The sequence below is a fragment of the Lactuca virosa genome, chromosome 2, assembly GCF_052849685.1.
Source record: "Lactuca virosa cultivar CGN04683 chromosome 2, Lactuca_virosa_CGN04683_v6, whole genome shotgun sequence".
Lineage (NCBI taxonomy): Eukaryota > Viridiplantae > Streptophyta > Magnoliopsida > Asterales > Asteraceae > Lactuca > Lactuca virosa.
Window position 1 is genome coordinate 111881244 of NC_136427.1, and position 72089 is coordinate 111953332.

The following is a 72089-nucleotide window of genomic DNA, read 5'->3' on the forward strand; positions in this document are numbered from 1 at the left end:
TAAGTATCATCCCCTAAGCTTGTTACTTACTAGATATGAGCCTTAGAAAACGTCCAAACCATGTTCAACAAGGAGTGTACGGCCGCACACACTCCATGTGGCCGTACACCCCTTTTTTTAATGCTTAAGGGCCTCCAAAGTGCCTTTCTAGCTTCAACACTTGATGAGCATTAGTCCTACAAGCCTCCCTATCCATTGAAAAACGTTTTGTGCACTCATTACCATGAGTGAGCGGCCGCACACTCCCTGGCCGCACACCCATGGCCGCACACTCCTCAAAGTGGCCGTACACTCCCTTTAAGTGAATCACATGTGATTCCAACACTTGGTCAAAGTGTTTCCTAGTCTCGTAAGGTGTTTTCTTGCATTTAGTTGCTTCTAAACACTATATTTATGTCAATATATGCCATTATATGACATTAGGACTCGTTAAGTCTCGGGACTTCATTCGTGGAACTTCTCATCCTTACGCGCTTATTCGTTTGAATCACCCACATAAGGTGAGTTCATACCCCTGTAATCAATCTTTTAAACTGTTTTAAATGCTTTTAAGGGGGGGGGGGAGGGGAATACAAGTTGAACACAATGATAATTGTGTAATTGTTTGTTATAAACATTTTCAAAGGATTGCTTATGTCATTTATAAGTAGTCAAAACATTTCAAAAACTCTTTTAAAGTTATGTTACTTTATAGTTTAACAAAACTCCGTTTTTAAAGTACAAGCATAACTTAGTAGAAAAATGAGTCTTTTCAACATCAGTTCAAGTAAATTACTAGTAAACTATAAGGGGTATAGTTTAGGGGTTTAGTTCATACTATAACTAGAAGATACTAAGATGCTAGATACTAGAGAATACTAAGATAATATAACGAGAAGATACTAAGATACTATAACAGAACGAACATAATAAGGTGATGCAGCATGGGACAACTACAGGATCTAAAAATACCAATGAATCACTAACTCATTGTTCTAGGCAATTAGTGATAGTTATATTGGGTATACATGATCATATAACTTTAATGTGAGACTACTTCACGGCTTAGCAACTGGTTTGCTGAAGATGCGTTTTGTAACCAGAATCTCTTGTAGGGAGAGCGTATAGTATGGGTACAACCACATCACATTATGACCTTAATAAAACAAACATGTTTTGAGGCAATTAGTACTGCAGAATGTCAGTTCATAAGACAACCGAGTACTTATATTTTCCAAATACTTTCATATTGTGACAGTTCCACTTGAAAGTTAATACAAACTATTTTCGAGTCAAGATAGTTATAAACCAGGGAAAACTTACATTTTACAATCGACACACAGAAGAATCGATTCTAGTACATTCAGTAGAAGGGGGCCTATAATGCTAACTTTATGATTCCTTAGTGTATGCATTCGGGGATATATATTAATCGGATCTGACAGGTAGTAGGATGTGTGCTTTCCGCTTCATTTCCTGTTCCTTGTTTGGTTGTGGGCTTAGAGCAGATACACCCAGCCTACTATCTATCCGATCTTAGATATATATATATATATATATATATATATATATATATATATATATATATATATATGTTTCCGTATACCCTAAGTAATCATAAGGGGTACCAGGTATGGGCCAGGTTATAGGAAACTAATTCAATACACCGTGTTCTAGTACAAATCATACTTTTCAAACAAGAACTTTTGGTATACAAAACTAGAAACTTACCAGTAAAGGGTTTAATCCATTTTATTAAACCAGTCTAACTTAAAGGACCTTAGGTGGTTAATTCTATAATACCTTAGTTTATACACCAGGGTTATATATAATTAATATCCGATAGGTAGTTGGATGTGTGTTTTCCGCCTCACTCCCTGTTCCTTGTTTGGTTGTGGGCTTAGGGTAGATTCACACAATTAACTATCTATTCGATATTAGATTATATATAGCTAGTATAAACTAAGTGATTATAGAAGGAACTACTGTGGTTACCATTTTTACTATAAGAAATAAGGGTTTTCTTAAAGGATCTTTCATTAAACATAAAGGAACTATTACAGTTAACTCCGTGAGTACCAAGTGAATACGCCAGGGTTATATACAACGAAGATCTAACAAACAATGGGATGTGTGTCTTCCATCTCATTTCCTGTTCCTTGTTTGGTTGTGGGGTTAGGGCAGATACACACAATCGATTGTTTGTTTACTCTGAGTTTTATATAACTTGTATACATTTAATACTCATAGAAAGGACTGTTGAGTCATTTTTACTTATCTTTCATCAAAGCAGGAAATAAAGGATTTTTTGGAGGAACAGGCAAACTTTTCTAAACAGAAGTTACTACAACTTACTATAACTTTCTACAACTTTCTTATACTCACTTACATCACTTAAATCTTATGAACTCACCAGCTTAAATGCTGATCTACGCTTTTTGAAATAACCTGTATTCTCAGGAGACCAGTAGACAGGTACGCGCTCTGGGAATTCAGAAGATGGAGCAGTATAGCTCAAGTCTTGTTTTGTTATTTACTTTGTATTCTATATTATGTGAATCGCATACTTTGTAAACACTTTCTTTCTAATGAAATGGTTGTTTATTACTTTGCTTACTATGATGCATGTCTTGTGATACTAAACATGACGTCCTCCACCCCAGAACGTTTCCGCCGTTCCGGTTTTGGGGTGTGACAATCGACCATCTGTTCGTCAATCAACTCAACAAAAGCTTTTGATGTCGATCGCTCAGCCTTCATTTTTCAGTTAACACACATCCAAAATTAATCTTTCGCTTTTAACACATCGTCATCAAACATCAACATTCGAAATCAAATATCAACATTTCGCTTTTACAGATCATCGACTCCAAACATGCGAAATCCAATATCGATTTTCAGATTGCGAATTAAGAATCCAGTTCGTTACCACAAAATCACCCTGCTTCCGAGTCGATACCAGGCAATAAACCAACACCGACCCTCGAGCTATCGAATCTTCAAAATCCAAGGCTTCGCATTTACTCAAAACCTATTTCGTTATCACGACTCCTTCGTTATCAGTTACCGATTTTATCCCCGAAATCGAAGATCAAAATCAAATCAACCACTGTGATGATCATCGACACCCAATCAATCGAAATCAAAAGCATTTTAGACTTCGATCTTAACTAACTATCCGTCAATACTTCCAATTTCAAAACCAAATCAAGATTCGAACATCGATTGACTCGATCGTCACTTCCAATATGACGTCTATTCACAGTAAAAACATTCCAGTCGACATACAACTCAAAATCAACATCACAACTCCATAAGCAATCATAAATTCGATGTCAACTAGAGCTCGTATCGACAAATTTCGAATCAAAATTCACTAAATCATTGTGAAAAATCTGATTTTGACTTTTGTTTGACTATCTCAATCAAATTGATTTCTAGCATTACAAGCAACATTTGCGTTCCTGTTTTTGCTTTCTGGTTGAAAATCGATGCCAACACATTAAAATTTCAGCCTAGAAATTCCAGTGGATTGAAGATCAAAATATGATTCTGATGAATGATGACGAACAATAAACGAGTGAATAATCATATTTCAGTTGAATCCATTTTGACTTCAACTAGTTCGAGACTTAATTCCAGATATGAACTAGAATCATCAGCCTATTTAACTTTGATTTCAAACTGTTGACGCTCATTGATATGAAATCGAACTTCAAAGAAATGAACAACGATACACGAAAGGATTTGATAAAGAAACTAACTCATGAACAGTATTCGAGTAATCAGTTTGGGTTCAATTAATTTTGTAGATGAATAAAATCATTTGACATTTTGGGCTTCCAATTATGGATCAGATGAACAACAAATAAAAATGATTTTGGGCTCAAGATTTAAAACAAAATTAATGTTTGTTTTGGGCTTGATTTAATTTTTTTTTTGTTAAATCACCAATGGGGTTGAAACGGATTAGATCCAACGAGTCAAGATGATCAAAAATGAAAAACGCTAACGCAAGAATCAAAATTATGGACGTTTTAGAATCCATTTGAGAATTTGTGATACCTTGTTGACGAATCGAGTTCTGTTTGCAACGAATGAATCAAATTTAGAAGATCTTGGTTCTTTTGTTGGAACGAGAAAATCTCCAATTTGAACATTGTACCACCCATTATGCGTGATGTACAACTTGTTCTTCGTGTTCTTCAACGATCCAAGAACATCTTCATAAGAACCACCAACACTTTTGGGTTTTGACTTCAAATTCAATGCAACCTTTGGAGATTGTTGCTTTGGAACCCAAATTTGCTTCACAGATTTCGACTTCACAACATTTGACGATTTTTGTGAGTAAACCCGCTTGTTTTTGCGTTTAATCTTCTTCTTCTTTTTCTTTCTAATCTTTTTGCATCTTGAAGATTTGATTTCAAGAACACCTTGATTCTTGACAACTTCAATTTGACGAGTTTGAATCAAATCTTTTGGAGTTTGATACTTGTGAATTTCTTGGATCACCGGCTTCCGATAAGGAATTATTCCTTCAAACGAATCACAAGTACACAAAATATCATCGGTTTGAACTCCAATCGAGCAAAGACCTTTTTCATCTTCATTAGAATCAACTTGAACTCCTTTTTATTGAACATCAAGAACATCAAGAACACGATGATCATCATCAAGAACATGTTCCCGAGCTTCATGACAATCTGCATAATATTCAAGTTTATTGCTTCCATATTTACATTCAACAAGAGGAAATCCTTTTATGACTTCACCTTCTTTCTTATTTCTTCGTCTCTCTTGATACGTTGTAATCAATCGATCAAACAAATTTTTGGTTTGATAAATTGGATGACTAATTAATTCTCCAACCTCATTCTTTTCTCCATTTGAAATGAGTGCATCTTCACTTTTCAATCCAACAATCAAGCAATAAAGAAGGGATTCAAAAGTGTATTCACCTAAAAAAATTTCATTATGTATCAACCATTTCTCCATAATTGTTTCTTCCCTTTCGAATCAAATGATATGAACTTGGGTTTTCTAAAGAGAGAAATTGATAATCAAGGAGATCTCTAGAGAGAGAAAGTGAATATGAACCAAATTCTAGTGAGAGAAAGTGGTACAAACAAGTATTCTAGAGATGGATCAAATCAAGGAAACTTTTGATTTCTGGAACATAAAACACTTTCTAAACACGAAGATCAATAAGAACATGAAGAATCACCAAATCAAGAATGCCATCAAGGATCAATTCTTGATCAAACCAAGAACACCCGCTCTGATACCAATTGTAGTGGTGATTATAAGCTCTGATACCAATTGTAGTGGTGTTAATTATGATGACACGTGTGGAATAAGAGAAGATCTAGTGAATCATCATACAAAATCAAGAACACATGAGTAAATAAATCTTTTAAGCTCTCATTAGTTGAATTAGAAAGAGTACAAATGGGTTTTCTAGTTTCTCTCTCTAAAACTAATGCTCTCCAAATGGTTCCTTTCATAATGGGAGTCACTCAAATCAAGAACACCCGCTCTGATACCAATTGTAATGGTGATTATAAGCTCTGATACCAATTGTAGTGGTGTTAATTATGATGACATGTGTGGAATAAGAGAAGATGTAGTGAATCATCATACAAAATCAAGAACACATGGAGTAAATAAATCTTTTAAGCTCTCATTAGTTGAATTAGAAAGAGTACAAATGGGTTTTCTAGTTTCTCTCTCTAAAACTAATGCTCTCCAAATGGTTCCTTTCATAAATCTTTTAAGCTCTCATTAGTTGAATTAGAAAGAGTACAAATGGGTTTTCTAGTTTCTCTCTCTAAAACTAATGCTCTCCAAATGGTTCCTTTCATAATGGGAGTCACTCACTTCCTATTTATAGGAAAGACTCAACCCATTTACACATACAAGAGGGTAAGCATAATACTCCACATCCAAGTGTGACTTTGCACCCTAACAGGGTCTTGCAACTTTATCAGAAAATGTATATTGAGAATGTCCTACGATGCTTCAATATGTATGAGGCAAAACATGTCAACACACCTTTTGCAGCTCACTTTAAGTTATCATCATCTTTAATTAAGTCATATTATTAAGACTGATATGTCGTACATGATACGTGTTCCATACACGAGTGTCATTGGATCTTTGATGTATGATATGATTTGGATGCGCCCTGATGTGGCTTATACAATTAGCATGTAATAGATATATGGAGAACCCGGGAAAAGATATTAGAAAGCATGCTAGTGGATTTTCACTTATTTACATGGTACGTCTTCTATCTGTCTACACTTTGGTAAATCTAATAATGGGCTACTTAGATATGTTGATTCATATTATGGTAAAGACTTGGATAAACAAAGATCCATTACAGGGTATGTGTTTACTTTGAATGGTTGCGCTTTATTTGGAAAGCTAGTTGCTTTGTCTTCTACTAAGGTAGAGTATATGACAATTACATAAGCTGTTAAGGAAGATATGTGGTTGAAGGGATTATTTGGAGAACTTGATGATATAACCATATTATGTGACAATCAGAGTGTTATTTTCTAAAGTAAATATCAAATGTTTCATGACTGAACAAAGCACATTGATATTCACTTTCATTTTGTGCGGAATATAATCGAAAAAGGTGATTGTGTTGTGAACAAGATCAATACGAACTATAATCATGCTGATATGTTCACTAAAATTTTTCCAATAACCAAGTTCAAGTTATGCCTGGACTTGGTGGGTGTTTCTGAATGTAATTAAGCATGTTAGGCTCGTAGTAGGGAGGTACTTTACTTTTCGGAATCAATATTTTCTCTATATGGAGGTTGCATGTATTTATGGAGTTTTGCAGTTTGTTGAGCTATTGGTTTTGACTATTCGTGGAGCATGTTGAAGAGCTATATGTTACTTGCTACATTTTGAAGTCAAGGTGGAGATCATAGGTTTATGCCTGCCAAAATACGACAAACCTTCAATAGTTAAAGGGCCATTTGTGTAACTTTTTATATATATATTACAAATCATACATGATTTGTATGTAGTAACCTAGGACTGTTCTTTTCTTTGGCACCACGCAAAGTGACGGCGACATCAACAAAAGAGTTTTAACCTTGATCTCCAAATCACCATTAAAGCTTATTGTAATCTCTTTTTTCTCAAGCTTTGTAAACACTACAAGTTATAATGGACAGATTCTTGACTTCCTCTGTAACAACCGGAAATTTTTTTAGATCTAACAAGGTCTATATCTTATCCGTGTACCAGTGAATTCACAACATAACTTGATGCAATAGAACTATGATTGTCATGAAGCATGTTTATATAAGATATAATAAGTTAAGTATAAAAATAAGCGTCAAAAATAAAATAATAGATATACCCAATATCTATGAAGAAAATTGTAGTGATCGGGACAAGGATTCCAAAGATATAAAGAACACCGAAATCCGAGTTATAACGAAGAAGTTATGACCTGTCGAAGTTCGCGACAAAACTGACACGACACCGGGAATCGTAAAAAGTGAGATTACGATAGATTAATTTTTAGACTTAGTAATCTAAACGAAAGTTGTAGAGTACGTCTCCACCTATGCGTGAATATAAAGAACGTCAAAAACGGAGCTCGTATGCAAAAGTTATGACCTTCCGAAGATACAGTTGTCTAAGAGCATGACACGTGTCAGAAACCCTAATCTGACTGGACTCACGACGTGAGCATGAATTCTCACGACGTGAGGAGTCAAAACGCCACTTTTCAAGCCTAGAATGCAGATGACAAGTCTACGTTTAAGGCTCATGACGTGAGCATGTTTGCTCACGGCGTGAGGAGTCAAACAGACACTAATCGATGCTAGAAAACACCTGGGAAGGCTACAAGATGACTCATGGAAGCTCACGACGTGAGCATGTGAGGCTCACGACGTGAGAGACCAAAAATCAGCCTATAAATAGCAAGCTCGACCATTTTACTCCTTCCACCAAATTCTTCTCTCTCTCTCTCTCTATCTATCTCTCTCTCTCTCTCTCGTTTGCTGAAGGTGTTCCGCTTCCCGAGCCCGACGATCACGAACCGTTGACCGTTTCTAGTTAAATTCTAACCGCAAGCACGCTCGAGGTGAGTTCATACCCCCACAGTTTCCAAGTTTTTCTATGTTTTAGGGGGGGGGGGGGATACAAGTAAAACATAAGAAATCTTGTGTTTAAAAATACAAATCACTTATTATGCTTTCACGTACTATATATATATATATATATATATATATATATATATATATATATATATATTACGCAAAAATGCTAAAATCATTACTACCAAACTTAATAATAGAACTACATTACAATACACTACTATACAATACAGCTGGTGGATTTCAGACACATACATACAAAGGATTTTCATACAAATACGATACAATACACTTATTTTCCTAATACAGTACAACTTACATTTTTGAAAGGACCATTATTGTTAACTCTATGATTACGTAGGGTATATGTTAGGGTTATATACAATGAAGATCCGATAGGCAGTCAAATGTGTGAATTTCGCCTTACTTCCTGTTCCTTGTTTGGTTGTGGGCTTAAGGCAGATCCACCCATTCGACTGTCCGTTCGATTTTGATTATATATAACTCGTATTACAGATGCACCACAACTAGTTTATTTTTTTGAGTTTTTTAAAGTTTTTCATATTTAGCAAACAAAAAATAGTTTAAAAACTAGTTTTTATTTTTATTTTTAAAGTCACTTAGACTAGTTTTTCAAGAACTTTATTTTTTTTTCAAATATATCATTGATTAATTAATTATAAAAATTATATTTTTCTAATTGTTGTTTTTTTATGTCATTTTATATCTTTTAACTAGTTTTTCATCTAATAACTAATTTTTAAGTTATTAACTAATTTTTCAACTACCAAAGGGCTTCTAGCCCAACGGTATTCAGTGTTGTGCTTCCTTCTTGAGGTTGAGAGTTCAAGTCCTATTATGAACATAGATAAATTTAATGAGTAATTTAGGAGGATAGATTTACATTTAAAAAAAAACTAATTTTTCAATAATATGCCCTTACTTGTAGAAAACGGGCCTTAGTTGGAAGTTGAAAAAGTACCAAAAGTAGTAGTCTTGGGCCCAATCTTGTAGATGGTAAATTAAGCACAAGATCTACGAAAATCCAACTAGCCTTTGTTCACATCGTATATACTACTATATAACTATATATTGAGCCTAAAACTCGAAGGTTTTCACTTTTCACCATCACGTTGTTCTTTCTTCTTCTCCTATGGATTTCGAATCCAAATACGAGGTTTCGCGCGTGGCCACCTTCATTCGCAGCAATAACTTCAAAAGGGTAGCTTTACAGGTACTCCATGTATGGGTGCTCTGTTCAATTTTCATTTTCTAAATATTCAGGCAAAAACCCTAGTACATGAAGCAAAGTGGACTTCGCTTCAACCAGATTAAACGCCGATTTTTGCTGATTTCCTAGCGTCTCTGCTATAGAGTTTGTTTGTTGGTTTATAACTTTTTACGGAATTAGGCCTAAACTTATTGTTTTATTTTCTAAATAAACAACTGGTAGTTCAAAACTCCGAATTGAGATGTGTGAGTTTTGCCATGTGAAAAGAAAGTTAGAACAGTTTCACGTTGATCTGTTAATAATTTCGAGACTGACTCAATTTCTTTAATGTTTAGTTCCCCGATGAGCTGCTAAAGGACTCCACTCGAGTTGTGGGCGCTCTACGTAATGCGCTTTTTGGGTTATGTTGCAAAGGAGACGATAACGAAGTGAAGGATATTGGGTTGTATGTAATGGCTGATACTACTTATGGTAGCTGCTGTGTTGATGAGGTTGGTGCATCTCACATTAATGCCGACTGTGTCGTTCATTATGGACATACCTGTCTAAGCCCGTGAGTACATTACATTTATAGTCTTTTTAGGTGCTGTTTCTTTTTGACTTAATGGACTCAAACCAGCAAGCTAAGTAAGCTATACATGAGCGAGTGTTTCTTTTGCAGCTGGGCAGTTAATAGCGCCGAGATCTCGGTGAGATCTCGGTGGGATAACGTTTTGTTGGCAAAATAGCGGTTTCAAATAGTGCTCAGAATAGCGGAGCCGCTAATATCGCCGGGATTAGCCGAGATTGGCCGCTATTTTCCGCTATTTCGACTCCGAGATCTCGGTTTTTGACCGCTATTTCACAAAATTGATTTTAGCTATGCCGATTGCTTTTTATTTCTGTTTCTATCGCTTTTTTCCTTCTTCTATGGATTAATTTTATATAAGTAAACAATTAACTTATTTATAAGGAAGATTTAATTGATTGATTTTAGTTAATTCAGTGAATTGATTGGATTTAGATTTTGGAATAGAGGAGTTGCGTATTTCTCCTTTATTAATTAATTAATGATATATATATATATATATATATATATATATATATATATATATATATATATATATTACATGATATTTCAAAAACCGCTATCCCACCGCTATCTTACCGCGAGAACCGCTATTTTAAATCACGGCAAGTGACCGTGATTAGATTTTGGACCGTGATAACTGCATAGTTTTGCAGAAAGATCGACTTAATAGAGAGGTGTTGCTATTAAGTTGTAATTTTCACAAATTTGCCCTCATTTGTTCTTGCCCTCCCTTTTCCCCAAGTGGGTTGTCCTTTTCCAAACATCATTTATTCAGATAACAGTTTATCTGGACAACACTAAATGGGGCAAAAAGAAACAGAAGTTGTTGAGATACACAGGGGATGTTTTTTTACTTAATGTGCTTAATGGGTTGGTTAAGCACTTAATTTAGTAAGCTAAAAAACCTGGCTTAATGTATGAAGACATCAATCCTTTACCTAACTTCCCTTCTTTTTTCCCTCTAAACTCATCTCATGTTACATTGATGAATATTGTTCCATTTTGCTGTTGGAATAGAAGGGTAAAATGATCATTTAGTCTTGTTCAAACGGTTTATTCAGTCTAGAAAAGAAACAAACTTTTTTTTTTTTGTATACAACACTTTATCCATACAATACAAACATCATTATCCATGTAGCCACTTTCCCCATACAAGACATTATGGGGAAAAAAAGAAACAACCCCATATCTAATTCTTTTTGGAATAAGTGCTATTAAGCTGAGTTTCATTGTGTGTTGCTCTTCATATTAGGACAACAAAACTTCCTGCATTCTTCGTTTTCGGGAAAGCTCCAATAAATGCATCTGACTGCGCCAAACATCTGGGCAATTATGCATCGTCTAGTACGAAACCTGTAATGGTAAGTTGAGTAACTTTACTTTTTTGAACCTGTGGTGGAAAGTCGATTTTTTTTTTTTTTTAATTATAAATTTTGAATTTGGTTTTTAGATATAGGTACTAATCACTTCCAAAACAATTTAATACAAATTTTGTTTCTTTTGATTGGGAGTAGTATCTAAGGTCAATAATCATTCAAGTCATGATGCCGAACTAATAGATGCACATACCATCTTTTCCTTGGGATTTTATAGTTCCCAACTTGTACAGTTTGTAACTCTTAAGGGTCTGTTTGGTTTGATGGAATAGAATGCCAAGTAATGGAATGAGTGATTACATTCCATTATATGATGATGTTTGGTTAGCATGTAGTTTCATATAAATTGCAATATTACAGTTTTACACATTCTTTAGCTATAATGAATAAACTTTTTTATTTATTATACCCCAAATAAGATTATAATTAAAATATATTTTCTAGTTTGTTTTGGAAAATAAATTTGGTGAAAGATTTGTGTCCATTAATAAAAGTGGGTTATATTGCATTTTCTAATTGAGAATTAAGGGATTCCTTAAAGAATTTTGGTTCCATCAACATTTATTAATACAGTTTTGTCGGTGACTGAATGAAGGTCCTTTTTGGATTGGAATATGAGCATGCATTAAAAGATATCATAATAGAAGCATCAGCATCAGCAAGATGTAAACTGCATTTTGCGGATGTTATGAGTCAAGCTATGATTCCAAGTCCAAGTCCAACAAAAGGTTCTGAAAATGCAGCAACAACTTATAGGATCGGGGGATTGTTTTGGAGTTTAAATGAGGGTCACACTATGGATGACTACTCATTGTTTTTTATCGGGCCTGATAATTCAGCTTTTGCGAATGTTGTACTTACCTTCAACAGTTGTGAAATAGGTACTCAAATACTTTTGACTTAATGAGCTTAATGAGTTAACTACTCTATCTTCTTTACTTAATCTGGACAAAATGACTACTTAATGTATTAACACACTGACCCTTTACCTATCTACCTATCTACCTTAAACACACATCATTACTCATTCATCCACTTTACCTATACATGACTTTTTAATGGGTTCCCTTGAGACCGATTTCAAATTTGTGTCCCAACTATAAAGTTGGGACAGGGATAGGGGACTGGCTTCTGATCTCGTCTGTACCTGACTATCTATATATACCTTTAAGCAACTAATTATCTGATTGTGATTATTTTTTCTTCTGATAATTAGTCTTTTTTTTTTTTATCTCATTCATCTATTTATTTATTTATTTGTTTTTGGGTAATTTTTTAGTCAGATACGACGCAACAGAAAATAAAATGTTAACAGATACGTCTCAACAACGAAGAATTCTCAAGCGTAGGTACTTTTTATTGCTTAACTGTCTGTAGAAAAATTGAAAAAAATATCTATGTTAATGTTACTACTACTCGAACAGTCTCTCATCTTTATAATGTTTATGCAGATACTACCTAGTTGAGAAAGCAAAAGATGCTGAAATTGTTGGAATATTGGTGGGAACACTTGGTGTTGGTATGGTTGTTATATTTATTATATATGAGCTTATCTGTTGCATTTGTTACTTGAATCACGTAATAATAAAGATGTTATTTTGATTGATTTGTTGTATATGCATGCAGCTGGATATCTAAGTATGATCCATCAAATAAAAGAGATGATTACAAGAGCTGGGAAGAAGGCCTACACACTTGTCATGGGAAGACCAAATCCTTCAAAACTTGCCAACTTTCCAGAGGTAAACTTTACAATCTTCTTGTAAATTATTATCAATTATTTTGTTGTGTGGTTCTTCTGTTAACTTTATTTCCAGTTCTTGCAATAATTATCATCATGGATCCTGACTATGAATATTACTAAGGGCATTTTTGGTTAGCTCCATTTTGGCATCTGGTTGCATATGAGTACAAAATTGAATTCCATTGGTTTCCTTCTTCCGTAAACTCATGAAATGTAACTCCAATCTTTCCTCATTTATATAAACGACCGGAATCCCATTTCTGAACCCTATTACTAACATTGTGGTTTTCTCTTTTTCTTATTCATTGTTTTAATATCTGTTTTGTAATTTGTTTTTATGTGTACTGATATGAATTATTACCTAAAATAAGTTTCATGAAGACGAAGTGATTTAGATATTTTTGCAACTAAGTATTTAAAAAAAGTTCGTGAAGAAGAAATCTGAAAAGGCCAGTTGTATATTTGCCACTATTTACATTCCAAAATCCAAATCCGCAGCAGATTTACATTCCAGTTCTTGCAGATACCAATTCCTTTAAATTCCAATTTTGCAGTGTAATGTCTTCATCTATATCTCTTGTGCGCAAACTGCTCTTTTGGATAGTAAAGATTTCTTGGCTCCTGTTATTACTCCTTTTGAAGCTATTCTCGCTTTCAACAGGTACATTCCAAAATCACTTTCAACTTTTAGTATTATGGAAAATTGCAGCAAAATAGCAACATACTATATAAGTCATGTATGCTATTCTTCACCTGTGATAGAAATGTATCTACTTTTATATACCCATAAAAGCTACCTACTTAAAAAAGTTTCACTGATAAAGCTTTATGTTACCCATGATAGCAATTTACTTACACATAATAGGCAGCAACATATGTACAATTTCTTCCTCATAATAGCAATATGTAACAAATTTGCCTATATTGGTTTCAAGATAAAGAACATTGCTATTGCCTATTGCTATTATAAGTAAAAAATATTAGGACATTACGACTATCGCTAAATAAAATGCTATTATGAGAAAAAAAAGTAGGTTGCTTGTAAAAATATAGAGTAATATTGGTAGCAAAGAGTAAAGTAGGTTGCTATGTTTCTTAGTATTAACATAACATATGTTACATGTTTCAGGGGAAGTGAGTGGACCGGAAAATACATAATGGAATTTCAGGAGTTGGCTGCGGTGGGTATAGACATGCCCATGCCAAGAAAAGAAGCACGGTTTTCATTCCTTGAAGGTGGTTACATAGAAGATCCTGATTTGCAACAAGGTATTTCTATTTCTATTTCTATTTCTTTTAGGCCACATGTGACTTGTGTGAGTAAGATAGAAATTCCCACTTTTTATCCCACCCAAAAATGGTACACTACTGTCTCTACAAAAATATTCCTAGAAAGTAGAAAGTAAGTGTCATCCTCTTAATTATTTTCTATATTAAACCATTTGTTAACTGTTTTTAAAATCAGTTACCCAGTTTTAAGAAGGGGCAAAATGCAGAAAAAAGCACATTTTACATTCACCTTTTTTTTTTTTTTTTTTTTTAATGAATACTGTCTATAGTAATAGCCCAGCAGCTCAATCGATAAAAAGAAATAATTCAATTTGTAAATCGATAAGATGCTGTTAGTGGGTTGTGCTTTCCGTATTTTACCCTAATCTTACGTAAAATGGAAAGATCTTTTCTTAGATGGTTGAAAAAAATACAATACTATAGATTATAACTGAGCGACTAAATCCATAAAATTGTAAAAGTACAAGTTAAATGTTCTTTTGTTGTCGGGTTGTGGAGAAGATGTGAAGTTTATGTGCAGATAAATAAAGGATTCTCTTTCATTGGTATTTTTCGGCATCTTACTTGGCTGTAATAGAAATTATATTATTGTTTTAAAGACAAACATATCCGACTTTTTGCATAAATAAGACTAGATGCAAGAAATAACAACGTAAACGTATCTATCTCCATTATTATAGCATTCTACTTTCATTTCCTTCAATTTTTCTCGTATGAAGGCATAAAAGTCTCACTTATATAGCATTGCAGTTATTTTATTTTTTGTTTACAAAATCTATCCAATTATTATAACATTAAAAATTGTTTTGTATTAGGATGATGTTGATATAATTGTGCAAAGTACATTGCTACTATTTACATTTAGTTTAACCTTTGTTTTTATTTTAAACCAGATATCAATGGTGAAGATGAAAATGGAGTTGTTTCTTTAGTGAATGCACAAAGTGCACTGCAGGAGCGTGGTAAGGACATGGTTAAGGGAAGCGCAAGGTCAGGGTTAGAGTTTTTTGCTTCTCGGTCTTTTCAAGGTCTTGACATCAAAAATAGTAATAATAGTAACGGGCCAGAGCCATTCATAATTGGAAGAACGGGTAAGGCCTCGGGCTATGACAATGAAACAACCAAAAGCTCTACCTAGATCCAAATCTTTTAACTGCACTGCGCATATTGCTTGAATTCAAACTTTACATTTTTTTTTAGTTTGCTTGCTTTTATTGTTGTTGATATGAGCTAAATGGGCATTATGTTGTAAACTTGTAATTCAGGTTCTTATAAACGAAATTGGATATTCATTCATCATACTTGTTATTTCTTTCCCTAACTATGATCAAGATGATAATCCATCCATACTTGAGATATTAGGTTCAAGCCAGCTGAGGCCATTTTGATTATCTTTCTCATCTTCTCATGTTGGTTGTTGACCAAAGCATCTGCTTGTTTATTATGGAGACTTGGCATATTGAATTACAACGAATAAAACATCATAATCTTTTAATAGTGGAATATGATGTGATGTCATCTAGCACTTGCTTTTGAGTGTGGATGTGGAATCACTAGCCATATGTGATTTGCCTTTGTCGCAACATTTTTAATTGAAGCGAACATGAAAGTCTTAATAGAAATTGACTTGTTGTTTTTAAGTCTTTTTGACATTCACAACAAGCTTTTGAATTTTGATTGCTATTAGGAAATCGACAATAGTTGCAGTTGTTTGGTCAACTGACACATTGTGGAGATGGAAATTTTCTCAAAGTAATTTGAATAGGGAAATTACCAATTTAGCATGAGTAAATCTTATATAAATTGGACAGGTTTTCAATTTCTTTTTACCATAACCCATCTTCTCGGTCTTTCCATGAAAGTAAATCTTCAACTTGCGGTTTTACTTTAATGGAATAATCAATTGATATAGGAGCATGACTATATTTGACATCACAGTAGTTTGTTGTCCTCATATATATTCATCACTGGCTTCTGCTTCTTTTTAAAATTAGTTTGAACTTCATGAGGCATTTGAGAACCAGGTTTCATCATGCAAACATTTGTTGATCATCAATAATTTTAGAAGCTGCTCTTCTTGTAGGTAAGCACAAACTTGTGATAACTTGCTAATTTTGTTAAACTTTTGTGTTGCTTATTTGGCCTTTTCTGTAAGTCATTCATTTTTAGTCATTGGACTTTTTCTTTCGTTTTATTTTACTCATTATACTTTGATTAAGCAATCATTAATGATTGAACTTGTCAATTTTTTTTTCTTATTTTAGTCACTTTAACTGTTGATAGCCAGTATTGACGGCGTCGTTGACACATCATTAGTTATTGAACTTGCTTTTTTTTAGTCACTCTTGTAAGTGATGTGTCAACATGGAAAGACGTCGTCAATGTTACAGTTAGTCATTGAATTTTTTTGAGTGTTTATATTCTGTTTAAACTACTATGGGTCACCAGACTTATTTACAATTTTCCTTTTAGCCAATCTATTTTTCTTTTATATATATATATATATATATATATATACTACTTTTTTTCTTTTTCCCATAACTAAACTTGCTATGTCAATTCTTTTAGAGTAAATGATACAAATGATCCATGTGATTTAGGGTAGCTTGGGCATTTAATCCTTAACTTTTTTTTTTGTTTTTGTTTTTTTGTTTTTAACTTGGAGGATCCTCATGAAGTAAATACTATTTTTCCATCCTCCACCCCATCGTTTTTTTCACCACAAGAAACACACCCAATCACCATTAATAATTTGTTTCACTTTGGCGGTTTGGCCTCCTTCACCCTCTACATTTTGATGTCTAGAACATTAACGTCATATTGTATCATTCATCATATGTATTCTTGGAAGAAGACGTAGACATGGCGTCGATGGCGATAACTTTGTGCGTCTTTCCTTAGGATGATGACATGTAAAGCCATCATGGCAAAAAGTAGCCACCTTATTTGGTTATGAGCTATCATTGGTTAGAGTGACTAAAATGGAACTAATAGTACCTAAAACAAAGTGTAATGATTATACACTCAGAAAAGTTCAATGACTAATTACAACTTTGACATCATTCCATGTTGACACACCATTTATATGGACTATCACTTGTTGGAGTGACTAAAATGAAGATAATAAACAAGTTCAATGACTAATGGCGACTTAAACAAAATATAATAACTAAAATAAAACACCTAGAAAAGTTCAGTTACTAAAAACGATCTAAACCCTATTACAAATCAATGAATCATTTTAAGACTGACTTAAGTTTTGCAAAGTCGGGTTTAATTTTTGGGCAACTTGTAAGTCCATATGTAGCCCCTCAAACATGGTTGGTTCCTTATTATCATAATGATTTACAAATTTATAAACTTGATATAAAGTGGAAGAATCTCAATTAGTTGCATTGTAATTTACAATAACATCCTTCATGCCCTTCTCAAAGTTGTTTTTCTCTTATGTTCTGGCCATGAAATGCATGTTAGGAACATGCACTTCCTCATCCTTAGATGACGAATCTTCTTCTTCTAGTCGTTGGATTCAACAACTAAACATTTGCATATACCATGCTTGTTTTTATAATGAGGCTACCGCTTTCTAATGTTGGATTTAGTCAGCTCGACCTTGTAGTTACCTGATGATGTTCAATCTATCCATACTTGAAGCACTAAACTGTAGAAACATGAAATTTGGACCTGGTCTTAGCCTTTTAGTCCTATAAATGGTTGGATACAAGTGAAAGATCTATATGCTCAATAATCATTACAGAAAGATATTTCATAATAAAATATGATCATATAGGGCCACACCTTATAGCAATTAGACAATTACTGATTATTTATTAGAATTTTGAATAATAATAAATATTATCAACACTTGTATTAAATCAGAAAATTATAATTTTATGAAAATAATATTTTCCAAGAAAGAAAATAAGTAATAGCTCATAAGGTATGATTGTATGTTGTGTATATTATTTTGGATTAGTTATAGTTTATTAATAAAATACATGCACATGTTAATGAGATGGAGTAAAACACACTCAAGCCTCACACTTGTTATTTAAATATTGTGGGCTCCGTTCTCTAGTAGAAAGTTGAGTGTCTTTCATGCTCTTACACCCATGCTTCTTATTTGAGCCATGCCTTTCATTTATTGCAAGTATGGTCCTTAGTAGCTAAGTGCACACATAAAAGGAAGAAGAAATGGCTTGCAAAAGTTTATGTTTTTCTTCATCTTTCTCTGTAAAAGTTATGGGTTTCTTCAACCCTTCTTCTTGATTTTCTTTTGAAGAACTAGTGAGTAGTTTGGTTGTTCGGGTGATTCTCCTTAAGTCTAATTTGTTATTAGTTATTAAAGGCTTATGAAGTACTCAATACAAGAAAAGAGTATCATCTTTGGTGGTTAACACTTTCTTGGGTGGATACATATAGAAGTGCTATTGCCATCTTCTACAACTTCCAAGCCCCCATTGAGCAATCAAAGTATACAGAGATTGTAATTCTTATCATCTTATGCTTAGTTTAATTTTTCTATGTTTGTAAAATGATCCTTGATGGGTAAAAAAGGTTTTATGTTTATTCAAGTTTTTAAAGCTTCCGTTTCTGTTTTTAGAAATCGATTCTGAATAAAACCAACAATTGGTATCATAAAAAGTGAAATAGAGATCGATTGCTTTTTAACCAAAGCCATGCAAAGAAGAATCAAAGTACTTGTAAATACGAATCGGTCGATATACAGAACGTCGAGAACGAAGTTCGTATGAAGAAGTTTGATTTATAAAAGAATATTTACACAGTAAAATAAAGTATAAATTATATATATATACATATATATATATATATATATATATATATATATATATATATATATATACACACACACACACATTGATAGTCATTAAAAAGGTATTGCCGATGTGGTCGATATAAGACTAATATTGAATACTTTCGATATTATTTTAGTACAAATATCATTAAATCATATATATATATATATATATATATATATATATATATATATATATATACATAAAGGGTCGTTTGGTCGTTTAAGTAACCATAAGGAAGTTTTCGAAAATCCATTTTCTATAAATAAGAGGCTAGCCTCTCATATTTCTTGCACCATTCTCTTGATTAAAGAGTCTTTCCATGCTTACCCTCGTGCATTTCGGTCCCTCGTGATTCGACTTCTCTTTCTGTAGTTTTAGTAGTATTGTTAGCAGAGCGCTGGAAGAATCTTTCAGAAGAAAGATTTAGCGACGAATTTCTGCCCGCAGAGTTTCTAAGTTTTCGCTAGACGATCTCGTAAGATGAGTTACACTTATTATGCTTATTAAGTGTAATTTATATTTGTGTTCAGCGTCGTTGTTATGAACCTATAAATAAGATTTATCAGTAATTCCAGTAATAATACTGATTGATCTACTTAAAGTGGATTTTCCAAACAATATACTCTATATACCAAACAGATCTTACCTCCGATACGATCTTGCCTGGTCATAATTTATCAACCAGAGCTTGATGTGTTCTTTGATATTATTGAAGAATCCGGTAACAACAATTAATATAACCTTTATAAATATGAACGAATATCGATGCTTAATAATATTCATATTTAGGTCATTTAAATGGGAAAACTGAAGTGTCAGTTAAGGAGCTGACTATCTTGTAAATCTTCCACCTCAATTAGGTGAGTACATAGTTACTTTCAAGAAGATGATCTAATACAAGTATTTACTAAAAATATTAAATAGAGAAATTAAATATCCTCCTACTTTTCTTCCCAAATATCTTTCTACCCATTTGAAATGATGACAAGTGTACTAAAATATAATTAATTTTATCAAAATATGACACTTGTCACTATTTTACATTGGTAGGAACAGTGACGAATCCGGGATCAAAGTAAATGGGTATCCCGAAAAAAAAAATCACATAGTACACAATAAGAAAAAAAATCCGGAAAAAACGACACTATTAAATTTTTTTTAAGGGTATCCCGGGCTACCCCGAGATATATACTAGATCCGCCGGTCGGTAGGAAATAAGTAGGAAGAAAAAGTAGAAGGTTATTTAATTTCTCATAAAAGAAATACCATCTTTTGGTAATTGGATTTGGAAGGACTATTGTTCGGTAAATAAAATTTGTAATCACTATGGGCGTGTTCGGCAAAACTAGCTGGTAGCGGGTAGCGGATAGCTTGTAGTTTGTAGCGTTTTGTTAAACGCTACATGAAGTAGTTTTTGGATTTGGAGCGTTTTGTTTAAACTAAACGCTAGAAGCTTGTAGTGCCAAACAAAACTTTCTGTTCAAAACGGAGCGTTTTGTCAAACGCTAGAAGCTAGAAGCTCTCAAACGCTCCGTGCCGAACACGCCCTATATGCGGGTTAAAAACTCCGGGTGGGTCTAATTTTGTTTTTTCTCTAAAATTATTATATTTATTTATTTCTCTAACGCCTCCAATTTCCTAAACCATTTGCTGCCGCTACTTGTTTCTTTATCAAAAGAAAGGTGACCGTTCCTCTAATTCCATTATCCAGTCTTCCGAAGCGAAGCTACAGAGTCTCGCTCAACAATACTCACTTCATATCTGGATCAAGAATGGCGTCTGCCTCTCTCCTTCTTCCACTAGGTAATACATATATCCTTGCTCTCGATAGCTAGTCTGAACGAGCCGTTAACATTTCCGTTTTCACGAATTCTTAATGGGAAATTGAGTAATTTTAGGTTAAACAATATTTACGAACATATGGAAAGAAGGAAGCATTGCGATAATGCTAAACATTCCAAAATGCACATTGTTGCAATTTTAATAGAAATTAGAGATTATATGCATATTTCACATGAACAAATAGATGTGATGGTGTTCATTGGGGAAGGAAAGGCAAGGGATATGGAGAAATATATAAACTTAAATTGAAGATTAACTGACCAATGGGGGATTTAGTTGAAATGCATCCTCTTGTTAAACTTAAACTGATATTTAGGAACCAAAAAGATGATTGATGGATCAAACAAGAAACCATATTCATTTGTTCTTGTATGGACATGAAATACATAGTTAATGAACTAGTCTTGTTACGTAGCAGGTTCTTCTTTTGCTGTGAAATTGTCCAATAATTATGAAATAAGCAGAGGCAGACCAAGAAGAGTTCCTGCAAAATATCTGAGGTTGGGACTTAGGGCGAAAGCTTCACAGAGTGTTGGGTATGGGTATGAGGATAACATGGCATTAATTAAAAGGCGGGATGTGATTGGAATTGGATTAGCTATTACTGTTAGTGCTTCAAGCCCTCTAATTCAGTCTTTAAATGCCAAGGCAGCTGGGTTGCCACCACAAGAGATACCAAGACTATGTGATGAAACCTGCGAGAAGGAGCTTGAAAATGTATGGTGAGATTGCATATATCCCTCTACTTGTGGTTAGGTAGTTTATGAAAGGGTTTTGAATACACATTTATGCCTCGCGTTTTTTTTTTCCCAGTTATGCAAGCAATGTGTCCAAACTTCATTTTAAGACCACGATACACAACATTGTGACCACCTTAGGACCTGGAACCAGTTAAATACTTATTTATGCCACAATGTTTTGTCTTTTACATATTTAAGCAGTAGTGTTTCAATTATGTTACCACGGTTTGGTCCTTCCACAATTATGTTACCATGGTTTTGAAAAATGTGTGCCCTCTTTGCCAAAAGAAAACCCTTTTTTGAAAATATTGAGGATTGCATATGCTCTAGATATCCTACCCGAAGCCAAGGCCCTTCCGTTATGGAAAGTGCACTAAAATTTTAAGAATGCATTTATGCAATATAGGAAAGAGACCATTTAGACTTAATGATGCTGGCATCGCATAATGAAAATATAAAAAGCCTAGACATGGTATTGGAATTTTAAAATTGCAATAGTTTGTATTAATTTTGATTGTAGTTTTCATTTCAAGCTAGTAGTTTTGTTTTGTTTTTTTTTTCTTATTCAATTTTGTTTTACAATGATAACTAATATCTTACGCACAATTGCTCATCCACCTGAAAAAAAATAACCAATTTTAAGAAGCTGAGGATAAAATCTCTTTTAGGCGGCTAAGTGAAACAAAATCAACAAGTTATACAAGTTTATTCCAAGTATTAGCATGTAAGGTCATTCAATTCATCTACTTATCAATATGTTTTATGGGTTGTACTTATATATGCATATTTTGAGGTTATGAAGGTGCCTATGATAACTACAGAGTCTGGTTTGCAATACAAGGATATAAAAGTTGGTTCTGGCCCTACTCCCCCTGTTGGTTATCAGGTATGGACATGGTGATTAAAGTTAAAATTGTAACTAAAACAGTAAGTATTATGCTTTATTCCAGCCATAACAATTAACAAACAAACAGAACAACAGGACCTTTTACTGTGTCTGTGACTGTGAGACAAAAATTACAACTTTTGTCCATCTGAAAAAGGTGGAAAAGACATGAATAGAAAGAAATCTTGTGTCTGTCTGATATCAATCATATCATTGTTGCTGATTTCAGGTGGCTGCAAACTATGTAGCAATGGTTCCATCTGGACAAGTATTCGACAGGTCATGTGCTGACTCAACTCTTGTTATAAATTTGTATCTGTGATGTGAGTACAATGATCGACACTTGTATCATTAATTAAGAACCCTATTACCAATACCACCTACTCGTTTTGTTTTCCATTGTTTTCATATGGAATTTTTATAGTTTTAAGTTTATAAGTTTGTTTGGTAAGAGAAAATGGTTTATGTGAGTGAAAATGGTTTTCAAAATCGGTGATAGAATTTTGTATTTTTGTATAGTTTTCAAAACAAACCAAGGGATGGAATCTCAAATTCCAATTCCACGAAACAAACCAAACCAAACACTCCCTTATTTTTGGTTATCAACAACAATTGTCCAGTAATCTATTCTTTGGCTTTCCATACAACATGCCCTTCTCTTTCTATCAGCAATCATATATCAGATATCAAGTCACATGCTGATGTTATTATTATTATTATTATTATAAGTTGTCCTTTCTCCTTTGGCTTCTACTGAAGTAGTTGGGTTTTTTTGGAAATTTTCAGCTCTCTGGAAAAGCGTCAGGTTTACATATTTCGTGTTGGCTCAGGTCAAGTAAGTTCCATTTGGTTTTTCTTTTTTTGTTAACATAAGCTGAAAACGTTTGGTTTGGTTTGGTTTGTAACATTGTACTCTGTTTTATCAATACCTAAATGCAAGAAATAGAAATGAACTTTCCAATTTTTCCTATTGATTGTAACATTGCACTTTCATTTTCTTTATTGCAACATTGTACTTTCAAGTTTCAACTTATTTCTGATTACAACATTGTACTTTGAAATTTTTTCCCAATCAGAGCGATTGGTAATCATGGTAGATTTTTCAAAGTACAATTGCCTTATACATTTGGATTTTAGAGCAATTGAAAATAGTATACCATGTTGTAATAAGAATTTTTTTTGTCTTTCATTCTTTTAGTTTTTGGCATATTTAGTCCCTCAAGTGTCGAAGATGTTCCGAAACTAAACAGCATTATAAGCTAGCCCTGTTTTAGCCCTTTGTGTTAGCACCATGGAATTGGATAGTGACTGAAATCGCTGAATGCAGGTTGTAAAAGGACTCGATGAAGGGATTCTAAGCATGAAGGTTGGAGGAAAACGTCGACTATATGTTCCAGGATCTGTAAGTTTGTTTATATATATGCTACAATTGACAACAAGAATTGGTTTCTTCTTTTTAGAAAAAAATGAAAAACAGATAACATTATTTAATCATAATAAGGTTTTGTTTCTTTTTTACTTAAAGGGGATAAGATTTAATCTAATAAGCTATAAGAGTGTTTCTTCTTTACTTGATGCAAAAAAAACAACATAATAAGTCAGATAAATGCGACTTACCCAATAAGTCCTAACTTTTTACAGATTTGACGTAATTTACCCAAGTCTGTCGTGATTTTCTCAAATATCTTCTTGACCAGCCTTAGCATGGCCCAAGTATTCATAACTAGCCTTTTGGTGATAAAAAATCCATGCCGTGTTTTTAGAAACTTTAATTGATAGTTTTTATAAAACAATCTATTTATTGTCAACTTTTGGTCTTTATTTGTGTTAGGTTTTGGTCTTTAAAAACCATTCATAGTGACGATGAGAGGGGGCGTTTGTGTTTAATTAAAGAGTGAACCAGTTGGTCCAAAAGTGTTAGATTCCATGGATCAACAAATACCCTCTTTTCTTAGAACATAGTTTCATTGATTTGCTTATTATAGCATCCCAATCTCATTTCCTCCAATTACAAGATTATAATTTGAAAAATCTATTCAATTGATACAATGCAATATTTATTGGCATAATGGTAGATTTTGAAAAGTATAAGAAAAAAATTGAAAGTAACTAGGTAAATTTTTTAATAAAAAAAGTGTAAGTACAATGCTGTAGTAAAAAGAAATGAGTGTATTATGCGATAATTAATAAGTAAATAAAAGTAGGATGATATAATTATGAGAAATTATACTCATTTGAAATGATGACAAGTGTATTAAAATATTATTAATCTTATCCAAAGTATGACACATGTGACAATTTTATATGGGTAGGATGATAAAAGTAGAAGGATATTTAATTTCTGTATAATTATGTGATTTTTGTGTTGATGTAGTTGGCATTTCCCAAGGGCCTAACTTCAGCTCCAGGACGGCCTAGAGTCGCTGCAAATAGTCCTGTCATTTTCGATGTGAGTTTGGAATACATACCAGGTCTTGACGATGAAGAAGAAGAATAGTAATATGTACTATTACTTCCTACTTTTTGTCATGTCCATAGTATGTTTGTTTATAGAGCTCACCCTGAAAGGAAAATAATACTCAAATACAATCTTCCTAATTTACCCTTCCTTCTCTTTTGATCATCCCGTAAAAGGTTGTTCTGCTAAAATGTATCTAATCATGGACAAAATCATCTTTTTTATTTGTAAAATGAACTTATCGTTTTCTATGTATGTATTTTTACTGGGTATAATATCAAACAAAACATGGATTCACTATTGTGTCTTCAAAATCAATTCAACAAGGTGCTAAGGGTAAACTTAGGTTTTCAGTCGATCAGAATTCTATAATATAATAAAATAATTAACAACTATATGTTATTAAAAATAACAATATTGTTATCATTTAACTTTGAAGTAATAACTGATAAAAAAAAATTTAAAAATTACCCAACTTAGATTGAACATCTTGTAGATCCTTGCATTTGAGAGTGACCTTTCAAGATTGTCTTTTTACCACAACCACCCTCAAACGATGTCCACAGACTTAAAGAACATTGGTGGGTTGACCCACCCTGATAAAGCGGCATTTCGGTCCACTCGTACAAGACCAAAATTGTCTACCAGGTTTAAAGTTCAGCCATGATTTAAATTCCCACCAACAAAAATGACAATTTCTTCGATTTTTTGGTAGCAGTTTTGGTCGATCGCAAATAAAAAATGGGCAAGTCTAGGGAAGAAATGATATTGAAAACATTATTGAAAGAGAAAACATTGGGACGAAATAGAGATAAAATGACGAAATTGATCCTCATGTGAGGGGCGCATGATGTTATTTAATGGGCTATAATGGACAACATTTAATATAAGAGAAATTAAATTACCTCATACTTTTAAACCTGTAAATATACCTCATACTTTTAAACCTGCAAATATTCATACCCACTGAAATTATGATAAGTGTCAATCATTCCACTATTTTTTTAATTATCTCATTAAGGATATATTAAGGACACCAAATAAAATTAAATTCAATGATCGAATAATGACATTTGTCATAATTTTAGTGGGTAAAAATATTTGTAGGCATAAAAGGTAGGAGACAATTTGATTTCTCTTAATATAATGCCCAACCATACAAGTTTTGAGGATGCTACATTTTAACTTTTCAAAAATTAGACTATACTAGTCAAGTTTTGAGAATGCTACATTTCTATGATCCTTGATGCGTGTTTGGATCGCTCCAAAATCCAATCAACACGACTCTGATTTCTAACACCACAAATGCTTCAAATATGGAGCTTGAAACCTCAAATGGTATATACCCAGACAACGAAATAACACAAAGAACAAAGATGAATGACGAGAACAAAGAACAATGACAAGAACAAAAATAACAAAGGGATAGTATGAAGATCAAACTTGACCTATAGTTTAATACTTCGGTGAAAACAAATCAAGACCTATTGGTTCGAGTTCGGTGAAAACAAGTTAAGACCTATTAACTTGAGTTCGAAATCAGAATTAGGATACACGTCCCAATAAAGATCGGTTTTGAATTGTACGCAACAACTCGAATGAACAACAGTTCAATTTTATATCATCAACATAACACACTAACTCTTACAAATGACAATGGCTTTATATAGCCTAATAATCTAACAGTAGAAGAAACTAAAAGACACCTAATTAAATATGCCATTTAACGGCTTATTAAAACTAGTCATAAAGATTTTATTAAAGAAATCAGTTCCAGCAATAAAAAGCGTCTCTTGAGTTTCCGAGGCGTCCTTTTGACTTCTGAGGCTTATAGTTCCAAGGTCAGCACACAGACTCCTCATTCGCATCCAACTCTCCCGGACTGACAATCGCAACCAAACTCCCTCCCGTAACGAACGACATCATCATCTCCTGTCGACCCTTCTCACTCAAGTTTGTACTAGAATCGCATCCCAAAGCTTCGCATCTCACAGTTAGTTGTATTCACATTCCACCGCTTAGCACCCGGGTAACCTATCGCATCCATGTATTGCATTTGAACCGGGTAGTCCATCGATACCAACAATGTGTAACAAGCAGCCCATCAGAACCAAACACCTTCAAGCCCATCGGAATGCCCTTCATCGCAACTAAGCCCAATCAGAATGCAAACGTCCACAAGAACCAAATCTATCGGAATGAAAGATGTATTCAGAATCACAACTAAGAATCGTAATTACGCAACCTCCAACTGTTCGCAATCGCATCATATTGAATCCCATTCACAATGAACACTGCCAAACAACCCCGATGCGATCCATCATTCGCAACAGTCCACTAGTCGCAACCTATTGTAATGCAAACTGAAGTTTCTGTTGGAGAATCGTCTTCCAAAAGCTTCTGATCCTTCTCATCCCGCCTCCTTTGCCAATCGCGATCAATCGTAGTTAGATTGGAACTTGAACTTGGAGAATGGCAATCCAAATTCGTATCAATTCCTCCCTCTTCCAAAAGAATTGCCCTTAATTTAGAAAGGTCGTCGTTATCGAGATCGGATGAAAAAAATCAATCTTCCTCCAACAACTCCAGGAACTTGCTGAGTTCAACCCCAACCATGGCTTACATTTGTGGAACAAAGTCCATCTTCCTATATTCCCATAAGCATTAGGACCATCAACACTTCCCAAAATCATGGCTTCCCAATTTACGGCAAACCACAAGAATAGAAGTCCAAACATCACGAATTTCTTCCCATGTAAATACTTGGGATTTGGATGATCGCCTTCGCCATGAAAACTATTTGGAACTTCCCCATATTGTCTTTTGGAGGGTACAAAATAGAGACAACAACATAAGGGTTCATGTCACACCCCAAACCGGAACGACGGAAACGTTCGGGGGCGGAGGACGTCATGTTTAGTATCACAACACATGTATCATAGTAATCATAGTAACAAACAACCATTATATTAATATTAGAGTGTTTCCAAGTAGTGATTCACAAAAGATTGAATCCAAAAGTAAATAACAAAAAAAGACATGAAGCTACTATACTTCATCTTCTGAATCCCAGCGCGCGTACCTGTCTACTAGTCTCCTGAGAATACAAATTATTTTGAAAGAGTAGACCAGCATTTAAGCTGGTGAGTTCATAAGATTTTAGTGACGTAAAGTAAGTTGTAAGTTCTTTTTAGAAAAGTTCGTCTGTTCCTCCAGAAGATCCTATATCTTCTGATATGATGAAAGATAAGTAAAAATGACTCTACAATCCTTTCTATGAATGCTAAATGGATACAAGTTATATAGAATCCACATCAAACAAACAATCGACTGTGTGAATCCGCCCTAAGCCCACAACCAAACAAGGAACAGGAAATGAGGCGGAAGTCACACATCCCATTGTTTGTTAGATCTTTACTGTACATAACCCTGGTGTATTCATTTGGTACTCACGGAGTTAACTGTAATAGTTCCTTTATATTTGATGAAAACATTCTTCAAGAAAAACCCTTATTTCCTTTAGTAAAATGGTAACCACAATAGTTCCTTTTATAATCACTTAGTTTATACAAGCTATATATAATCTAATATCGAACGGATAGTTAATTGTGCGAATCTGCCCTAAGCCCACAACCAAACTGTCACACCCCAAAACCAGGAATGGCGGAAACGTTCTGGGGCGGAGGACGTCATGTACAGTATCACAACAATGAATAGTAGTAAACAAGCAACAACATCATCCATTGCATTAATAATATAATTTTAATACAAGTGTGTTCTGTCAAGTTATATAGACACCAAAATATAAATCAAAATGAAAGATGAGTTTTGAACGAGCTCCATCTTCTCTAAACCTTGCACCGGTACCTGTCTACTGGTGACCTGAGGATACAAGTTATTTTGAAAGAGAGTATCAGCTTTAAAGCTGGTGAGATCATAAGTATTTTAGTGTCTGTATTTGTAAGAGAGTATTTGTAAGTGTGTGAAGTATAAGTATGTAAAAGTTTTGAACCTCCTAGAAAACCCTATGTTTCCTACTAAAAGTAGCCTTCTACCAAGGCATCTAGTGACTGTGTGTGTGTCTCTTGTAAGAGCATGTATTTTCCCAAATCTGACTATCATTTACTAAAAATATAGCTTTTACATTACCCTATATTGTGTGAAAATCACAAGTTGAATATAATGGGAAAAATGTACCTGTGTACTACAGTATTATTTGTATTAATTACTGAAGTCATAACTACCTTAAAACCAATGGTTTAATTAAGGCAAAATGTGATATGATTGTTACCATGCTAATCTGACTATAACACGACGATGAAAGACGTCGGAAGAAATGACATTTGGCACCCGTAGACTTGCAAGTCCCACTGTAGCGAACAGCAAAGGTGTAGGATAGTCAATCCAGTATAGATCTATACGCAAACTCACGCTCTCCCTCCAGGAGATTCTGGTTACAAAACGTGACATAACGAAATGGTCGATGTGTCATGAAGTAGTATCTCACATTATGTTATCTCTGAACCTTATTATAGTATACTTGTTATAGTAATAGTATTCTATGTATAGTATTCTCTGAATAGTATCCTTGTCGTAATGTACTGTGTGTACTAGCTGTATTGTGTGTTCTCTCTCTATCTAGCATGTATTGTAATGTACTGTGTGTACTAGCTGTATTGTGTGTTCTCTCCCTATCTAGCAAGTATTGACTCATGAATGAACTGACTCATTGTATGATTCATTGTTCTAGTAATAGTATTAGTAACTTCCTAAACTACGCCTATTGTAGTTTACTAGTAATATGACCTGTACGTATGAACACGAATGTATACCCTTGCTACCCAAGGGTATGGAATTGACTGATAGAACTTTTATGATTATATATGTATACATGATATATAACTAATATTTAAACGACCTTCGGACGGATAACCGATACCCTAAAGCCACATCCAAACAAGGAAAAGGAGTTAAAGCGAGCTAGCCTTCCTAAGTCCTTTAAACATTACTTATATAACTATACATACATAGGCATGCAATTGACAATACAAAAGTATAAAAAGAAGTTTTGTAAAAACCTTTGAAAAGTTTAATAACTAAGAAAGGATGACTTGATGTCAGTTTGTAAAACGGTTTGAAAGCAGTTTATTTGAAAAGAACAGTTTTAAGTATAAGAAAACCTTTGTTTGAAACACAATTGTAACAGAGTTTGAAAGGAAACATTCAATATGTAAGACAGTTTAATAAAGAGTTTTAAACAAGTAAAAACGTTTTGGAAAGCCATTTGAAGTAATCTGTTTGGTAAAACAGCTAAAAGTGTAGTAAATCCATTTGTATACTAGTTATTAATCACATGTGATTGATATAATAACTCGTATGATTCAACTTGTATCCCCCCATAAAAGCATTTAAAACATTTAAAAGTTTGATTAAGGGGTATGAACTCACCTGTAGCGAGTGGATCGGATGGAAGTGTCGGACAAGTGCTTGGTGTTAAGTGAAGACTTAAACACACACAATGATCCTAATAACATATAAAGACATATGTATATATACAATTAGTGATTATAACACTAATTAGACAAGAATAAACATTCTAAGGCGTGGAAAACACTTTAGTCAAAGTGCTAGGAGGCTATTGGGTTGCAACAAAGGAGTGCAAGGCATTGCTATTGAGTTTATGGTCTATGGACCATACTTGATGGAGTTTACGGCCCAGGGGAGTTTACTCCTGGCCGTAAACTCTCTAATGGGTCTCCATTTGAGGCTTAAAGGCAAGGTGTCTTAAGTGGTTAAGTGTTCCAAGGCTTAAACAAGAGGCTAGGTGGGTTTAAGGTCCAAGAATGACCTTATATTGAGTTTGCGGCCTGGGGACCACTTCCCCATGAGTTTACGGCCGTAAACTCAAGGTATGAAGTACCATTTTGTTTCTTGAAGTCCCTAGTTCAATGGTGTAAGGTTCTATACTAAGTTCCAAGGCTTGGTAAGGTGTTAGGATGCATTTTGCCCCACTAAAAGGGGTTTACGGCCCAAGAACATGCCTTGGCCGTAAACTCCTTGGATCATGTGATTCTTTATGTTTTCTAAGCCCTAAACATGATAAACCTAGTGTACAATGAGTTAGAACAAGAGTACTTACGATCTAGGAGCTTGAATGGTCGTTTTTGGCCAAGAACACTAGTGTGTGTTCTTGGTGTTCTTGGTGAAACTTGAAGATCTACAAAATGGAATGATTTCACGGATGAAATCATGTAAGATCACTAGATCATGTAAGATATCAACTAATTAGGACTATAAACTTACGAGATTTGAAGATCGGGGACGAAGATCGGGATGATACTTGAGAGGATTTCAGCCAAGGGAAGTAAAGGGATGAAGTAATGACCATCTTTTCATCATATAAGATGGCGTTTACGGCCCACATGGAGTTTACGGCCGTAAACTCCCATGTGGTGGCCGTGAACTCCTTGTAAAGGTGTTTAAGGTCGTTCCCTTGAGCTATAACCTCAGCAGATAAACCCCGACACTTATCCCTTAAGTGTACAAGGCTCAGAACGCTCAAACAGACTCAAATTTGTGCTAAATGATAGCAGGAATGAGTTTGACTTTCCATGAAGTGTTTGACTGTACAGGATAGAAAATTTCGGGTTGTCACATCATCCCCCCGTTAGAGGGAATTTCGTCCCGAAATTAGAATTTAGGCAAGGAAGTAGGTAAGAATAATCGAGTCAGGAAGTGGGGATACTTCCTAATCGATTGATTCTCACGCTCCTAAGTGAATTCAGGTCCTCAGTTGGCATTCCAGCGAACCTTCACTAATGGGAAGCGGCGTTGCTTCGTCCGCTTGACCTCTCGGTCCTTGGTCACTACGGTTCTTCCACGAAGTTGAGGCTCTTGTGGAACTCGATCTCGTCGAGTGGGATTACAAGAGTCTCGTCGGATAGATACTTTTGCAAGTTCGGGACGTGGAGGATAGAATGTACGTTACTGAGTTCGCGGGGTAGGTTGGATTTGTGAGTTACAGGGCCGATTCTGGCAAGAATCTCGGAGGCCCTAACTATCTTGGATTTTTGCTTTCCACGCTTTCCGAAGCGTATCAAGCCTTCCCAGAGTGAGACTTCCAAAAGAATTTGGTCTCTCACCTGGAGTTCCAAAGGTTTCTCCCTCTTGCTTCTCTTCCCAGTCAAGGGCCACTCCCTTCTGGGTCAAAGTCGTAGGAGGTTCCGTAATTTGCGAGGAGTTCTAAATGAACTACGACAGTAGGTCAGCGAGACCTAGAATTTGGCGAATTCCCGTCGGCGTCTTCGGTGCTGACAAATTCTCAACGGTTTTGATAAATTGAAAGGGTCCTCAAGAATTCCCATATCACTAAAAGTGTGTCTCAGGAATTTGACTCTTCAATTCCAAAACTCGTATTTAGAGAACTTCGCATAAAGCTTCTCTGATCGTATTGGTTCCATGGTTTGTTGTAGATGCTCTTTATGATTTCCTTCTTACTACGAGAGTAGATAAGTAAGTCATTTACAAGGACAATGACGAACTGATCCAAGTAAGAATGGCGTACCCTATTCATTAAGTTCATGAATACTACGGGCGTATTGGTCCTATCCGAGGGGTATCACTACGGACTCATAGCATCCGCATCGAGTTTGGAAGATTGTCCTCGGGACATCCTTCTCTAATACTCGCAACCGGTGATATTCGGATCTCTGGTCCATTTTCTGAAGGGTACATCGTTCCTTGCGGTTGGTCGTCCAATTCATCTATGCGAGGCAGAGGGTAATGATTTCTAATGGAGATCTTGTCGAGGTCTCCATTAGTCGATGTACTTACGATACAATCCATCTATCTTCTTGAAGAATAAGACCGGAGCTCTCCAGGGTGAAGAGCTTGGTCTTTCCATTTCATTGTTGAGTAGTCGTTAAGCTGTCCGGACTGTTCTTGTATCTTCACAGGTGTTAGACTGTAGTGCGATCTGGTTACAGGAGTCGTACTGGGTTCTAAGTTTGTTCGCATGACGATGCGATTACTCGTAGTCTTGGGCAGTCTCCGTCCTGAAGTTCATATTAGAAGTCATACATGGTTCATCAATCGTAGTCTCGTGTATACGAGTCGTATATAATTAAGATTGAAAAGGTAGTCGAATAAATGATTCTCCCTTAAGCTCACATCCAAACAAGGAAAAGAAGTTAAAGCGGAATCATCAATTCAAAACCTTTAGAACCTCGATTATATACCACCCTTGTGTATACATTCTTCAGCGATAGATCAACCGTACGAGTCTTTGGATTGAACTTGACGTACTATACGAGTGGTACTATGGAGAGGTTTGCTGAGGTTTCTTCGGAAAGGATAAGAAACATGAGGTACTCTACGCATGAGTACTTCGGAGTTCTGAAATGACGGCTTAGCTAGAAAGACGATTTCGGAGAAAGAGATTTACGCACGAAACTGGTATTGTGAGGATCGAATGGACTCGAGTAGTACGATAATATCGGACTCACTTGGAAATAAAGACATTAGACTTGATCATAAAGGTGTTACAGACAAAACCCAACAGTGAAACTTTTAACAGAGTTATAGTACTATAGATTTACTACAAGACTATTGCTGCGAACTAGGTATACTACAAAAGACAAGTATACACATCATGAGGGTCCCTTGACTGACGGGATCTCGCAAAAGATAAGACTCAAGTTGCACTGGTTTTAAACAGTTTATGAGTCTGTTGCAACGAACGCCTTAGATACTTTAACGTGGGTCTGGAGTAGTCTCTCCTGCGGCGGTGATTCTTAGTATCTTCCCGTCTGCGCCGGAGTTCTTTGCTATAGGACAATCCTTCTTGAGATGTCCTATCTCACCACATAAATGACATATCTGGCTTGCACCAGCATCGGTGGTGGAAGTGAAGTGTCAAGTCGGAGTTGTGTGGACACTGTTGTTTTCGTTGATCTCCCCCTTTGGAAAATTTCTATGGTAGTGACCTACCTCACCACAACTATAGCAGACATGGCTGGCTCCAGTTGTGGAGGTGGTTCTACAGAAACGAGTAAAGTGCCCCATTTTGTTGCAATTGTTGCATTGCAATACCCGACAAGCTCCATTATGATGATAGTTACACTTGTTACACTGCGGGAGTGTTCCCTCATAATGCTTGACCGGTGCTGAGGTGGCAGGAGTCGCTACTGGTTGTTGTCGCATAGCAAGCCTTTGAAATCGCTTGCGTTCTTTTTGGGCTTGACGTTTCCGTTTCTTGAACTCTGAGTTGTTGCTTTGGGTGTTGGCGACCGTTACTATTTGTTGATTTCCCGGATCGTTACCACGATCAGAATTTTCAACTCCCTCGCCAGCCTTTCTTGCGTTGTTAGCGCTGCGGTTTGCAAGGACAGCTGCCACGGCAGCTGATACTGTGGCTTGGAAAGTAGCGGCGTCGATATGAAAGATAGTGGTTTCGTTGCTCGGCTGGTTATTCCTGGGTGACGACATGATTCTGTTATGAAAAAGAAAATGAGTTCGTGAGTGATTATGGTTGACCCTAGATGTATTTCGATCATTCATGTAAAGATTAGAAGTATGTTATCGAAGGTTTGACCTACATCCCTATGATGCAGTCCTAGTATAGAGTAGAAGTAAGTTCATAGAATGGTCATAAGATGCTTGACGTCTAAACCAAGGTACCATTGGTTGGCAAATAAAATGATCCAACCTTTGATAGAGAATTGGGAATGATCCCTGAGCTAAATTACCCTAGTCCAATAACTTGACTAGAGTGGGTTTCAGATAGATCCTTACGAAAGTATGATGAAAGTATTTGAACAAAGAGTGGCACAGAAGTTAGCCGACTGTCAATATCATTGATATTCATGACGTAATAAGTTTGGGAAAATTGACCTTGTAGAAGGTCTTACATCATATCCGAAGAAGAAAGGTTTTGGCCGCATAAAGGCCTAACTAAAAGTACCTACAGTACAAGATAGTTTCATAGAAAAATGCCACATAGGACATAGACAGGAAAACGATTCCTTTTAACGGGGAAGGAAAGTAAGACATCTACTACTGGTGACGGTCATCTCTCTGGTGAACCCTTAGTTCAGCCAGTTGACGTTCCATATCAAGCAGGTGTCTTTCGTACACCCTCTGGCGTACTCGAAGTTCTATGACTTCGGCTCGTGTTTCAACTAGTGCTTGCAGCAGGGTTTCATGGTCTCTCTAAGATCTATCACGAGCATCTTCCAGGTGAATGGTGCGGATCGTATGCATTCTCGCATTGGTGACAACTTCCATGATTTGATGGAGGGCTGTCCTGCCTTGAATCTCATTTCGGGCCACTCTGCGGACCAGGATTGGCAAGACTCTGTCTGCTGAGCCCCCTCGCTTAGGTCATAAAAGCTTCGGTCTCCATTAAATGGCATGGGCTGATCCTGCCCTTGGCTCCACGTTTCCAAGCTTTCCACCCATGGAGGCGTCGGACCTTGAAAAGCCGGACGAGGGTTAGGATTTGGGACAAGAGCCATCGGGGGTAGGTTCTCAACTTCAGGCTCGGAGTCGGAACCATCTCCTAAGCCTTCAACCTGGTGACCATCCACAGGGATTGGGTGGTCATTTCCTGGATCAGCTTCAAACTCTCCATCATTACCTTGGTGAGGGAAGTACAAGTTGCCGTAGGGATGGAATCCAGCCATATTATATACGCGAGAAAAGAGATATAAGAATCTAGCACATAAGTAGCTTATAGTAACACAAAATACCCCTATAGTATTTTAGGTTTAGGTTCTATTGTTCTCGTTGTGGTATTGTGGGTAAGATTTTAGACTTGTTGCAACCTCACAACCACACTTAGGCACATGCTAGTCAACCCTCGGATAATGTAGTTGATCAGGCTATATCTTCCCAGTTTTGACTATATGTCTCTAAGTCTACTTGTGCTACCCAACAATCATAATTCTTTTGTTCTGTCCTAGTGACACTGATTTTAGTATGAATACAGGCACGTATACTTAATTAAATATTTTATTATTTAAAAGTATAAACTCTTTATCAGAGTATTTTAATCCCATTGTATTTATAGTCTGTATATCTTTTATGGGTTGATATACTTAATTCACTATAAACAATGCTCTGATACCAATCTGTCACACCCCAAAACCAGGAATGGCGGAAACGTTCTGGGGCGGAGGACGTCATGTACAGTATCACAACAATGAATAGTAGTAAACAAGCAACAACATCATCCATTGCATTAATAATATAATTTTAATACAAGTGTGTTCTGTCAAGTTATATAGACACCAAAATATAAATCAAAATGAAAGATGAGTCTTGAACGAGCTCCATCTTCTCTAAACCTTGCACCGGTACCTGTCTACTGGTGACCTGAGGATACAAGTTATTTTGAAAGAGAGTATCAGATTTAAAGCTGGTGAGATCATAAGTATTTTAGTGTCTGTATTTGTAAGAGAGTATTTGTAAGTGTGTGAAGTATAAGTATGTAAAAGTTTTGAACCTCCTAGAAAACCCTATGTTTCCTACTAAAAGTAGCCTTCTACCAAGGCATCTAGTGACTGTGTGTGTGTCTCTTGTAAGAGCATGTATTTTCCCAAATCTGACTATCATTTACTAAAAATATAGCTTTTACATTACCCTATATTGTGTGAAAATCACAAGTTGAATATAATGGGAAAAATGTACCTGTGTACTACAGTATTATTTGTATTAATTACTGAAGTCATAACTACCTTAAAACCAATGGTTTAATTAAGGCAAAATGTGATATGATTGTTACCATGCTAATCTGACTATAACACGACGATGAAAGACGTCGGAAGAAATAACATTTGGCACCCGTAGACTTGCAAGTCCCACTGTAGCGAACAGCAAAGGTGTAGGATAGTCAATCCAGTATAGATCTATACGCAAACTCACGCTCTCCCTCCAGGAGATTCTGGTTACAAAACGTGACATAACGAAATGGTCGATGTGTCATGAAGTAGTATCTCACATTATGTTATCTCTGAACCTTATTATAGTATACTTGTTATAGTAATAGTATTCTATGTATAGTATTCTCTGAATAGTATCCTTGTCGTAATGTACTGTGTGTACTAGCTGTATTGTGTGTTCTCTCTCTATCTAGCATGTATTGTAATGTACTGTGTGTACTAGCTGTATTGTGTGTTCTCTCCCTATCTAGCAAGTATTGACTCATGAATGAACTGACTCATTGTATGATTCATTGTTCTAGTAATAGTATTAGTAACTTCCTAAACTACGCCTATTGTAGTTTACTAGTAATATGACCTGTACGTATGAACACGAATGTATACCCTTGCTACCCAAGGGTATGGAATTGACTGATAGAACTTTTATGATTATATATGTATACATGATATATAACTAATATTTAAACGACCTTCGGACGGATAACCGATACCCTAAAGCCACATCCAAACAAGGAAAAGGAGTTAAAGCGAGCTAGCCTTCCTAAGTCCTTTAAACATTACTTATATAACTATACATACATAGGCATGCAATTGACAATACAAAAGTATAAAAAGAAGTTTTGTAAAAACCTTTGAAAAGTTTAATAACTAAGAAAGGATGACTTGATGTCAGTTTGTAAAACGGTTTGAAAGCAGTTTATTTGAAAAGAACAGTTTTAAGTATAAGAAAACCTTTGTTTGAAACACAATTGTAACAGAGTTTGAAAGGAAACATTCAATATGTAAGACAGTTTAATAAAGAGTTTTAAACAAGTAAAAACGTTTTGGAAAACCATTTGAAGTAATCTGTTTGGTAAAACAGCTAAAAGTGTAGTAAATCCATTTGTATACTAGTTATTAATCACATGTGATTGATATAATAACTAGTATGATTCAACTTGTATCCCCCCATAAAAGCATTTAAAACATTTAAAAGTTTGATTAAGGGGTATGAACTCACCTGTAGCGAGTGGATCGGATGGAAGTGTCGGACAAGTGCTTGGTGTTAAGTGAAGACTTAAACACACACAATGATCCTAATAACATATAAAGACATATGTATATATACAATTAGTGATTATAACACTAATTAGACAAGAATAAACATTCTAAGGTGTCTTAAGTGGTTAAGTGTTCCAAGGCTTAAACAAGAGGCTAGGTGGGTTTAAGGTCCAAGAATGACCTTATATTGAGTTTGCGGCCTGGGGACCACTTCCCCATGAGTTTACGGCCATAAACTCAAGGTATGAAGTACCATTTTGTTTCTTGAAGTCCCTAGTTCAATGGTGTAAGGTTCTATACTAAGTTCCAAGGCTTGGTAAGGTGTTAGGATGCATTTTGCCCCACTAAAAGGGGTTTACGGCCCAAGAACATGCCTTGGCCGTAAACTCCTTGGATCATGTGATTCTTTATGTTTTCTAAGCCCTAAACATGATAAACCTAGTGTACAATGAGTTAGAACAAGAGTACTTGCGATCTAGGAGCTTGAATGGTCGTTTTTGGCCAAGAACACTAGTGTGTGTTCTTGGTGTTCTTGGTGAAACTTGAAGATCTACAAAATGGAATGATTTCACGGATGAAATCATGTAAGATATCAACTAATTAGGACTATAAACTTACGAGATTTGAAGATCGGGGACGAAGATCGGGATGATACTTGAGAGGATTTCAGCCAAGGGAAGTAAAGGGATGAACTAATGACCACCTTTTCATCATATAAGATGGAGTTTACGGCCCACATGGAGTTTACGGCCGTAAACTCCCATGTGGTGGCCGTGAACTCCTTGTAAAGGTGTTTAAGGTCGTTCCCTTGAGCTATAACCTCAGCAGATAAACCCCGACACTTATCCCTTAAGTGTACAAGGCTCAGAACGCTCAAACAGACTCAAATTTGTGCTAAATGATAGCAGGAATGAGTTTGACTTTCCATGAAGTGTTTGACTGTACAGGATAGAAAATTTCGGGTTGTCACACAAACAAGGAACAGGAAGTAAGGCGGAAAGCACACATCCAACTACCTATCGGATATTAATTACATATAACCTTGATGTATAAACTAAGGTATTATAGAATTGGTGTAAAGGTCCTTTAAGTTATACTGATTTAATAAAATGAATTAAACACTTTTACTAATAAGTTTCTAGTTTAGTCTACTAAATGTTCTATCTGAAAAGTATGAGTTTGTACTAGAAAACGGTGTATTAAATTTGTATACTATGACCTGACCCATACCTGGTACTCCTTATGATTACTTGGTGTATACGGAATATATATATAACTAAGATCGGATAGATAGTAAACTGGGTGCATCTGCTCTAAGCCCACAACCAAACAAGGAACAGGAAATGAAGCGGAAGGCACACACCCTACTATCTGCTGGACTCGATTAATATATATCCCTGATGTATCTACCGAGGAATCATAAAGTTAGCATTATAGGCCCCCTTTTTACTGAATGTACTAAGACTCGACTGTACTGTTTGCCTTTTGTAATGATGTACGTTTTCCCAAGTAATTACTGAAGCACTTACTACCTTAAAACCACTTTGTTAATTAAGGTTAAAATGTGATGTGATTATAACCATACTGATATGACACGTGATTAATACGACGACCTAATGGCGCCGAACTGATGTGATATTTGTCACCCGTAGACTTGCAAGTCCCACTGTAGCTAGCAACAAGGTGTGGGGTGTCAATCCCGTATAGATCTATACACAAACTCATGCTCTCCCTCCGGGAGACTCTGGTTACAAAACGCGACCTGGCAATTGTATTGCTAAGCCGTGAAATAGTGGCTCACATTAATGTTATAGTATTCTTGTATTTGTATAGTATGTTTCTCCCTGTACTAGTTGTAGTATGAATTGAAACCCTAAACTATACCTATTATAGTTTACTAGTATGTTTACTTGAACTATTACTGACTTGAAGAAAAGACTCATTTATCTACTGAGTTATGATTGTACTTTTAAAAACGGTGTTTTTTAAACAATAAAGTAACATAACTTTAAAAGAGTTTTTGAAATGGTTTTGATCACTTATAAAGCATAAGAAATCCTTTGAATATGATAGTTATCACAAATAACATTTACACAATTATCATTGTGTTCAACTTGTATTCCCCCCCCCCCCTAAAAGCATTTAAAACATTTAAAAGATTGATTATAGGGGTATGAACTCACCTTATGTGGGTGATTCAATTGCAGATTCGTGTAAGGATGAGAAGTTCCATGAATGAATTCCCGAGACACAAACGAGTCCTAAATGACATATAACAGTATATATATAGGCATGTAATTAGTATTTTAAACAACTAACATGCAAGGAAACACCCTTAGGTACTACGAAACACTTGAACTAAGTGTTATAATCACATGTGATTGACTACAAGGGGTTTACGGCCACACAAGAGAGTGTACGGCCAAGGGGTGTATGACTATGGAGTGTACGGCCGTACGCTCATGGGAAAACACACAAAAAGAGGGTGTTTGATCCTTGGGGAAACTAGTGTGAGAACTGCACAACAAGTCGATGAACAAAGCTTTCATTTTGGAAGGACTTGAGGTGTGTACGGCCACACCAAGTGTGTACGACCGTACACCCTTGATGATCTTGAGTTTGATGATGTTTTAAGGCTATGAATCAAGTGTTTAACATGTCTAACTAGATGATAGAGGTAATACTCACACTTTTGAGGGTCTTTAGGGGGTTCACGGCCCAAGAACAAGTGTGTGTTCTTGGTGAAATGGATGAAGATTTGAAGATCTATCATAAAGAGTTGTTTTCATGGATGAATCATGAGATGATACATAACTAGGGAAGATATCAAGAAGGATAGAAGAATCACTTACGATTTTGGAGGATTAGGATGAAGAATCTTGATGATACTTGAGAGAGAACCGATTTTCTAGACTTGGAAGTGTGAAAAGTGAGAAGAAATGAAGGAATAACTTATATATGGCCATGGGTTCACGGCCACCTTGAGTGTACGGCCGTACACCCATGTGTGCGGCCGTACACTCCTCTTGATGGAGTGTTTGGCTCGAATGCAACTTGAAAAACATAAGTTAACTCATCCCTAAACCCAAAACTTGAATGTGCTATGCTCGGAACACTCAAACAGACCCTAAACAATGCTAATAGGTAGCAGAAATGAGTTTGGCTCTCGATTGAATGATTGGACTTACAAGACAAATTTTTTTGGGTTGTCACAGTTCACATGAACATAACCTCTGTCTCCTCTGATGGAAACACACCTTGACATCGCACAAGCAAATCTACCTTTGGGTCTTATTCTAGCACATTCAGTCCCACCTTAGGATTCTCCTTAACCACAACCACATTTTCGGGATCAAGAACCTGCTCCGTCTCTTCTACCTTTTCAACCTTTTCTTCAACTTCTTCATCTCCCAACATGAAATTGAAAATTTTAATTTCTTCCTCCCCAATTTCCTCTTCAACCAAGAAATTTATTCTTCCCTGTCAGTGTCGTAGACGGGACTGTAATATTTTTCCTCCTCCTCCTCCTCTTCTTCTTCTTCTATTTCTTCTTCTTATTCTTTAATTTATTCTTCCTCATCGGTGTCATAGATGGGTCCAAGTTCTTTTTCAACAGAGTCAATATTGCCAAAATGACTATTCTGGTCTTCACCTAACATATTTTATAAGAGTTGACGATTGTTCAACAAAATTGAGAAGTAAACATCCACGAATTCGGATCTTGCTCATTGGAGACATTCTGAACCAGGAACTCTGCTTTGACAAAATCGACATAATTTTTTTTGTTTTCTTTTTTAAAACAAGAACAACAATAACAAATTTGGCAAGAAATCAGCAACACCCAAGCGAAAACAGCTATGATAGGAACTTCTGGTGACCTTTAACTCTGATACCACAACTGATGTGTGTTTGGACCGCTCCAAAATCCAACCAACATGACTCTGATTTCTATCACCACAAATGCTTCAAATATGGAGCTTGAAACCTCAAATGATACCCAAATGGTATGAATACGCAACAGAATAACACAAAGAACAAAGATGAATGACGAGAACAAAGAACAATGACAAGAACAAAATAACAAAAGGGATAGTGTGAATATCAAAGTAGACATATAGTTTGATATTTCGGTGAAAATAAACCACGACCTATTGGTTTGAGTTCGGTGAAAACAAGTTAAGACCTGTTAACTTGAGTTCGAACTCGAATGAACAACAATTCAATTATATATCTTCAACACAACACATTAACTCTTACAAATGACAACAACTTTATATAGCCTTACAATCTGACGGTAGAAGAAACTAAGAGATACCTAATTAACTATGCCATGCAGTCTTAACTGATTTTGGTTCAATTTTCAAAATAAAGACATTAAACATGCAAAACTCCTGATGAGTATTAAGAACCTCATTCTTTGCACTAAGTTGAGCTCTAGTTAACACACCATCTTGTGGATTTCCAAGCACTTGTTCTTTTGGGTGATTGCTTGTCCATTTCTCCAAAGGTGGATATGCTGGATCAAAATCCAATGGTGCATCTTCAAACATTTCTTCATTCTCTTAACTTGCAACAAAATTATTATCATTAAAATCATGAAAAGTTTCATATTGTTCATTATTCGTCACATTTTGCTCCCCCTCAACAATTTCATTTACAGTTTGCTCCCCTTCAACATCATCATCCATTCTCCTATTCTCCCCCTCGAAAGAATGCTCCCCCTCAACATGAGAAGTCGAATGTAAGTGCTCCCCCTCCACTTGAGCATTTGGCATACTTTCGCTATTTCCAGGAGAAGGTGATGTCAAGTTGTCATCAACTGCATCTGGAGTAAATGTCGAACAATCAGAATGCTTTGAAGATTCCGGAAGTTGATTATCTTGAGTATTGATTTCAGCATCCGCAGCTCTTTTTGGAACACCAAAAATTAAATCATAATCAAAGTCAGATGAATTAAGACTTTCAAATTCATCTTTTGATTCATTAAGTATTGGTTTTTGTTCGAAACTCTTTTCAACTTGTTTGAGATAATAATCATCGAACGTAAGATTGAATGTTTCTTCAATTTTTCTTGTTCGTCTGTTCAACACTCGATATGCAACCGAATTATGAGAATAACCCAAGAAAATTCCTTCGTCAGCTTTGGACTGGAATTTCGAAAGATTATCCTTTAGATTCATAATAAAACACCTGCAACCAAAAACATGAAAGAATTTGACATTAGGTTTTCGATTATTGATAATTTCATAAGGAGTAATGTTGAATCTTCGATGAATGAACGATCTATTTTGTGTAAAACATGCAGTAGAAACTGCTTCAGCCCATAGATATTGAGGAAGATTCGCATATGTGAGCATCGTTCTTGCAGCTTCACTAAGAGAACGATTTCGCCTTTCAACAACCCCATTTTGCTGAGGTGTATAGGGTGAAGAAAAATTATGCGAAATTCCTTTGTCTATTAAAAACGAATCAAGAACATTGTTCTTAAATTCAGAACCATTGTCACTCTTGATTTTTCGAACTTTCTTCTTCAAGCTTGTTTCCATCTTTTTGATAAAATCAATCATTATTTGAGCAACTTCTGATTTCAACATGAGAAAATAAACCCAAGTAAAACGAGAAAAATCATCAACAATGACTAAAAATGTATCGTTTCTTGTTAAGAGTTTCAACTGTTGATGGTCCACAAAGATCTATATAAAGAAGTTCCAATGGTTCAATGATTTTCGAATTGATGATAATGGGATGTCCTTGTCGATGTTGTTTACCTTGTTCGCAAGCTGCACATAAAGTATCATTGTCAAATTTTAAAACAGGTAAACCTCGAACAAGATCATTCAGAACTAATTTATTAAGATTTCGAAAATTCAAATGAGAAAGACGTCGATGCCAAAGCCAACTAACATCTGATGAAGCTTTCGAAAGTAAGCATACAGATGGAACACCAATAATTGGCTTTATGTCAAGTGTGAACATATCTCCCTTTCTTTTGGATTTGAGCAAAACTTCTTTCATAATGACATTCGAAATAATGCTTCATTCTTCATTAAACACTACTTGATTTCCAGTGCCCACAACAAGTTGCGAAACACTAATCAAATTATGTTGAAGACCTTCGACATAGGCAACTCGGTTTACAGTAAACTTCCCATTTGTGACTTTACCATATCCCTTGACTTGGCACTTTTGATTGTTACCAAACTTCACAACACCAGCATTTTCCAAACTTCGATAATCACGTAAGTTCTCTTTCCTTCTAGTCATGTGACGTGAGCAACTACTATCGATATACCATTTTTCATCATATTGCTCGTCACATAAAACCTGCAATCATATATATCGATAAATGGTATATCGATAGTGGAAAATCCTAAACTTTCGAAATCATATATATCACTGATTGCAGGTTTTATGTGACGAGCAATATGATGTGACGAGCGCCATGCCTTAATGGAAGATGTCGAGTCTTTCGATGATGAACTGACATTCGACATTTCGTTCAAATACTTCTCATAAGCATTTTTGATTTGTTTTTGAGAGTATTTTCCTATTTGATAAGACTTTCCTTTGCCTTCAAGCCAATGATCGATATTTTGCTCATTTGATCTACCCTTGGTATATGGCACTTTAAAAGCTTGTTTCGCTGGGGGATTGGGAAATTTTGGTTGTTGTGGTGTGAATTTGACATTTTCTTTTGATTGAACTTGATCAAGCCTTCGTTTGTCAAAATTTGACTCAAAACGCTGTTGAGACCTCTTCAATGAAAATGAATTGGTTTTCGGTGGAAATGATTTTGAAAAACCATTATTGAAAAACCTTGTTTGATTATTAGAATGAGGTTTATTATAAGGAGACTTCTTCAAAAATGATGAATTTGTCAAATTTGAAAATTTCTTTTCATGAGTTGTGTAACTTTGAGGTTGTGACAAAAACTTGGTTTCTTGATTTTTTATTTTCGAAAAATCAGTATGTGAAGTTGATTGAGACAAATGCTTTTTAGTCAGAGCGAGATTTTTCTTGACAACTGAACTGAATGAAGACATTGTCTTAATCTTTTCAGACAATTCCTTTTCAGTGCTTTTCTTTTGCAAATCATTTTGTTTCTTTCGAGACTCAACAACTTGCCAAAAGATTTTGTTTCTTGCTTGTCTCTTTGAAATTCCATTTTCTTTCGAAAAATTGTCAATTTGATCCTTAAATTCTTTTGAATTTATTTTCACATTTTGTGATTTGACTTCCAATTGTGTTTCATCCTCTGTCGAAATTTTTGATTTTTCATCCCATTTTCGTTGATGTTTTTGTCTTTGAAAAATGTATGAATTCATTGTTAGATTATTTTCGACAACACTTTGATTTGAGAAAAAACCTTCTTTCGAAGTTTGCTTTTTATCTTCATCTATCAATTTGTTAAATTCCGGTTTGATGTTTTCAACATTTCCAGTCGTAACAAATACTTGATTTGGAAAAATAACATCATTTGTGCACTTGAAATTTGGATACACAACCGTATTTGTTTCGAGATAATGAGCACCTTTTTCTTTCATCACTTTGTCAATTTTTTCTGTTTCACCATAAACCTGATCAACAATAACTCTTGGTATTTCATTTTCTTTCGAAACATATTTTGTTGTGGTTGAGTTTTTCGAAATTTCATCATCATCCTCCTCATCATCACTACTGTCTGTTTGACTATCTTTGCCACGTACATGATCAAAATCACAAACTTTCGAAGTGGAGGCTTGATCTGTGTCAGTCTTAGCTAACGAATCATTATATTTTTCTTTGCCTTAACTCAAAGATGTGACATTAATGACAGATAACTGAGAATAATCGACATCTTCAATCTCACTGATTTCGCTAAAATTATCAGAATTATCTTCAATATTAGCAAAATTAGATTGATTATTAGATTTTGAATTCTCAGTTCTTTTCAAAATTTTAAATTGTTCGTTTTTGGTTAAGGTGTCATTCACAATGTCAACTAATTCATTAGCATCCAAACATTCATCAATTTTCACAATTCCATATGTATATCTATTATCTGGAACTTTATCAAAATCTAAAATATTCATCTCACAATCATAAGAGTTGCATCTACTTTTTCTCTTTCGAAAGCTAAAAATGGTAGAAGCTTCCTATGTTGTTCTCTACTAATTTCAAATGAATGATGCAATTCAGTTAATTTTCCATAGAGTCTCTTAGCAGAATTACAATATATGTTTCTTTGTTTCAATAAAATCTTATTGTCAGTGCTAAGATCAAGGTTGTAGAACTCGCTACTCGGTACCTGCTTGGCCGACTGGGGAGTAGCGAGTACTCGGATTCGGTAATTCATGTAGAAATATTTTTAGGAAAATTATATATGTCAAAATCATAAGTTAAAATCATAATTTGATTGAAATATATAACAAATCTAGATACATGTGAATACATAAAAACTGAAATACACACAAATGTCTCATTTCATAAATAATTACTGAAAATTTAAGATATATATGTAGTAATAATCACATGTGTGTGTTAAATAATAAATCATTAAGTGTATTATACATATTAATCTTGAAATTCTTAATTTTTTTCTCTTTTTATGACAATTTTGACCCTTTGACCGAGTTTGACCGAGTTAGCCGAGTTTGACCGAGTAGGCCCGAGTAAGACCGAGTAATACCGAGTAGGCCCGAGTTAGAGAGATGTTGATCGATTTTTGACCGATTTTTGACCGAGTTTGACTTAATCCGAGTTTTTTTGCCGAGTTCACATTACTCGCCTCGGTGGAGGGCCGATTTCGAGTAATCGGCTGAGTAGGCTGAGTTTTGCAACACTAGCTAAGATTATCTCTATCTACCATAATATTTGTAATCTGTAACTCTAAACAATATATCTTAGTCTTCTTTGTTTCCAGTACTCTTTGAGTTTCTAGTAACTGAGTACTAGCTTTCTTAGCTTCATTGCTAGCAGAAATAACAAGATTATTCACATAAGTAACAGAAGCATCAAACTCAGTTAAAATAGAATCATATGTGTCACACCCCCAAACCGGAACGGTGGAAACGTTCGGGGGCGGAGGACGAATACATCCCACCTATCACTATTAAGTGTATACGTGAGGGTGGTATATAATTATGATTATGCGGATTTAGTATGTGTGTTTCCGCCCTATCTCCTGTTCCTTGTTTGGTTGTGGACCTGGGGCAGAGTCGCACATCCGACCGTCTTACTAATCTTAATTATATACGACTTGTATACACGAGGTGATGATAGATGGACCAGGTATGAATCTTATCATGAGCGTCAGGGCAAAGTTGCCCATGTCTACGAGTGGGTATTCTACCATTCAGAGGAGCACGACCCCAGGAGTACTGCTAAGAAAGCTAATTTCGGGACGAAATTCCATCTAACACGGGGATGATGTGACAACCCGTAAATTTCTATCTGGTAAAGTCAAACCAATCAACCAAAAGTCAGACTTGTTTCTACTACCTTTTAGCCTTGTTAAGAGTCATTTTAATGAGTTCTAAGCCTAGTACACTCAAGGATTGTGTGTTAGGAAGTGTTAGCTTGAGATCATTGAGTTGCAATCGAGCCGGAAACACCCTCACAAGTAGTTCACGGCCGTAAACCCATCTTGGGCCGTGAACTCATGCTATATACATGAGTTTTAGCCATTTTTGATTCATTTCTCACCTCTTGGCCGTGAACCTCACAAGTCTCTCTCAAGTATCATCCACAAGAACTTCAATCTTTCACTCTTAAACACCCCTTTCCTTTGATACTCCATAGAAGCTTAGTAGGATCTTCAAACACTCACCAAAACACCAAGATCTTCAAGTGTTCTTCATCATTTGGGCCGTGAACATCAAGTGGGTCGTGAACCACTCATCAAGTTGGGTCGTGAACATCAAGTTGGGCCGTGAAGCATTCATCAAATTAGGCCGTGAACTCCATTGGGCCGTAAACCATCCTTCCTTTGGGCCGTGAACAGTCCTTCAACCTCCTAACTTGCTTCTAGCACTCTTTTGGACTCGTTTGTGCCTCGGGACTTCATTCGTGGAACTTATCATCCTTATTCGAATCTTCTGTTGAATCACCCACATAAGGTGAGTTCATACCCCTATAATCAATCTTTTAAATGTTTTAAATGCTTTTAAGGGGGGGGGGGGGATACAAGTTGAACACAATAGCATTGTGTTAATATTTACTTGTGATAACCATCACATTAAAGGATTTCTTATGCTTTTGTAAGTAATCAAATCAATTCAACAACTCTTTTAAATGATGTTAGATTGTTGTTTATAAAACTCTGTTTTTAAAGTACATACAAAGACCCGACTATTTTGTTTGTTTACTCTTTTGTAAGAATGTATGTTTTCCTAAGTTTATGACTATCTTTACTAGAAAATAGTTGCATTACCTTTTATGTGAGAATATCACTATATGAATGTAATGGGAAAATGAAAGTGTACAGTAATGTTGTATAAAATAACTACTGAAACACTAACTACCTTAAAACCAATTTGTTAATTAAGGTTAAAATGTGATGTGGTTATAACCATGTTGATTGACTAGTATTTAACACGACGACCTGCTGGCGTCGAAACTATGTGACATTTGTCACCCCTTGGCTTGTCTGCCGGACTGTAGCTAACAGTTGGGATATGGGATTGTCAGTCCTGTATAGATCTATACACACAATCCCCGCTCTGCTTCCAGGAGACTCTGGTTACAAAACGCGACATAACAAGTATATTGCAATGCCGTGAAGTAGTAGTTTCACATTATTGTTATCTTGTTCTTGTAATAGTATGTATGTTCCTTTCTGTTCTTGTTATAGTATGCTCCTTTCTGTTCTTGTTATAGTATGTTCCTTTCTGTTCTTGTTATCATATGTTCTGAACCCCTAAACTATACCTATTATTGTTTACTAGTATGTTTGTTTTGAACTGTCCCTGATTTGTAGAAAATACTCGATTATCTACTGAGTTATGCATGTACTTTAAAAACGGAGTTTTATAAACAACAATCTAACATCATTTAAAAGAGTTGTTGAATTGATTTGATTACTTACAAAAGCATAAGAAATCCTTTAATGTGAATCACATGTAAATATTAACACAATGCTATTGTGTTCAACTTGTATTCCCCCCCCCCTTAAAAGCATTTAAAACATTTAAAAGATTGATTATAGGGGTATGAACTCACCTTATGTGGGTGATTCAACAGAAGATTCGAATAAGGATGATAAGTTCCACGAATGAAGTCCTGAGGCACAAACGAGTCCAAAAGAGTGCTAGAAGCAAGTTAGGAGGTTGAAGGAGTGTTCACGGCCCAAAGGAAGGATAGTTCACGACCCAATGGAGTTCACGACCCAATTTGATGAATGGTTCACAGCCCAAGTTGATGTTCACGACCCAACTTGATGTTCACGGCCCAACTTGATGAGTGGTTCACGACCCACTTGATGTTCACGGCCCAAATGATGAAGGTTGTCATGAACGAAGCTCATCGGACTAGATACTCCGTTCACCCAGGTAGGATTAGATGTATCTGGATCTCAAAAAGCTAAATTAGTGGCCAAACATGAAAGCAGAAATTGCTACCTTCGTGGGCAAGTGCCTGACTTGCGCCAAGGTGAAGGTGGAATATCAAAAGCCCTCAGGTCTACTTCAACAGGCAGAAATACCTGAGTGGAAGTGGGAACGTGTCACACCCCCAAACCGGAACGACTTAAACGTTCGGGGGTGGATGACGTCATATGTAGTATCATAACAATTGCATCATAGTAATCGAAGTAAACACAACCATTACATTGAATAAGTAGAATATTTACATTAGTTTGATACATAAATTGTATACATCAAAAGTATAGCAAAATATAAAAGACGTGACTCTATACGCTCCGTCTTCTCAAAAGCTATGGGGATACCTGTCTACTGATTTCCTGAGAATACAAGCGGTTTTGAAAAGAGTATCAGCATTAAGCTGGTGAGTTCATAAGCATGTTTTTGTAATGAAAACCTGTCAATGAATCTTGTAAAATGTTTGTATGTTTCTAAGAAAATCCAATATTTTCTAACATATGAGTTTGTCACAATGTTCCATAATGTATTAGTTCGAATGTCTATTTACCAACAGAAGAATTGTAAAATACTGTTTTAAATGTAAAATCCCTTTTTGTAAGAAAACCCTGACTATCACCTGTATGAATATAATGTTCTGTTTGAAAACCCTGGGTACCACCAGTATGTATAGTAGTTTCATTACTCGAAAAGAAACCATGTATTTTCCATACTTATGATAAATAAGCATTGTTCATGTAAAGTATGTTACTACGTAAATGTATCGTTGTTATCTACTTACAAGTTTTATGACCATACTAACTGATACGACGTGAATTGGATGCCAATATCCTCTATGACTTTGTCACTCGTAGACCTGCCGGTCCTATTGTAGCTAACAGCAAGGTGCGGGATTGTCAGTCCCGTATAGATCTATACATAAACTCACGTTCTCCCTCGAGGAGACTCTGGCTCATAAGGGTAGTCTTCCAATAGTACATGTAATTGCATCCAAAGACGTGTCTCTCAAACTAGATTAACGACTTTACAAGTAATAATACGGGAAACCCTTTTTGTAAATAACGGATAAGTTTATAAAAGATAAGTTTGTAAAACCGTTTAGTGAATTCCCAAACTATACCTATTATAGTTTGTATGCTTGTATATGTATAACCATGTATTTAATTCCCAAACTATACCTATTATAGTTTGTATGCTTGTTATGTACTTTGATGTATGTATTGATCTGAAAAACTATGAATTACGCATGCAAGTTGAAAACGTCCCTTATGCTCAGCATGTTACAAAAGGGATAAAATATCTAATTATTTTATAAAACATGGAAAGTCTTTTGCTTGGATCTATTGCATAAGTTTTAAACTCGTTGAAATTCTTTTGTATCTGTGACAACCCGAAATTTTCATTTGTATAATTTCCACAGTCAAACACTTCAAATATTAGATAAAAACATTTCAGTACATTTTTGGCCGGATTTAAGCCCGTTTGGTGTTTTAATTTATTTTTCGTCAAACGATTTAATAAAAAGGAAGTGACGTAATTAGTGAGGTGTAACAAACCGAACAACCAACACCTTAGCTAGGTGTTTACGGCCAAACAAGGGTGTTTGGGCCGTAAACACCCTTTATCCCATGAACTCATGCATATAGCATGAGTTTACACCCTTGTCCTCATTTTCCCACTTCCCACTCAAGAACACTAGCTTTTTCTCTCAAGTATCATCACACACTTCTTCCAAATCCGCCAAAAATGTAAGTTTTTCTTCCTAGATCCTTTACTACAACACTTAATCTAGTGTTTATACATCTTTTCATCCAAGGATTTTCGATTTTTACATAGATCTTCAAGTGATCTTCAAAACACCAAGAACACACACTAGTGTTCTTGGGTCCTAAACACCTCTACAAGCTTCCTATAAGTAAGTATACTCTTCCTAACTAGTTGTTTGCTTAGTATGCTTGTAATACATTAGAGAAATCATCAAAAACCCCCAAGAACATGGGTTTACGGTTTGGGGATCTCCCAAAACCGTAAACACCCCAAAGAGGGGTTTTGATGCCCCAAACTCCTTCCAATGCTTGGTTGATGAACTAGGAACTTGCATGAATGATCTATGAACCACAAAACATGAAAAGGATGAAGTGGCAAGGGTTTACGGCCGTAAACTCTTGGGGTTTACGACCGTAAACTCCCAAGGAATGGTCCAAGGACCGCAAACTCCAAGGGAGTACCATTTCGGGTCCTAACCATTTCCTATGCCTTTGTTTCAACCCTAGGACACTTCTATGTGAACCATGAGACCTTAAATCACTCAAACACACCATTCCCATGAGTTTACAGCCGGAAACTCATGGGGGAAATGGCCTCCCAACTGTAAACACACTTAGGTGTGACCAATTGAAGTGTAAACTCCATAGTGAGGCCATACACTCCTTAAGAGCAACCCTTAGCACTCCTAACACTTGAAGCAAAGTGTTTTCATATCCTAGAGTGCCTTTACTTACTTAATTAGTGTTTAAATAACTAATTAGATACATTTATGTATCTCTACATGTTACATAGGATCAGTGTGTGTGTTCAAGTCCTCACGTGGCACCTAGCATCCTACACGACACTTCCATCTACTTCACTCACTGCAGGTGAGTTCATACCCCTAAATTAACCTTTTAAATGATTTTAAATGCTTTTATGGGGGGGGGGATACAAGTTGAACTGTTATAGTTATTGTATCAATCACATGTGATTAATAACTAGAACAGACTACAAGAATTACTACTGCTTTCAAATTACCATCAAACTTTGGATCTTCAATTGTTTCAAACCTCCTATCAAAATCTTTATATGCTAAAACTGTTTTCAAATGCTTTTAAACTTGTTTTATCTTCAAAACCATATCTATACTAATATATTTATATAAGTAAGATTTGAAGGACTTAGTACTGATAGCTCACCTTATTTCCTGTTCCTTGTTTGGTTGTGGACTTAGGGTTTTCTGTTATCTGTCCGACTGTCGTTGAATTCTTGGTTATATATCATATATATTGGTGTGGATATAAAAGTCTTCACTTCAGTCCAGTACCTTTGTGTAACAAAGGCATGCTACCAACATTACTATTTAACTATAATAGGTATAGTTAAGGACTACTACTCATTACTACTCTTTCCATGACACCTACCAGAGTCAGTATAGTATGAGTCAATACATGCTAACTACTATACAAGAGAATACTAAATACTATACAAGAGAATACTAAATACTATACAAAGAGAATGCTATATACAAGAGAACACTCCATACATTATACCAGAAAGTACATTATACATTATACAAGAGAACATACTAAAATAGAATGTGACATACTATTTCTCGATACGACACTTCATTGTGCTATCACCGTGTAACCATAGTCTCCTGGAGGGAGAGCGGGCATTATGTGTATAGATCTATACGGGACAGACACTCCCACATCCCGACTGCTAGCTACAGTCCGAGCCAACCAGGCCCAGGGGTGACAAAATGTCACCATACTATGCGTGACCTGGAGGGTCATCAATTATTCGATCGTCAATCAGCATGGTTACATACGAGTTCACATTCAGACCTTTAATTAACACTTTAAGAATTAAAGGCAAAACAGACTCCCCGAGGTGTATTGTACATTTAATACCACCTGGAGTCTGCATTTTCAGTACATTAGCCGGCAGTGATACTGCTGGGGTAGAACATTATTTTCCCAATTACTTTCTAAAAACTATACTTTCATATAAACAGTTTAACTGGGAAAACTTTTACATTTTCAAAGAATCAAACAGACAAACAACCAGGTCTTGGTAGAAGACTACTTTTACTGGAAAACATAGGGTTTTCTAGGGAACATACTATTTCCAAACATTGAGATCAGATATCATTCTACATTGTTGTAAACATTTTTATACAAGCAAAGACACTAAAATACTTATGAACTCACCAGCTTTATGTTGATACTCGTTTTCAAAATAACTTGTATTCTCAGGTCATCAGTAGACAGGTACAGATGCAACCTTTTGAGAAGATGGAGCACATACAAGATTCCTCTTTATTTTGATTATACTTTTGGTGTCTTACAAACTGTACAGAACACGCTTGTATTGCAATTATTATATTGATGCAATGGATGTTGTTGCTTGTCTTTACTATTATGCATTGTTATGATACTGTACCTGACGTCCTCCACCCCAGAACGTATTCTGCCGTTCTCGGTTTTGGGGTGTGACAGGTTGGTATCAGAGCATTGTTTATAGTGAATCAAGTATATCAACCCATAAAAGATATACGAACTATAAACACATCGGGATTAAATCACTCTGACCAAGAATATATACTATTAAATAATAAGATATTTAACTAAGTATATATATACATCCATTCATACAAGAGTCAGTATCATACTAGAACAGAACAAAAGTATTAAAGATTATTGAACAACACAATTGGGCTTAGAGACATATAGTCGAATCTGGGTGGATGTAGCCTGATCAACTACATTTTCCCAGGAGTGACTAGCATGTGCCTAAGGGTGATTGTGGTGTTGCAACAAGTCTAAAAACTTACCAACACTACTACAAGAACATTTGAACAAGAATACTATAGGAGTATTCTGAATTCTATGAATTACATATGTGAGAACTAAAAAGGTCGTTACTAGTGGAGCAATAGTTGCTAAGTGGATACTCTACGGTTACATGTGACTAAGGCGCTATAGACTCAGAATCTGTGATCTTTGCTTTACTTCATGTTCCTTGTTTGGTTGTGGATTTAGAGTTAAGGTCACTTATTCGAAGGTCTATTCTGCTTCGGCCGCATGTAATTTGTATGCACTATGCAAGTATTGACCTAACTAATAGCGATCATCTTATAAGTATCTTAGGACCGGTACGTCTATCAATTATCCTTTCTCCCTTCACGCATAGATACAATGGTTGATTCAAGGGTTAACCTAGAGAAGGGTGCCCGTCGCCAGTAGAAGATTATCTACTCATCCCTTCTCTTCTTAAAAGGATATCCTTCCTCTGCAATATCTCCGTTTCACCTGTCTGTAAAACATTCCTGACCTTGAAAGTACTCTAACTAGACTTCTAAACTGCCAACATTCTCCTTATGGTATGTTGTAAGACCTACTGTTAGGTCAACTCATTCTACATCAGTAATACCAGTACTATTGGCAGATATCTAATCTATGGGAAAGTGTATACTCTTGTGTTTCTCTAATCTATTTTTATCTGATAGTTGGACTATGTCAGTTTAGTCCATGAAACACTCCCATATTTCTTACAATTGTTTCTCACCATTGTCATCATCTTTGTAAACTTTCAGTAAAAGATGCCTCCCCGCAAGCGTCCGACCAAAGGCAGACCTGAAACTCAAACTCCACCACCACCACCTCCTCCGCAGTTCGATCCGGTGCTGTTTCAAACAGCCGTGACTGCAGCCGTGACCGCCGCGCTGGCGCAAGTCAACTCTGGTGGTGTTAGTGGGACGGGGACTGGCACAAACTCCAGCCAAGGTGAAATCCACCCGCATGCACGAGAGTGCACCTATAAAGATTTCATCAGCTGCAAACCTACATACTTCAATGGAACCGGAGGGATCCTTGCGCTATCCCAATGGATCGAGAGAACTGAAGCCATCTTTGAGATGTGCTCATGCCCTGAAGGAAGCAAGATAAAATTCGCTGCTTGCACCTTCCTCGAAAGGGCCCTGACGTGGTGGAATGGCCATGTCAAAGCTCTCTCACTGGTAGCAGCTAACGCCATGGGTTGGGATACACTAAAAGACCTGATGATGACGGAGTACTGCCCGAGGGGCGAAATTCAGAAACTGGAGGAGGAGCTCTGGAACCTCAAAATGCAGGGTTCCGGCATAGTGGCTTACACAACCAGGTACTGCGAACTGGTAGCCCTATGCCCTAACATGGTTCCCTCGGAAACCAAAAAGATTGAGCGATACATCTGGGGTCTAGTGCCCCCATACCGTGGGAACGTTCTAGCATCACACCCTGCCACCTTTGAAAGTGCCAAGGAATTGGCCCAAAGGCTCATTGACCATGAAGTTCCTTATGCTCCATCAACAACTACAACCACAACTCCAGCCCCAACCCACGCAACCGACAACAAAAGGAAGCGGTGGGACCGAAAGAAGGGTAAATCAGCCAAATCTTCCTCCAATAACCAACAAACAGTGGCTGTCCATGCTGCCACTACTCCTGCTGCCCCTGCACCAGCCAAAACTTATGAAGGGAGCCTACCCAAGTGCGCCAAGTGCAATTACCATCACAACGGCCCCTGCCGGGAAATGCACTGCACTAACTGTGACCGGAAGGGCCATACCGCCCGGTTTTGCCGAACACCACCCAAACCCATTTCCCAGGTCCCCGGTACTGGAGTAAGCCAGGCCTGCTATGGCTGTGGCGAGGGAGGACATTTCAAAAGAAACTGCCCAAAGGCTGGAAACGCGGGAGGAGCAGGCAGGCTACTTGCTATTGGCCATAATGAGGTCGTGGCAGACCCCACCGTAGTCACGGGTACGTTCCTTCTCGATAACTCTTATGCTTGTATCCTATTCGATAGTGGGGCAGAAAGAAGCTTCGTAAACCAAAACTTTAAACACTTGCTTAAACAACCACCGAAACCACTAAAAGAAACCTTCGTCGTAGAAATGGCTAACGGCAAGACAGAGAGCTCTAACGAGATTTACATAGGTTGTACCCTTACGCTAGATACTCATTCGTTCCCAATCGACCTCATACCAGTAGCAATCAAGAGCTTCGATGTCATCATTGGTATGGACTGGTTGAGTCTCCATCGTACCGATATCCTATGTTTCGACAAAGCCATCCGTCTGAATCTACCCAATAACGAAACCCTGATGATCTACGGAGACAAACCCAGTACGAGCCTTCGTATCGTCTCAAGTATTCAAGCCCAAAAGTACTTGCAAAAGGAATATCGTGCATTCCTTGCACATGTCGTCGATACGAGCCAGAAAATAAAAGATCTAAAAGATTTCCCAGTAGTATGCGACTTCCCCGACGTCTTTCCAGAAGAGCTACCAGGTTTACCTCCCCAACGTCAGGTCGAGTTCCGAATCGACTTAATTCCAGGAGCTACCCCCGTAGCCAAATCGCCCTATCGCCTAGCGCCTGCTGAAATGCAAGAACTGTCCGGTCAACTTAACGAACTGCTCAGCAAGGGCTTTATAAGACCAAGCTTCTCGCCCTGGGGAGCACCGGTCTTGTTCGTGAAGAAGAAGGACGGATCGTTCCGAATGTGCATCGATTACAGGTAACTCAACAAGCTGACGGTCAAGAATCGTTACCCTCTTCCTCGTATAGACGATTTATTCGACCAACTGCAAGGGGCGAGTTACTTTTCCAAGATTGATCTGCGGTCCAGGTATCACCAGTTACGAGTGCTCGAGGAGGATGTTCCGAAGACAGCCTTCCGAACTCGTTATGGACACTACGAGTTCGTAGTGATGCCGTTCGGACTGACCAATGCGCCCACAGTGTTCATGGACTTGATGAACAGAGTGTGCCGTCCTTACTTGGATCAGTTCGTCATCGTCTTCATTGATGACATACTTATCTACTCTCGAAGTAAGGAGGAGCATAGCGATCACCTACGACAAGTCCTGGAAACCCTACGATCGGAGAAGCTATACGCGAAGTTCTCTAAGTGCGAATTTTGGATCCGAAGAGTCGAATTCTTAGGACACGTGGTTAGCAAAGAGGGAATCCACGTGGACCCATCCAAGATTAAAGCTATTGAGAACTGGTCGGCACCGAAGACGCCTACGGAAATACGCCAATTTCTAGGCCTCGCTGGCTACTACCGCAGATTCATACAGAACTTCTCTCGGATCGCGAAACCCCTGACTACATTGACCCAGAAAGGCGTGGCCTTTGACTGGGAAGAGAAACAAGAGAAGGCATTCCAAACCCTGAAGCGAGCCTTATGCACCGCACCGATCCTATCCCTCCCCGAAGGGATAGACGACTTCGTGGTATACTGCGATGCATCCAATCAGGGGCTCGGCTATGTTCTGATGCAACGAGGTAAGGTCATCGCCTACGCCTCAAGACAGCTGAAGACACATGAGGTCAACTATACCCAAGGTTGTAGAACTCGCTACTCGGTACCTGGTCGGCCGACTGGGGAGTAGCGAGTACTCGGGAGTACTCGGGGAGTACTCGGATTCGGTAATTCATGTAGAAATATTTTTTGGAAAATTATATATGCCAAAATCATAAGCTAAAATCAGAATCTGATTGAAATATATAACCAAAATTAGATACATGTGAATACATAAAAACTGAAATACACATAATTGTCTCACTACGTGAATAATTACTGAAAATTTAAGATATATATGTAGTAATAATCACATGTGTGTGTTAAATAATAAATCATTAAGTGCGTTATATATATTAATCTTGAAATTCTTGATTTTTCTCTTTTTATGACAATTTTGACCCTTTGACAGAGTTTGACCGATTTTGACCGAGTTGGCCGAGTTTGACCGAGTAGGCCCGAGTTTGACCGAGTTTGACCGATTTTTGACCGAGTTTGACCGATTTTTGACCGAGTTTGACTGAATCAGAGTTTTTTGGCCGAGTTCACATTACTCGCCTCGGTGGAGGGCCGATTCAGAGTAATCGGCCGAGTACTCGGCCGAGTAGGCCGAGTTTTACAACACTGACTATACCACCCATGATCTCGAATTAGGAGCGGTCGTGTTCGCCCTAAAAATCTGAAGACACTATCTGTATGGTACGAAGAGTACCATCTATACCGACCACAAAAGCCTCCAACACATATTCAACCAGAAGGAGCTCAATATGTCACACCCCGAAACCGTTGGCGGAAACATTCCGGGGCGGAGGACGTCATGTATAGCATCACAACCAATGAATAACAGCAATCATAGCAACACAACCATTACAGTGAATATTTGAATGAAAACGTTTACATCTGTTTGAAACTCAGTTTGAAATACATCCAGTAGTTTGCATAATAAAGCTTAAAAACTCTAAATGCTTCGGTTCCTCGAAAATCCAGCAAGTACCTGTCTACTGATTTCCTGAGAATACAAGCAGTTTGAAAATATCAGCATAAAGCTGGTGAGTTCATAAGCAGTAGTTTATAATGAAAACTTGTTGATGAGCGAGTCGAAATGTTGAGTAGTTTCAAGAAAATCCGATATTTTCTTTAGTGAAAAACGTAGTGTTATCGATTTCGTATACAACCGTGAATGTTCGTTTCTGAAAAATCGTAGCGATATGCAAAATACTACTTCATATGACTAACTAAAGCTAATCATGAAGTATATGTATTTAAGTGTAAAACCGTAGCATAAACGATTCGGTTTTTGAAAATCCCTGGCTCGGCCAGTATGCAAGGTGTGTTTAGTTCTATTTGGTATGAATAAAACTATTGAAGAAAACCGGGTTGGTAAACTATCGGTGATTTATACATAATGTGAGTCGTATAACGATGCTTGATATGACTAGTGACCTTTCCAACGTTCTTCAGGCGTTGATGTTAAATGACATTTGTACATCTCAGGCGTGCCCGCCAAACTGTAGCTAACAGTCCAGATGTGGGATTGTCAGTCCCGAATAGATCTATTCACAAATTTCACGCTCTCCCTCCAGGAGACTCTGGTTATACAGTGGTGGGATTTATCCCTGTACACCTAAGGGTACAGTAGTGAAGTAGCGCCTCACAGTATCGTATAATCTAGTTTACAAGTGATGCAGTAGCGTTCTACCGTAGTGAAAATCCGAGTGTATACCGCGTATAGTGATAAATTACAGTTATGAAAATCATGTTAAAGCAATGATATAAGTTGTAAACGGTTTCTGTTCCAGTGCATATGTTTAGTAGAGAAAGTTTCCATGCTTGTTAAGTTTTTAGAGAAATCCCAAACTATACCGATTATAGTTCGTATGAATAACGTAGCGAATAGCGTATCCGTAAAACTATGCAATTTTTGTGAAAAACGTCCCTTATGCTCGACATAGTACAAAAGGGAAATAAAGTCTGAAATCTGCATAAGTTTTATGTGTATTTCTGAAAACATTTTTATGTTTAGCTTGATAGAAAACATTTATGTTTAGCTTGTATTCCCCCCCTTGAGAACATTAAAAATGCGGAAAAAGGTAGGGGTATGAACTCACAGTTGTTGCGTGGAGTTGTTGACTGAAAAGAAGGTTCCCGAGTTGTTGCACGTGACACTTCACGAAATCCTATTATCAAATAAATACGCATATGTATCTAAATTAGCGATTTCGATAAATAAACTATCGGAAAACACTTGAATTTGATTGAGGAACGTTACCGGGACTTGCTCGAACTAATGAGAGTAGATTTTAGCCAAGAGTACCACCTAAAAGGTGTTTACGGTTTCAGAAGGCACATACCGTAAACTCAAGAACAGAGTTTACGGTTCTTGAAGGCACAGACCGTAAACTCAAGATCAGAGTTTACGGTTCTTGAAGATGGACCGTAAACTCAAGGAAATGGCTTTGATTGCTGATTTCGAAGAGATAAACGTTTCCAGACGTCCCAAAGAGCTTCAAACGGTGCTTTTCACGTTTCCCGGGGTTTAAACGCGTTTTGAGTGTTTACGGTTTATGAATCTTAGAGAGAGGAGGAGAGAATGCGGCCAGAAAATGTTCTAATGAGGATAGGGGTATCATATTTATAGGGTGAAAGTGGGTTCCACTCGTCACTGACCGTAAACAGGGTTTACGGTCGTAAATCCCATTTTGACCAAAAATGTTGATTTTCGAGGTTTTCGGGTTTCCGCGCGACTTTTGGTTCCGACTCGTAAATAATTTAATTAAGTATAACTAGATTATTTTATTTAAACCAAAATTTGACGGAAGGTTAACGGATCCGAAATTTCATTAACGGAAACTATGTAACAGAAACGGAAAAAGTTTCGGGTTGTCACATCATCCCCCCGTCAGAGGGAATTTCGTCCCGAAATTTGAACCTAGAATACAAATCATGGATTAGGAAAGAGATGCGGATACTTCTGTTTCATCTGATCTCCGCGCTCCCAAGTGAATTCAGGTCCCCGCTTGGCATTCCAGCGAACCTTCACTATCGGGATGCGACTTTGTTTAGTTCGTTTGATCTCTCGATCCATGATTTTGACAGGTTCTTCCATGAAGTTGAGGTTCTCATTGATTTCTATCTCGCCGAGAGGAAACACAAGTGTCTCATCGGACAGACACTTCTTTAGGTTCGATAGGTGGAAGATGTCACACCCCGCTAAAGCGGAAACACAGGGCGTGGCAGTACAAAGGGTTTCATAGCAAAAGTTAAAAGACAACACCAACCATAGTATTAAAAATCATTACAAATTTGCAATGGGTTTGAACAACTTTTAAACGAAATTACAATGTAAATTGAAATACAACACATGCGAATGCTCCTAAAAGTGAAGTGTCCCTAAGTGCCACTTACTCGATGATTCCTGAAAAAGCATATAAAACGAGCGTCAACTATAAAAATAGTTGGTGAGTACTCACAAATAAACAAAATAATATTGGTTCCATGAATTGAAATCAAAGTTTTGATAAAAGTTTCTAATAATAAAAGTATATTGTTAAAATGAGTAAATAAGTTTGTAAAAACAAAGTTCTTTGTCATCATGAGAGATAAGGTATGTTGCCCAAATAAGATGCAACATTCATATTCTCATGGAAGATAAAGTTCGTTACTCAAACGAGTAAACAAGTTTCATTGCTAAAATGAGCAATCAATTTCGTTGCTACAAGGAGCAAACAATTTCATTGCTAAAACATGTATATAAGTTTTCAGTAATAAAAGTTCGTTGTTGTAATGAGAAACAAAGTTCATTGCTATAATTAATAAACAAGTTTATTGCTATAATAAGTAACGAGTTTGTATGTGTATGAGCAAACAATGAGTTCTCAACCAAACCTATGACTGAAGCCCTATCAAGATCTATGCTTATCGTTCCATAGATTAATATGGTATCATGCACTCCAACAATAGGGCGAGTGAGGAGTTGTCAATTCCTAATAGCGCTATCCATAATGACCATTGGCTCAAAGAGTTAATGGTTAGAGATAAGGGAAGGGCCTTAATACGATAAGTTCTCATGTTCCGTGTTGCATAGACATACATAGAGAGATATAGCAATAAAATAGCAATCATGTTTGATACAAATCAATTTAAATACAACATTCAAATAATAATTTTTTGGGACATGCTTTTCCACCCCAAAACATAAAAACTGAAAATAGGGGAGTGCGTGAATACTCACAATGCATTGAGATGATGCAAATTATGCCTTGAACTACGTTCCACGTGTACCACTACCGATTCCTACAATAATGGTATTCGCTAGTGAGTCTCTAATCGAAATCTAACACTAGTATACTTACTACTACAATAGAATTATGCCAATATTGTGTCAAAATTTAATATTGATAAGTTACAAACATTTTTCTGAAATGGTGAAATTTTATAGCTCATGTGATTAAGACAATTTTGGATATTAATTTCTAGATTTTTGTAATATTAATTGATGGTATTTCAACACATTTAAATGTGTTTTAAGCTCTTAAAAAGCCAAAATATTATCAAACAATTTCCAAAAAGTCTCAAACTTTGCATTTTCATTCTAAACACAGTAGAGGTCTTCTAGAAATTTTCCCTTGAATTTTTGTTGTGATTTACTATTTTTCCCAATTTTTAAACCTTCATAACAATATAAATTTGTGAAAAATAGGATCCAGATTATAAAAATTCCCAAACTTTTTATAATATTGCCATTACACATACTTGAGCTGGAAAAAATATAAAAACGGTCTTCTAAATTGTTTAACTTAATTTTATGATTTTTGTGCATTTATTCTAATAAAAATTGAAATAAATAGAAAACAGTTTCCAAAATTACCCAAACTTTTTGTATTACTGTTATTAAACATTATTAAGCTGGGCAAAATATAAAAATTGATTTTTAAACTGTTTAACCCAATTTTATGATTTTTGAGCATTTATTCTAATAAAAATTGAAATAAATATAAAACAGTTTCCAAAATTGCCCAAAATTTTTGTAACACTGTTATTATACATATAGAAGCTGTGAAAAATATAAAAGATATTTTTCAGTTAGTCTTTCTATTTTTCTTTGTTTTATCCTCTTAAATAATCATTAATTGGAGAATAATTATTAAACAGTTAAAGTAAATTACCAAAATTTTTGTAAAGTTCATTTACAGTGTAAATAATCTGGGAAAAATCCCAAAGGTGGTTTTTATCTACTGGAATCCGATTTTGTGTATTTAAGTGTATTTAATCTTAGAAAATAGGAGAAAAATAGTATACAGAATAGAAAAATCATCAAAATTGTTATGTAGCCTCCTAATGTACTACAAGGTGTTCTGGTAAAGTTTCATGAATTTTGGATGAGCAGAACTATTTTTTCTATTTTTAGGCCATTATAAATACAAAAATCGGGGAAAAATAGGAATGCATTATGAAAAATTCTGAAAATATTTTTCTGAGTCGTATACCTCTGGTAGCAACTGTGAAAATTGTTATATATCATTTTAAGATTCTCTAAAGTGCTTTTATGATTTATTGGAGCCAAACAAAAAGAAAATTCAAAACCATATTAAACAGTAACAAAAACCGATGAAATTTAATTTGGGGTCATTGCTTAGCATAGGGGTCATCCACGAATTTACCTAGGATTTATAGACATCAGAAAGTTTTTTATATGATTTATTGCCCTATTTTATTTCAACAATTATAATAATTCGAGAAAAATGAATTATTTTCTGAAAATGTTTTGAACATCTCATTTTGTTGATGGGAATCTGGGAAAAATCGGATTTGGTCAGAAAAGGAGTTTTAGATATTTATTTGGAAATAAATCCTTCATGAACATATTTGAAAGCTTTTAACAACATACTTTGATGATCTAGCATCTAAGCTTGAAGATCATCACATGCATGTTTGTTTGAAGACCATTCATGAGTTTGAAATGTTCAAAAATCATTTTTGAAAGAAAACTTAGAGTGCATGTGGTGATTTTCCACCAAAACTTGTAGAAAAGTGCATTTTCATGATCTTGGCTTAGGTTTAGGTCCTTGGATTTCACCATTTACAACATGCATGTTGTTTTTGGGTGAAATCCTACCACCATCATCATCAAAACTGAAGTGAATGAACATGCACACATATTTTCTAAGAGAAAGGTGTAGAAGAAGAAGGAAATGCAAGAAAAACCTTGAAAACATGGAGGAAAATGAAAGGAAATCGTGTTCTACCTTAATGAAAACCACTAGATGATGAAGATTTTGAGTTTGAGGTGTCTTCTTGGACTTATTCTCTGGAAAATTTCGTGGGCATAGAGAAAGGAAGAGAGAAAATGGAGTGGTGAAGGTAGAGAGAAATGATAGAAAATGAGAGAGAAGGTGGAGTGTGAGAGAGAAAGAAGTGATTATGTGTTTTGGGAAGAGGGGGAGTGTCTTGGGAAGAGGGTGGCCGGTTTTGGGGGATAAGAAAGGGTTTCCCTCTCTTTTATTTTTATAAAAATTCAAATCTTTTATAAAAATATCAAACTCTTTTATAAAATATACACTAAAATCAAGTTTTTATTCATAAAACCTTTATTTTTTATTTATAAATTAAGGGTAATGTTAATGAGTTAAATTTTATTTGCCTTGAATATATTATACTAATTTTAATTATTATAAGATAATATTATAAGTTTCATAATTATTTTTATAGAAATTTTAAGGTTAAAGTTCATAAATATGAGTTTTTTATGGCTTTTAGGGTTTTGGAGTTAAATAAACTTTGAATATCAAAATAAATAGAATATTTGAGACTTTAAATTATCTTATGGTATTATAACTCTTTTATAGTTATAAATAATGTTTGTAATTTATTTTTTTTATCGGTTTATTGGCATTCTATGTGGTGATTCCGAGATTCAAGCGAAATTGAGGAATCAAGTATACTAGTCCTAGTCTTTAACTTTGACTTAAGTTTCTATGAGACTTTGACCTAATTTCTACCACTAGGTCAAGTGCATGATGTGTGTATATGATTCATGAAAAGGTGTTCGAGTCAAAGAGTGACCCGAATATGGATAGTCTCTACAGTTAAGTAGTTATAGAATTCACATATCAATGTGAAATCTATGCACACTATCCATTGATTCTAATTGTTTCCAAGTTTCTAGTAGGTTATAACTTAGCTTCTAGTTACTAAGTCTAGTATGTGTAGTGCCTATATGTGCAACTAAGTTTAGTCAAATCTAAAACCGACTCGAATTTTGACGACTGTCACAGTCTCCCCCGGTTGAAAGAATTTCGTCCCGAAATTCAATTCGTGACGTATTCTATTAGAACTCAGCCGAATACAATTATATCGTTCGGGAGGTGGTGACTTGAAGTGTTCTTTGATTATTTTGGGTTTATTTCCTCAAAGGAAGAGCCCAATTCTTTAGCTATAGTCAAGTTAGTGTTTCCTTAATTCGAGTTCTTTCGTCTAGATTGTGGAAAATTTGGGTCATGGAATCATGATCCAACCATAACGACCTATTCGAAAAAGATCATCTAGTTAGATATTATCTGAATTAAGAGAGCGGTAGAAGTTTTGCTGAAGCACCAACTGCACTGAGCGTTAAATCCGCATTGATGCTTAAGTCGCATTTTAAATTAGCACTAAGTGTAAATTCGCCGCCTAGTAAAGAAGAGATTAGGAACAATTTGTTCACTTTCGGGTTAGCTATTACCTCTGGAAAAGATATATTTCGAAATAAGAAGGGGTAGCACGAATGAAAGGGAAGCGATCGAGGGTAAGTTCCTAAAAATACGTACTAAGGGTAGGCAACGAAGTTTTGGTACATCTCAAATGTAAAGGCTATTTAAGTGTCGTCCACAAAATAAATTACGAAATGATTGAGGATCTCCGAGGCTATAATTACTACTACGGTTACTCTTACAATAATAGAACTATATTCGAAGAGTATATATAATTAGAGAGTCATTGTTTCTAATGAAGGCGGTGAAAGTTTATGATAAATTAAATCACATTGTGTAGATAGCATTTTAAGTGCTTAGAAGTGATAAAAATCTCACTGTTATCAAAATGTGGGTTTAGAAATGATAATTAATCTCACTATTATCAAAATGTGTAATAATTCCAAGATAATGAAGATACATGTGTGGCGATCCAACAAAGTAGTGAAATAATATAAAGATTAATTAAGGTTAAAGGTTTAAGACGTCATTAAAGGAATTTGTATAGAAATATTTGTATTAAACTTTTGAGAAATTGTCCAATTGTCAAAGTCAGGACAAATTCAAGTTTACGAGGAGTCAGAATACTTATGAAAACAAGTTTGAGAGTTTAGGAACTCACTGAAAATTGCAAAGTAAAATACTATTTTAAGAAAGGTGTAAAAATATCGATCATTGAAAATAGTGCATTCATAGTCTAGTGTTTCTATAAAAACAATCATTTAGAGAATAGATAATCGTAAAATACAAAACTTTTGATGTATTTAAAGAAAAGAAGAACATAAGGAAACATATCCTTCACATATAATTTTCGAATATAGAAAAATGATAAGCATAAGAGTATTCATCTTGTGTATTAATTATAAGGAAAAATACAATGAAAATTGCATTTTATATCAAGTTTCCGAACTTAGAACGAAAGAGCAAATGTAAATAAAGATCACTTGTTTATAGTAGATTTCAAAATAAAAACAGGATATATATGATAAAAGGCGTAATTGAATATATCCAAGTTGACTAAATCAAATGTATGCCTCATGACTATACACGTATTAATCGCTCAAAACGAAAGGGTAGACTTCTAGTCTTTATGTATACGAACATGATACCAGGAGAAGCAAAATAGACATAAACAAAGTTAGACGATGTATTATGTTAATATTATGGCGTGCGAGATCTAAAATCAGAAGGAGAGCGAGAAATCAAGTTCGGGGGGAAAGAAAAAGGAAGATAGCGGCGGCAATGATTGCTATTGTTAAAATTATAAGAACAATACCTATATGTAGATTTAAAACCAGGTTGAGATATATTTCAAACTTAAATATTTGATGTATGTTGATGATTAAATAGACATGTGGGAGTTTTAAAGTGTTTGCTAAGGATTGCTAAAAATTCACGAGTTATCTATTAAGTTAAACTTCAATTGTGGAAAAAAAAGCACTACAACTGGTAATTGAAAATCTGACGGTCTTGACCCTTTTAGGCTTGAGTCCAACAATGGTTAAAACGGATAAGGTAAAGACTTAACATATTTAAATGAATAATTGTGCATTGTCGAAAGTGCGTCACTGGAATTTTAAAAGTGAACACTAAGTTTTTCAATTCTTTAAATTTTAGAAACTTTACAAATTATAAAACTAATTTGAAAAAAAATAAAGAAAATGAGGTATGTTGAAAATGTAGGAATTAGAGATTTCCTATAAACATGTTTAAATTAGAAAGTTGTAAAAATACCGTGTTGGGTTTCAAGAAAACACATTTAAGTAAAGTACAATGCCTAAATGAGAAGGTAGTCAAGAGTCTTAAAACAAAAGTGATTTGAAGATCCGATGAAGCTTTTACACATAATATGAACTTTAACGTCATATGTTTAAGCTTTATAGCATAAAGTTTAAACACTTTTATAAAAGAAAATGTTTCTAAGTTTTTCGAAAACGTGCCAAAATGGTAAGCAAGGTTTAAAATGGTGTATATGCCCTTAAAAGCACATCTATCCATTGAAATGGATTGAAATGAAATTGAAATAGCAATGTTAAAACAAATATTGGTTAAATTGAGTTTTGAAGAAAAGTGTTAAATTAAAGCAAGTTGTCAAAAGATTTTTAGCGAGAATATGGCTTACATTGTTAGGAAATGTCTACTAAGTTAAATGAAGTGGTTATAAAATATTCTATCAATGATAAATAAAACCGATGAAGCGAAAAAAAAATTCGATGGAAGATTAAGAAGTAAGGAATAAGTATGTTAGTGTAGCTGATCGTACCTAAATACTAAGGCGAGTACAAGGAGAGTATAAGACGAGTACCGATATCTTTTTCCCAAAGATAAAGGACAAGAAAAATTGTTTGAAAAACATTTTATGGTGTCAATGTAGTTTACGACCTTTTATAGAGGTCAAAGGGACATCTTATGTTAAGTTTTAAGCTCAAGGTGGAAACAACCTAGAGCTAAGTCGTAACGTAGTAATAAGGTCTCACATATTAGTAGCAATAGGTTAAACCTTTGTGTCTCCTTGTGAGTCGAATCCGGAATGCCCACCAATGGTATCCAAGTGATTACTTAGAAACGACTCATCTGCCTCCTTACGCGATGCTCCAATTTTCATCCGTGTCGGTATCAGAACGCTTTCCTAGTTGTAACTCTAGTACGAAGACGATGAAGAGGTATTGAGGAATAATTGGTATAGGTTTCGACTTAAGATTATTACTAGTGTATATCTAGCTACTAACTTTACATCTAAAGTCAATAGCTACCGAGGAATACTCATTCTCAGTACTAAGTGCATTGCTCCTAGAGTGGCTAGTGATATAACCTAAGTGGTTAACCTAGCACTTGATAAGGGATAAGATTATTTCTAAATAAAGGCATTGTTATAAAAGTGAACTTAGTTTCTAAGTGTGTCTAGATGAATGCCTATAATATGCAATGCCCGTAAGCACACCGAGTTTTTCAAAAGTTTAAGTTGAAAATTGTTTTGAACATAATTCTACTATAACCGTTTCCAGCCTCACATTAACTTTCCTTAATTAAGCATAGTTGGCCAGGCTATACTTAATTAAAGTCCAATAATGCGTACTCGAATTAGTTATACCAGTAGTATGTTCTATATTTTAAAAACGTTTAGAAATTTTTTGGCTATAGTTGTGGTTTTCCAAAGGAAAACCGGTATTCTCTATAACCTTCGGCTTTGATACCATTATCTGTCACACCCCGCTAAAGCGGAAACACAGGGCGTGGCAGTACAGAGGGTTTCATAGCAAAAGTTAAAAGACAACACCAACCATAGTATTAAAAATCATTACAAATTTACAATGGGTTTGAACAACTTTTAAACGAAATTACAATGTAAATTGAAATACAACACATGCGAATGCTCCTAAAAGTGAAGTGTCCCTAAGTGCCACTTACTCGATGATTCCTGAAAAAGCATGTAAAACGAGCGTCAACTATAAAAATAGTTGGTGAGTACTCACAGATAAACAAAATAATATTGGTTCCATGAATTGAAATCAAAGTTTTGATAAAAGTTTCTAATAATAAAAGTATATTGTTAAAATGAGTAAATAAGTTTGTAAAAACAAAGTTCTTTGTCATCATGAGAGATAAGGTATGTTGCCCAAATAAGATGCAACATTCATATTCTCATGGAAGATAAAGTTCGTTACTCAAACGAGTAAACAAGTTTCATTGCTAAAATGAGCAATCAATTTCGTTGCTACAAGGAGCAAACAATTTCATTGCTAAAACATGTATATAAGTTTTCAGTAATAAAAGTTCGTTGTTGTAATGAGAAACAAAGTTCATTGCTATAATTAATAAACAAGTTTATTGCTATAATAAGTAACGAGTTTGTATGTATATGAGCAAACAATGAGTTCTCAACCAAACCTATGACTGAAGCCCTATCAAGATCTATGCTTATCGTTCCATAGATTAATATGGTATCATGCACTCCAGCAATAGGGCGAGTGAGGAGTTGTCAATTCCTAATAGCGCTATCCATAATGACCATTGGCTCAAAGAGTTAATGGTTAGAGATAAGGGAAGGGCCTTAATACGATAAGTTCTCATGTTCCGTGTTGCATAGACATACATAGAGAGATATAGCAATAAAATAGCAATCATGTTTGATACAAATCAATTTAAATACAACATTCAAATAATAATTTTTTGGGACATGCTTTTCCACCCCAAAACATAAAAACTGAAAATAGGGGAGTGCGTGAATACTCACAATGCATTGATATGATGCAAATTATGCCTTGAACTACGTTCCACGTGTACCACTACCGATTCCTACAATAATGGTATTCGCTAGTGAGTCTCTAATCGAAATCTAACACTAGTATACTTACTACTACAATAGAATTATGCCAATATTGTGTCAAAATTTAATATTGATAAGTTACAAACATTTTTCTGAAATGGTGAAATTTTATAGCTCATGTGATTAAGACAATTTTGGATATTAATTTCTAGATTTTTGTAATATTAATTGATGGTATTTCAACACATTTAAATGTGTTTTAAGCTCTTAAAAAGCCAAAATATTATCAAACAATTTCCAAAAAGTCTCAAACTTTGCATTTTCATTCTAAACACAGTAGAGGTCTTCTAGAAATTTTCCCTTGAATTTTTGTTGTGATTTACTATTTTTCCCAATTTTTAAACCTTCATAACAATATAAATTTGTGAAAAATAGGATCCAGATGATAAAAATTCCCAAACTTTTTATAATATTGCCATTACACATACTTGAGCTGGAAAAAATATAAAAACGGTCTTCTAAATTGTTTAACCTAATTTTATGATTTTTGTGCATTTATTCTAATAAAAATTGAAATAAATAGAAAACACTTTCCAAAATTACCCAAACTTTTTGTATTACTGTTATTAAACATTATTAAGCTGGGCAAAATATAAAAATTGATTTTTAAACTGTTTAACCCAATTTTATGATTTTTGAGCATTTATTCTAATAAAAATTGAAATAAATATAAAACAGTTTCCAAAATTGCCCAAAATTTTTGTAACACTGTTATTATACATATAGAAGCTGTGAAAAATATAAAAGATATTTTTCAGTTAGTCTTTCTATTTTTCTTTGTTTTATCCTCTTAAATAATCATTAATTGGAGAATAATTATTAAACAGTTAAAGTAAATTACCAAAATTTTTGTAAAGTTCATTTACAGTGTAAATAATCTGGGAAAAATCCCAAAGGTGGTTTTTATCTACTGGAATCCGATTTTGTGTATTTAAGTGTATTTAATCTTAGAAAATAGGAGAAAAATAGTATACAGAATAGAAAAATCATCAAAATTGTTATGTAGCCTCCTAATGTACTACAAGGTGTTCTGGTAAAGTTTCATGAATTTTGGATGAGCAGAACTATTTTTTCTATTTTTAGGCCATTATAAATACAAAAATCGGGGAAAAATAGGAATGCATTATGAAAAATTCTGAAAATATTTTTCTGAGTCGTATACCTCTGGTAGCAACTGCGAAAATTGTTATATATCATTTTAAGATTCTCTAAAGTGCTTTTATGATTTATTGGAGCCAAACAAAAAGAAAATTCAAAACCATATTAAACAGTAACAAAAACCGATGAAATTTAATTTGGGGTCATTGCTTAGCATAGGGGTCATCCACGAATTTACCTAGGATTTATAGACATCAGAAAGTTTTTTATATGATTTATTGCCCTATTTTATTTCAACAATTATAATAATTCGAGAAAAATGAATTATTTTCTGAAAATGTTTTGAACATCTCATTTTGTTGATGGGAATCTGGGAAAAATCGGATTTGGTCAGAAAAGGAGTTTTAGATATTTATTTGGAAATAAATCCTTCATGAACATATTTGAAAGCTTTTAACAACATACTTTGATGATCTAGCATCTAAGCTTGAAGATCATCACATGCATGTTTGTTTGAAGACCATTCATGAGTTTGAAATGTTCAAAAATCATTTTTGAAAGAAAACTTAGAGTGTATGTGGTGATTTTCCACCAAAACTTGTAGAAAAGTGCATTTTCATGATCTTGGCTTAGGTTTAGGTCCTTGGATTTCACCATTTACAACATGCATGTTGTTTTTGGGTGAAATCCTACCACCATCATCATCAAAACTGAAGTGAATGAACATGCACACATATTTTCTAAGAGAAAGGTGTAGAAGAAGAAGGAAATGCAAGAAAAACCTTGAAAACATGGAGGAAAATGAAAGGAAATCGTGTTCTACCTTAATGAAAACCACTAGATGATGAAGATTTTGAGTTTGAGGTGTCTTCTTGGACTTATTCTCTGGAAAATTTCATGGGCATAGAGAAAGGAAAAGAGAAAATGGAGTGGTGAAGGTAGAGAGAAATGATAGAAAATGAGAGAGAAGGTGGAGTGTGAGAGAGAAAGAAGTGATTATGTGTTTTGGGAAGAGGGGGAGTGTCTTGGGAAGAGGGTGGCCGGTTTTGGGGGATAAGAAAGGGTTTCCCTCTCTTTTATTTTTATAAAAATTCAAATCTTTTATAAAAATATCAAACTCTTTTATAAAATATACACTAAAATCAAGTTTTTATTCATAAAACCTTTATTTTTTATTTATAAATTAAGGGTAATGTTAATGAG

At 35.5% G+C, this 72089-nt stretch overlaps 2 protein-coding genes across 3 annotated transcripts; both read left to right on the forward strand.

The window, feature by feature from the left end:
* The first annotated feature begins 9228 nt into the window (after positions 1-9228).
* LOC145159369 (diphthamide synthesis DPH2 family protein) lies at positions 9229-15623 on the forward strand. 2 transcript variants are annotated; one of them, XM_079078320.1, is made up of 10 exons: positions 9229-9348; positions 9681-9898; positions 11169-11277; positions 11888-12173; positions 12572-12641; positions 12744-12811; positions 12919-13034; positions 13591-13697; positions 14166-14305; positions 15220-15623. In XM_079078320.1, exons 1-10 carry the CDS (start codon positions 9268-9270, stop codon positions 15462-15464), a joined length of 1440 nt encoding a protein of 479 aa, XP_078934446.1. In that variant the 5' UTR covers positions 9229-9267; the 3' UTR covers positions 15465-15623. The 2 variants fall into 2 exon arrangements, with proteins under 2 accessions (XP_078934446.1, XP_078934448.1); XM_079078322.1 differs by lacking the exon at positions 9229-9348 and having other exon boundaries at positions 9685-9836.
* A 5159-nt stretch (positions 15624-20782) lies between these two features.
* LOC145159370 (FKBP-like peptidyl-prolyl cis-trans isomerase family protein) lies at positions 20783-25369 on the forward strand. The gene is made up of 7 exons (XM_079078323.1): positions 20783-20949; positions 21407-21705; positions 22531-22614; positions 22844-22893; positions 23401-23449; positions 23942-24016; positions 24989-25369. Exons 1-7 carry the CDS (start codon positions 20919-20921, stop codon positions 25109-25111), a joined length of 711 nt encoding a protein of 236 aa, XP_078934449.1. The 5' UTR covers positions 20783-20918; the 3' UTR covers positions 25112-25369.
* The last annotated feature ends 46720 nt before the right edge of the window (positions 25370-72089 follow it).

Coding starts and splice junctions, on each gene's coding strand:
- LOC145159369 (XM_079078320.1), top strand. CDS start 9,268: ATGGATTTCGAATCCAAATACGAGGTTTCGCGCGTGGCCACCTTCATT. Junction 12,174..12,571: donor CTTCAACAGTTGTGAAATAG/GTACTCAAATAC, acceptor GTAATTTTTTAG/TCAGATACGACGCAACAGAA. Junction 13,035..13,590: donor AACTTGCCAACTTTCCAGAG/GTAAACTTTACA, acceptor CCAATTTTGCAG/TGTAATGTCTTCATCTATAT.
- LOC145159370 (XM_079078323.1), top strand. CDS start 20,919: ATGGCGTCTGCCTCTCTCCTTCTTCCACTAG. Junction 21,706..22,530: donor GCGAGAAGGAGCTTGAAAAT/GTATGGTGAGAT, acceptor GAGGTTATGAAG/GTGCCTATGATAACTACAGA. Junction 23,450..23,941: donor TTCGTGTTGGCTCAGGTCAA/GTAAGTTCCATT, acceptor CGCTGAATGCAG/GTTGTAAAAGGACTCGATGA.